Genomic DNA, 72,089 nt, shown 5'->3' on the forward strand with positions numbered 1-72,089 from the left:
TACAACAAGAAACTACTTGTTTGATTATCCTTCTATTTAATGCTTGCTATTTCATTTCGGATAACAACCATTCTAAATATTTTCTTCTCTCCTCATGCTCTGAAACACACCCTTGCCTTGAATACTAAGAGTAAATGGCCTTGCTTCTGAATTTACACAGAAATTTGAGGAACTTGTGGAAGCTCTCCAAGTTTTCTTCCTACTTACTTTAAAATATCTTAAGGTCTATTTTCTTCTCTTTCCTTCTATTCTCAGAGGAAAATGCATTGCTACTACTTGTCAAGGTTAATCTTTTTTACATTACTCTTGATCCTCCTGCTTCCTCAAGGATCTGGTTCCATTAAGTATCCTCTTAGTCATGCAATTCTAATTTCTCTAGTCCATTGGTACTTTTCCCTTAGCCTACACACATACTTAGATGTACCCAAGTCTTCAATTTAATGATGACATCTTAATTGCCAAATCTCAAGGTCTTAAATCTAATCCTTCTTGACTTCTCTATAGCATGTGGCAGTTAACTACCTTCTCTTTCTGGATTCTTAATCTTTACTCTCTGGGTTAATGAAAACAATGTTACATTTGTCACATATAATATGCACATTTGCACACTTACAGAACTTGTAAACATACATTTAAATCTAATTAATAATCTTTCAAATGAAGAATTTTAGTGGGTTTTGATTCTGTTTATTAAAAGTATACAAATGCAACATCTGTTTAGTTTTTAAGAAATTTACAACAAATTTACCACAAAACCTTTACATAATAGGACAGAAAAATGAATATCATGATTTAAATAAGTGCATTTATTCCAAAGATCTGTATATCTTTGCAATGTACATTTTTCAGCTATTATTAACCAATAAGATCAAAAATAAAAACAAATTGAACTTTGAATCAGGTCTTTGGATTGATTGCTATACCACAAAGTATTAAACCAAGATTTTATAAAGTAATGAATGAATTTTAAAAAGCACATATTAACCCTTACTACGTGTCAAGACTGTGATAAGCATTAGGGATATAAATACCTTAAAGGCAATTTCTTCTTTCAAGGAACTCCTCCTCTAATTTGAGAAGACAACACAAGTAGGAGAGTTGAACTGCAGGATAGTTAGAAAAGACACAGTGCTGATGGATGCAGCTGCTGGACCATTGACAAACAGGAGGTTAGGCATTAAGATGTCTGCCCCCCAGGAGTAGTCTACCACCTCTGAAAGGGGAGTGGGGAGGAGTAGATCTAAGGATTAGAGTACAGAAGGAAAGCATTTTCTATTATACTGTATTCACTAAAAATATCATCCTAAATATTTAGTAAGATCAAAAAGGCTTTTGTGTTATTAATAAAAATTATTTTCAAAATATTTCTTGTGCTTTTAAATTCTATTTCTGTGTGTTTCATAATGTACATCATTATTAGAATAGTAACATGTATTGGCATCAAAAGTTTGGAGACTGCAAATCTAATCCTAGTTTTAAAAATCTACAAACCTTTGATTTAAAGGGTTGAAGGGCAGAAGTCAAGAACAGGGAAAAAAATCAGTTAATGGACTATTAAAAGTTGGCTTAGACCCAAGATTAGTTTTGGAACCTGATCTTAGTAGATCTTTTCTTTACAACTGTCTTACCTTGTAATTTTTTAAGCATTTTATGTCAAGAAATACTTGTTTCGGACAAGAATTTTTAGAGTGGAATATAAACTAGATTCTATGGACATCAACAAAAAAGGAATTATACCCTAGAAGCTCATAGGAATGGCAGAGTAATTGACCTGGTCAAGATAATCTGGAGACAAACGGCAAGATAAGGAAAACAAAATAATTTATTTCTCCAAATTTGATCTAGGTACATCCGTGACTATAATCTTGTGATTTCATATATTTCATATATGTAATATATACTTTTACCAGATATATTTCAAATATTGTAGACATGCATATATGTGTGTGTGTGTGTTTGTATAAAAACACACCTACCAGATAGATCAGCATCTTCTTTGATGAGTTGCCTACAACACTGAGAGTAAAACAAAGGTATTCTGGATGCATGGACATTAGGAAGGGGGACTGGAAAAAGATGATTCTAAGGCTTATGGGATTGGAAGGAAGGTTTTTACATTAAAATAAATAAAATAAAGTCCTGTATTTCTGAAAGAAGTTGTTATTTTATCTGTGCTGCGCACTGGAAACTTGCCCTTGACAAATGCCTTCTCTAAATATCATTAAAATAATTACAGGTTTTCTCTCTGTACCAACAGTGGTCAGACCTTTTCAGACGTGCCTGGGCGATTTTAGGGAGGTTTCAACTTTCCAGAATATTCAAACACGATCATAATTTAAAAGTTTCAAGACGAGACATTTTTATTAATTTCCAGTCAATTAATAAGCATTTATTAAGCACTTGCTATATGCCACTGTGCTAAACGCTAGGGATAAAAGATCAAAGATAGTCTTTCCCCTTTTCCTCTTCCTCTCTCCCCAAAAAAGCATCCTTTTTCTTAAAGAGAAAATCAACAGGAAAAAAAAAGGAAATATCTGTATAGATAAAATACAGAATAAAAGCAATCAACTGAACAAATTTCCTGAATGACAGACACCACTTCAAAAGCTCCACCTCCAGTTAGAACATTCTCCTCCCCTTTCCTCTCCTCCCTGTCCCCTCCCCTCCCTTACGTTACATTTTCCAATTCCCATAATTCCTAGGACTACTCCAGACTCGAAACGAAGGGGGGCGGGGCTGGAAAGAGCACAAAATCCGCCCTTTATCTTGTAATTGGTTAACAATAACTAGTCCCGCCCCTCAGGCCTGGGACAGGGCTTTCTTGTTGGACGAGAAGAAGAGAGGCGGCGTGGGCGGAGTAAAATGGTCGGCGGGGAGGCGTGGTCACAGCTCCCTGAAATCGCCCCCTGGCTCGCCTGGCACCATGTACCGTTCTCTCCGAATCCTCCTGTTGCCTACCAGGCTGTTGCAGCCTTCTCCTCTGGGCCCCGTTTGCACCTCCTGCGCCTTGCGGCGGCCTGCGATCGCCGTTCGAATGGTGAGCGTCGTCTGCTGCTCTTGTGACCTCTCAACCCTCCCCGGGCTCAGCCCGCAATGACCTTCACCCTGTCCCCCGACCCATAGGCTGAACCTTACTGAGCCGGGCCAGGCTAGGCCAGGGCCGGAGCCCGGGTATTGGGAGTGCAAGCTGGGGAAGAAGATTAAGTTCTTTTCTGGGTGCTCTGCTCACGCCGTGGGGCTGGGAGCTTAGAAGTCATTTTTTTCTCGGACCCTTTCCAGTCCGTAGTACGGGAGGCCTTAAGAGCGTGTGCGCATGCGTTGGCGTGCCGGACCCTCTTCAGCTCCTACCTGCAAGGCTTGTCTGCCTGCAGACCCTCACTTTGGTCTGTCTAAAAATTTCCTCATCAGTAAAATGGGAATAGTAATGTATCATTGCCTTATTCCTAGATGTGTTGTGAGAATCAAATGAAATAATACTTGTAATGTGCTTTGCAATCCTATGTAAATGTTAACCATTTTTACAGTCATTATATTAGAATTATTGCTGGGCTCTTGGGATTTTGAGTTTTGGATCCATTTCTAGCTTTCTCTCTGAAAAACCTGAACCTCTGACTAGACGATGCATAACATACTCTAGGAAGTGACCTACCAGGAAGTGTCTTTACAATCTGGACTTGAAAGCGTGAGCAGAGGGTCAGATTGCCTAGAAGTTTCAGAATCCTTGGCTTGCATTGTGGTCCTTTAGGAAACAAGTATATGATGATCTTATTAGTATTTGGTGCCCTTTCTTTCTCTCTCTCTTTTTTTCCCATTCTGATCTGAGGGAGAAGGTTAAAAAAAGGGGAGCTTCAAAACCCACCTTGCTGCCACGGGGATAAACCTCAAAAGTATATAGAATAAAAAATATTTTTGGTTCAGAGCACTGGACTTGGAGTCAGGAAGACAAGTTCAAATTTGACCTGATCTCTTTGCTGTGTGATCTAGACTCTTAACCTCTGCCTCATATATAAAATAAGTTTAATAATAGTACTTACCTCCCCAGGTTGTTGGGAAGCACCTTCAAGGCAATTTTTGTAAAGTGCTTTGCATCCCTTAAAGTGCTAAATAAATGCTAGTCTCTATTGTTATTCTAAATACTATTTTTAAGGTTTTTTAAATTCAGTATTTTTTTCCCAAGCTGCTTTCCACAGTATTACTAAATTTAAAGAACCTAGCTACAGTAGTTTTGACTATCTTTTTGAAAGAACTAGTTGTAATTCATCAATTAGTTATAATTGATAAATGAGATTGTTTTGTAGTTGTAAAGTTTCATATAAATATAAAAACTGTTACTTGGAGAAAAATTCAGTAGAAGAGGAGTTTAAAGTTCCAAGTACAAGCCTGTAGCTACTGCTGATTTGTTCAGATGAGTCCTTTTTCTCAGTTTAAAATATTGACAATATAATAAAAAAAAAAATAGGAAAAATTTTTTAAAAGTTGAGATTGTATATAATCTCAGTAGTATATAATTTTTTAAAATATTGTTTACTCCTTGAAAGTAAGGACTATTTTTTGCCTTTCCTTTTATCCTCAATATTTAGCACAGTGCCTGGGACATAGAAGCATGAAATGTGCTTATTAACTGACTGTAACAGCATCTTTGAACTCTCTGGTGTTTCATTAAAGAAATGTGTGAGAAACTGTTGAAATTGTTTTTATCTCTGTAACTTGGTGGTATCACTTCATGATACAATATACAAGGCTACTTTGTTTCTAGCTCACTGTTCTTAAGAGTTTCACTTCTCACTTTTCAAGCCCATTTAATTTATGAATCAGACTTAAAGTTGAAGAGACCTTCTAGTTTACCTTCTTCCTCCCTTCCCCTTTTTAATACCTGAAGAAAGCTGAAACCCAGAGGTTGTAATTTGCCCAGTCACACAAGTAATAGTTGTTAGAACCAATTTAAACCCAACCTCTCTGACTTAAGAATATTAAAGTACATCTTGGCCTATGTCCTACTACTTTTGTGGAGAACTTGGAGAGTAAGTGTCTGGATGAGTACCTGAATTTGCCTTGCTAGGCATAGGCAAAGATTTAAGGACTACACAATTCTCTGAGTTTGCTGTTATTAACTGGTCCTATATAAAGAAAACTTATTGCCTTATTCCCTACTCAGTTATAGAGTCTTACCTAGTTGATAAACAAATTACTAGTTTAAAATCAATTATGCCTGACCCACAAAAGGGTCACTTGTGTTTATTCCTATCATCTATTAGCTAGTTCCATAATAAGTCCCTCAACCTCTTTGAACTCTTGTTTTTTTCCTTTAGTAAAAGGAGGATAATAGTTGAATATTTTATTATAGAAGTGATTATTACACAAATACCATACAAGTGATAAAGATGAGTTATTACTACCAGGTTTCCCTTTATTATAATATATTCATGTTATTTTCTTAATATCTAACACCTATAAAAATCCTAGATATATAAAATATAGTGAAGAAGATATTTACTAGACAGTTTCTAAGGTCCTTTCTACCCCGAAAAAGTTGTATGTTTCTTAAAGCAGATGATACTGCCAGCAAAATTATTAGATATTTATGTCTAGAATAAAAAAAGAATCACAAATAAATCTGGAAACATGAAGAACTGGTGTTTGTTTACCTGGAGCTGTGTTGAAGCAGTGTCTGGAGTCTGCCTATTCTCCTGATACTGCTAGGCATTTGGGAGTCCTGATATTGGCATTTACCTGCCTCACCAACCAGGGTTCTATCACTGGTTCACCGAAACAGGGCTTGCTGCTGGCTTTCGGGGACACTTCCTGTTTTGCACTTTGCTCTCCCATTTACCTAAATGAGACAGACTTTTTCTGCTGATTAAGTTTTTTTTTAATGGTGTTTGGAGGTGAATATGGGAGAATTACTGCAATTTATTGTTTCCTCTCCCATCTTAGGTCCCAGAAGTCCCTGCAATATATTATTTTGTTTGAAGTCTTTGAGGAAAATCAGGCCTTAACAGATATGTAGTTGGAAAAGGATGGTTTTTCAGTTGTGTCCAACTGTTCATGACCTCTCTTGGATTTTCTTGGCAAAGATACTCACATGGTTTGCCATATCCTTTGCTGGATCATTTTAGAAGTAAGGAAACTGAGGCAAGCAGAGTTAAATGAGTTGTCCCAGATCACATGGCTAGTAGTGTGAGGCTATATTAAAAACTCATGTCTTCCTGATTCTGGGTCCCGGGACTTTACCTGCTTCTTTAACATATCATAAATTTTAAGGCTTGAGGAGAGAAATTATTTTTCTTATTACAAGTTTCTTTAATATATCAGTGAAACATGTCAACAGATTTATAAACATTAATTATAAACATATATGGTTAAATGAAACATTTATTAAATGCTAAGTATGTGAAGGGCCTTAAAAGCCAAAAGGGTTTTATATTTGCTTAAAGTGACAATAGGAAAATTCACATGGTTAAATCTGAGCTTTAGAAATATTATTTTGTCAGATGAGTTTCACCTAACTTTGTGAAACTCTCCTTCCTACAAGGGAAACTAGTATCCTATTTAGATTGCAGACTTTTATTCTGTAATTAGATTCAGGGAGGTGATATAAGTACATAAAATGCTGACATCACAGTCAGGAAGACCTGAATTCATATCTTCCCTGAGACACTTAATAGATGTGGGACCATGAGCAAGTTGCTTAATTGTTATCAATTTTAGTAGTTTCAGTTGTAAAATTGGAATAATAATAATATTCTTTTTTTCCTTTCCTTTTAATAGATACAACTTACTCCTTTGGAATTTGTGTGGCTTATCTCCTTGCCTATTCTACTCTTCCTCTTTATCCTCATCTTTTTTCCCTGACTATTTCTTTGTTTTTTATTGTATTTCTTTATCATCTTGTCTATTTGTCTTTGTTTTTCTGTCCCCTTATCTCTCTCTTGAATCTGTTTCTCTTTTATCCAGTTGAGATGAAATTTGGGTTCATAGGATGCCTATTTCTCCCATCCCTTCTTCCCTATTTGAAAACTCTTCATCTCTATCCCTACTTTGGCAGCTTGTGATTTCTCTTCCCTTCTTTTTTTCCAAATGGGAAAAATAATGGTAGTATAAATTACAACTACACTTTTATGACTCTCGACAATTTTTCCTGTTTGGTTTTCTTTGAAAAAGATTATACAGAATGAGAAGTAGGTAATTCTCTTCATAATATTAACTAGTCAAAGTACCATTGATTAGGCAGGCTGCTTAAAGAGAGAAATTGACTTTTTTTCTTTCTAATGTATATATGCATCTTGTTCTTATTTTGATAAAAATATTATAAATGCGAACTTTAAAAATAAAAGAAATGTTTTTGAGAGTGAACAAAATTTAAATGTAAATTTAAGCTTTTTTTTTTTTTTTGACTTGTAAAAGTAAATTATTTACTCCTAACAGTTGTTTTTATTATATATGAAATTGACTGTTCTAACCCTTCTATCTGATCTCATTCCCAGGCAAGCCAAGACTCATTCCGGATTGAATATGATACCTTTGGTGAACTCAAAGTCCCAAGTGATAAGTATTATGGTGCACAGACAGTGAGATCTACATTAAATTTTAAGATTGGAGGTGTAACAGAAAGGATGCCAGTGAGTAACTTTTATTGGAAGATTATTATGTAATTTAAAGTGAAAAGCTATTAGGATTATTAAACTTAAGATGATTAAGATCTGTTACACTCCATTCAAATAAAAGAAGTTAGAGCTTTCTAAAGTTTAATATGGGGTTTGTTTTATAGAATCTCAGAATTGAAAGGGGTCTCAGAGCCTTAGAAGTGGGAATGCATCACAGCATTGAGCTGGCCTATACAAAGGCATATTGTCAGAAGATGGAATGTTGAATACAGGGAATATCTGCCAAGGTGATACAAGTAAAATGGAAAGTTGATAAGGAAGATTAAGGTAAAATAAGACTGGGAAGATAAATGGGAACCTGTTTAAATAGGTGGAGTTTATGTGTTATACTAGAGACAATAAGGACTCATAATAAAGACTTGAATAAAAAAATGACAAGTGTAAATATCAACATATTAGCTTTGTAGAAAGTGGATTGGAGGAAAGAAACAGGAAGTCTGGAAACCCATTACTATCTTACAATAATATTGTGAGGGGTAATGAATACTATTTTGTAGTCTTGAACCTGGTTGGTAGCTATGCGAGGAAATAGATGTCACAGTCGCTTTGGAGATAAAGTTGCCAAGATTTTGCAAATGATTTGAGAAAAACTAAAAGCTAGTAGAATATATTACCTTAGCTGTGAGTCTACATATGATGAATACCCCCTTTTAGAATAGAAATGGAAAGCATTGGACAGAGTGAGAACCAAACAACCACAAAAAATAAAGTTAACTCATGAAATGACTGGTTTGTAATATTGTCTGTTAATGTGCAGCCAAACCATTGACTAATTAAAGTAAATGTCAAAATCATTTCTGAATAAGGGAAAAGACTGAAACATGATCTGATACCATTGTGTAATTAATTGTAGTTGCAACAGTCCTTTGCAGCCATCCACCTATTCCTTTTCTCTTCTTTATACCTCTTATTTTGGGCATAGTAATTCAATCAGTTGTAGCATTATATCATATAGGATTAATTGACCATTTATGGATTACCTCACTACTCCTCTGCCTCTATAGACCAAAACTCTTTCCTCTGGTCACTGATCCCCTTGATATTCTGTCTCTTATTAGAATCTCAAGTTCTTTGAAGGCAGAAACTATATTCCCTTTCTATGTTTTATCCCCAGCACTTAGTGTGGTGCCAAGCACATAGTGAGCTCTTAATAAATGCTTTTAAATTTTAAATTAAATCCAACCTATTAAAAATTAATGAGCACTGAAAAATGGGAGGAGGGAGAATTAAGAAAAGATCGCTATTGTTTATCACTATTTTCTACAGAAATTTAACTGACATAAAGTAATCACAATAGAGAGCACAAAACAGCTAACTAATCACCTATCTAGCAAATAACATTCTCTTCGAGAAGAAATATATAGTAGCCATGGAAATAGTAATTTAGATTGCAGGTTCATTTGTAAAAACATTATGAAAAAGGATTTTTTTTAGAAGATTACAGGTAATGCTGCTTCAAAAACAATGCTTATAGAACAATGAAGGGAAAAAATGAGTTTGTAGGGAGCTTAGTTTGAGGATGAATTAAATCAGATCATCCCAAGACAAAAGTAGAGAATAATCCTAAATAGATTTGTTTTCAGATTTTCTATTATTGTTCTTACAGTGTTCTGTTTTCATCATTGTATAATAAAACTGTCCCAAATTATTTTGGAATAGTCCAAAAGCATTTGGTTTTATAGTAAGGTGCCAAATAATGCTATATGATATAATAATAATAATAGTGATAATTAGCATTTATATAATGTTTTTAAATTTACATAAGTCCTGTAACATTACTGTCTCATTTGATCTTCACAACAATCCTGGTATGTAAGGGTGTTACAAAGGCACATAACAAGAGTGTCCTGGATGAACATGTGGAAAGAGAACAGTTAGGCTTTCACAGTTTTATGTAGCAGATTACATATTGAGTCACACAGTTTACTGAATGTTAGAGAAGTTATAAGATGCTATTGTATGATATTTTTAATGACCAGTAACAGCAAAAAGTCATTTGATTTAAATGTATAATAATAAAATGAATAATTTGAATAAAATGTATCTCCTTCAACAAAGCATCTCTTAATGTTAACAATAATGTAAAAGTCCTTCATAGGTATGATTAGAGGAAACTTAGTTCAAGAATCTTTTGTCCAGCATTATCAAATGAGATATAAAGTACAAATATGTTTTTTGAGATGTTTATATTTGTAATTGCTGTCTTAAATGAAGGCCAAATGGAAAAAGAATCTTCTGTAAATGGTAAAAATTCTGTAAATACTGTTAATGAATGATACGTTGATTGGAGCAAGAACCAAAATAATACAAAGCCTCAAAAAAAATTAACTATTGCTGAAGCTTTATCAAGGAATAAAGAAGATCTGGTGAATATACCAATGCATGGACTTAGAAGTTCAGTCTGTTGAATTCCTTTATTTCAGGAAATCACTGCAAAGGTACACTGACTTAGTTTCTTAACTGAATAAGAGAAAGAGAAGTGGGCTCTTGCATTTTGGATATTGTAAAGTTCTTTTCATTATAGGATGCTTTTCATCTTTTAAATACCAGAATTTTTCTGGTAATGATATGTGAAAAATAAGGAGAGTCTATCTAGAAAGGTTAAGTCCAATAGTATCAAAAGTTTCTAGGAACTCAAGAAAGATAAAGATGGGGAAAAGACTATAGAATTTAGAAATTAAGAAATTATTACTTTGCAAAGAACCATTATAGCATAGAGGCAAAATCAAACGTAAGGTTTTAAGATTTTGAAAGGTGAATTGGAAGTTAGGGAATAGTGACAATAAATGTAGATGGATTTTACAAGGAGTCTGTGAAAAGGGAGGTGAGATATAAGGTCATAGCTCAAGGGGATGATAAAAAACACCATTTTCAAAATCAAAACTGGGTCTATAAAGAGATACATAGTGGGCACAAAAAGCATATCATATTTTTAAACAGGGACCTGTTCATAAAAAGTGGCATAGAAGGTGTCATCTGGAAAATATCTCATCAGGATGAAAGTGGGTTGTGTTATGAGGGAGAGGGGTAACAGATGGATAGCCAAAGTGTTCATAAAATGTTAAAAAATATATAGTAGAAGGCCTCCAATATATTGAATATGTTCTTTCTGGAAGATTTAAGGAAGGGGAGAGACAAGAATCAAGGATGAGCAGGGGTAAATGAGTTTTGAGTTCTTAAAATGTCAATGTAGGGAGTAGCCACATTGGTAAAAATCAGCTATTGAGGTATATGAACAACTTTTGGGGGATCTTTCATATATTAGATTTTTTTTAAAATGCAGTCATATTTTTCATACTGTAGAAATAAGCTTATTATGATGATCTCTCATTGGTTATATACAACTATAATCTTTATCTTCTAAATAAATTTGAGATTATCTTGATATCAATTTTATTAGTGGGCTCAGCTTTTAAACCTGCATAACCAATAAATATAATGTGTATTTTGAGAAACATTCTAACTGTAATTACAGATCCCAGTCATAAAAGCATTTGGCATCTTCAAGCGGGCAGCTGCTGAAGTAAACCAGGATTATGGCCTCGATCCAAAGATTGCTGGTGCAATTGTAAAGGCAGCAGATGAGGTAGGAGGTACTAAATAAGTTTCTTATGTCATCAGACCTATACAAGATTGAATAATTTTTTAAAAAATTGTGGAGATTGGTGGAAGGCCACTCTGGAGCATCATTTTATGAAGATAAAAGTTTTCAAAACAGCATGACTTGTTTTCCAGTTTTGCTGTTTTGTTTTTGCTTTTTTTTCCTTTCTCAATGATAGTTTTCCCTGATGTTGTGGTTAAACTTTTATTTTTTAACTTCCAGATTTTCTTTAACTGTATGATCTTTGATTAGCTTTATGATTAACTTTATGAAAAAACTTACCTGGATATTATGCTTTTAATAACAAGTTACATTACATGATATTTTGCAAAAATGCTTTCCTCACAGTTGTTATTTAATGTCAACTGTTATCAGTTCCCCTTTTACAATTAAGGAAACTGAGATTCATAGTTTCCTTATATTGAGTCAGGGAGGTTAAATGTTTTACCCAGTCACAAATGTTTGGGTGGGGATTTTAAGCCATGAGTTCTTATGACTCCAAGTTCAGTGTATTTTCCACTGATAATTTCCTTTTTTTTTTTTTGGGGGGGGGGTCATTTTCTTATCTAAAGAACTGATTGCTTTAAGAAATAAACTCTAATTTTTGTTTTTATAACTAGAAATATATAGTTTATATTTAAAAATATGTGCAAACTATAAATTAAAGCATGAAATTAATCATCTTTTCTTAACAGGCTTACAGTCATTTAAAATACAGGTACACATGCATGTTTATATACACGCAGGAAGAGGCAATAGAGAAAGCATGACATGTGTTAAGTGACTATGAGATGAAGAAATATATATCCATGAAAATACATTTCTGACCCTAATTGATCTGTTGGGTTTCAACATAGTAAATAATAACAAATATACTTGTGCTGAAAAAAATGAATCTCAACATTAACAGCCATAGTATCTCTTTATTAATTGATTAGACCTTATAGATGAAGAAATTGTAGTTCATGCTATTCAGGAAGATTAGTTTTTATATTTTAAAATATTTGTAGAGTACAGTATTACTATCTACTTTGTGTCTCTGATTCATCTATAAGTTGTTGACTTTTTTTTCTTTATATTTTAGAATTTCAGATTCTTCTTGTGCTAGCCCCTTCACCATAAATTGAGAAAGCAAGCAATATAAAATTCCTTATACATGCACAGTCTTGCAAAATATTTCCATATTAGCTATATTGCCCCCCTTCCCCCCCCCCCAAAAAAAAAGGCAAGAAAAAAAGTAAAAAACAATCTACACTCATAGTCCATTACTTCCTTCTTTGGATGTATGTAGCCTTTTTCATCATGAGTTCTTTAAAATTGTCGTGGATCATTGTATTGATCAAAGTAGCTAAGTCTTTCATTGTTAGTCATTGTTACAATATTGTTATCTTCATCTGCAAATTCTCAATATTTAAGGGAAATCATTTAGTCTGACCTACAGATGAACAGGAATCTCTCTACATCAGATGGTTCCTATTCTTGACAAAAATGAAGACTTTTTTAAAAGATATTTTTGAAAAATTGTGGACCCCAACATGATAGAAGTTAAGTTGTAATGGTATTTGTTGACTGAAAATATTTATAATGACAAAAAAATCACTATGAATTTAGTAATGATGCACCTGTATTTTTAACTGGAGACAGTAATAAATGTAATAAATATTTATTTAACATTTATCTTATAAGAGGAATTTATGCTTATTTTTATTTATGGACTATTGGACTTTTTGTTATAACATTGTAGCCCCTTGGGGTCTGTTGCCCATAAACTCATAACTATTGCTCTTTGTGATCCAAAGAGGATCCCTGCTGACAAAGCCCATTTTACTTTTATTCAGCTCTAGTTTTTAATAATCTCTTTTCTTATATTAAGTCAAAATCTTTCTCTTTACAACTTCTATCTATTGTTCTTAATTTACCCTGTGTTCAAGCAGAGCAAATCTGATACTTCTTCCATGACAGCCCTTTGAGTTGTGACACCTCATATCCCTAGGTCATAGAATCTTGGGCCTTAGATCTAATGTTATCAGATGTTAGCATCTGATCTGATGTTAATCAGAAGTCTCTCATTTTACAGATAGGGAAGAGATTAAGATGGGGAAAAGACCATAGAATTTAGAAATTAAGAAATTTTGTTACTTTGGAAAGAACCATTATAGCATAGAGGCAAAATCAAAAGTAAGGTTTTAGGCTGTTGAAAGATGAATAGGAGGTTGGGGAATAATGGCAATAAATGTAGATGGATTTTTCAAGGAGTCTGTCTGTGAAAAGGGAGGTGAGATACAAAGTCATAGCTCAAAGAGATGATAAAAAACACCATTTTCAAAGTCAAAACTGTGGGTCAATAGAAAGATACATGATGGGCACAAAAAGCATATCATATTTTTAACAAGGACCTATTGTGATATTAAGTGATTTGTTCGGGGTCCCATAAAATTGACTCTAAATCTAGCCCTCTTTCTATTGTGCTCTCCTGTTGCCATTTTCAGCCTCTCTTCACATTGTATAATCCCCAGGGCCCTCAACATTATGATTATCCTTCTTTGGAAACAGATATTGATGTCCTGTTGTTATTGTTGTTGTTTGGCGAGGGAATTGGGGTTAAGTGACTTGCCCAGGGTCACACAACTAGTAGTTATTAAATGTCTGAGGCCAAGTTTGACCTTGCATCCTCCTGAATCCAGTGCTCTAAACATTGCCCAATCTAGCTGCCCCATCAATTTCCTTTTAGTTCTGAAAACAATCATACTCTAGATGTTGTGTGGCTCAGAAAGAATACAGCAAATCTTTCAACTCCCTCTTTTGGATACTATGCTTCTCTTATTGCAGCCTAAGATTATGTTAAGCTTTTTCAATTAGCATGTTTTAAAACTAATTATTTTGAACTTTCATACTAAAGTGTCATTGGCATAGTTCATAATTGTATGGCATAGTTCACAAAGCATTAGTTACATTGTAAAGGGAAGGAATATAGATTATAGCTGAGAAAAAAGATAAGCGCACTTAGTAAATAAGAAAATGTATTATAAATAATAGCTAACTGCCATAGAATAAAAAATAGGTAAAATATTTGTTATTTCATCTTGTTTTTAAAATTCATTTCTCTCTCTTTTTTTAACTTTTCAGGTAATAGAAGGTAAATTAAATGACCATTTTCCTCTTGTGGTGTGGCAGACTGGATCTGGAACACAAACAAATATGAATGTCAATGAAGTTATTAGTAATAGAGCAATTGAAATATTAGGAGGAAAACTGGGGAGCAAGGATCCTGTGCATCCTAATGATCATGTCAATAAAAGCCAGGTTAGTAAATATATTCCAACTCTTTTCCTTTATTTTTAGATGAAGAGAACAGTAAAAATTCCTCAGAAAGCAAAAATTAAACCTTTCTAAAAACAAAGTAGGTTAAATTAACTCATTTCTTTTAATAAGACTTCTCATTAGGTATCTTTGTTTTAAACAATTTTTTGATTCTATTTTTCTCAGATTTCTTAGAAATCATTTTTAGGAGGACATGATGCATTTTGCACACAAATTCAACATCCTGAAGATGGTGAAAATTATATTCGTTTTTTAAATCAAAGGCAATCAAAGTGATGTTTAGCTTTGGGAACTCTGGAAGATGTTGGGTTTGAGTCATGTCTTTGTCCCTTGCTTGCTGCATAATTCTGTGAATCATTTAGTATTTTTTGTTGCTACAAGAAAAGATGCTAATCTCCATTGGAAGAGGGAGTCCCTTGTGTCATTGAAGTCATAGGTACAATTCCTATCCCTTTTAAATTGTCATTTAAGTAGTTATTATTTTCAATTCCTTACTTTATAGAATTTTCCAAACTTCTTTTGAAACAGATATAAGATTTAGAAAGGATATTAGAGAAGAAGGAGGAAGGCGTGACTGAACTTCTCCTTTCCCTATCTATATCAGGATGTTCTTTTCTCCTCTTTAGTCATCTATTTTGATGGGCTAGGAAATTGATATTCTAGTAAATTGAGTATACTTTGGGGGCAGAATATATTTTCCAAAGCACTTTTTTTTTTTATTGTTTATGTTATTATAACTGATACCAAATTGGTAAAACATTTAATGGAATTTTTAAATAGAATACTAGTTAAAATGGAAAATCTTATAAAATGGCTAAAAGGTAGATTAAGTGGCACAAAAATCAGAAAAAAACAGATTTGTTTGGATCAGAAAAAAACAGATCTATTAAAGTTTCAATATGTGTATACATATTTCCCTTTCTTGGCTTCTGTTGATAAAGTACTAGTACAAAAGGCTACAATATAAGTTGGGAAGATTTTCTAAAAGTCAGCATTTAGAAACGATCACTTTAGTGAAGAAAGCCTTGGATGTCACAGATATCCTTGATAAATGGAGCTGAATACATCAAGTGTATTAAATTACAAAGCTTGCCCTTCCTTTATATCATTTTTGTATTGGAGAGATACTGAGATTTTTTTTTTTTTTAATATTCCTTGGATACTTATAGAATATTTAAAAGAAGCCTTTAAATTAAACATCATAGCTTTAATTTTTAAAATTGTAAGATTTGTTTCTAGAACTTTTGAAATAGAAGTAATGCAGACAGATATCAGCTATTCTTTGTTTCTTTGGTATTGTCTATTAAGTACTTCAGTATGTGAACTTAACTCAAATCTTTCCATTTAAGATTTAATTCTAGAGCAGGTAAGTCTAAAGAAGTTGAAGTAGATAGAGATTTATAAGAAATAAAAAAGCATCATGACCCAAGGAGTTGATAGCTAGTGAGTATTACAATGGAAGGAACACACTAGATTATTCCTTATATGTTGATCTCCTACATTGATAGATGATCAGTTATATGTGAGAAAATCTTTAGGCGGTCTTAAAATTTGTGTTGTGATACATTGTATTTCTTCAGTAACTTAGTATTTAAGGCATTTTTGGTTTTATTCCTCTACTTCTGGTTTTAATTTTTTTTTTTTTTTACTAGAGCTCAAATGACAGTTTCCCCACAGCAATGCATATTGCTGCTGCCACAGAAGTCCACGAAGTATTATTACCTGGGCTGCAGAAGCTTCACGATGCTCTGGATGCCAAGGCCAAAGAGTTTGCCCAAATAATTAAAATTGGCCGCACTCATACACAAGATGCTGTTCCACTTACTCTTGGGCAGGTAAGAAATTATCACAAGGAAAAAATGTATTCAAGTTAAGATGATTTGCAAATGCATTACACTACAAAATTATTTTATACCACTTAATTATCACTGTATTTAAGTTAACACTATTTCAGAGGCAGTTTACACAATTCATGAGCAAAGAGTTCTGCTTTTGCATTTATAGATAGTAAGAAGTTCTTATATATTAACAATTCATTTGCTACTTGGAACATTTCCGTGATCTCTTCCTTCACTGAAAAGGTTAAAAATAAATACACATTTTATTTTGTTTGCTGTAGTTAAATCTTATTTGTTATACTATTCTGGCCTTATGTGAAAGGATAATCACTTCCCAATTTGCTAGATTATTTTCATATATCTACAAATATTTGATGAATACCTGCTGGATATGAGGGATATGAAAGTATAAAGCATGAATTCCTAAACTTAATTTACAAGTTAGAATCCTGATTTGGATGGGCAAGATTCTTAAATTCTTTGCCCCACCATGTTTCCTTACCTTAACAAGAGGATCTCTCTAGCAGGTCTTCCTGCTGTATGTTCCATGATTCTATGATTCTGAATTTCTGCTCTCAAAAGGTTTATAATCTAATTCAGGAAAGAATATAAAGTTACACACACACACAACACACACACACACACACACACACACACATACACTTTTATCATATAGTAGCATATTATAAAGCTACCTATTAGAAGTTCAGAGGATGAAAGGAACAGGGAGGAAAGAAATGGATGCCAATTGTGAAAGTTTTTAAAAATAATTTCTTTTCACCAATCAAGTAGTCTTAAGCAGTACTGTATGAATGAGAAAGAGAGAGATCTCTGACCAGTGCCTGATCATGGCATGATATCTGGCAAACAGTAGTATCAGGCTGCACCAGAATGGAAGCTCTAGTAGCTTCTATCTGCTAGGAAGATTTTGAATATAGGTAGGTTTATTGCCCCAGGACTAGCTTATCTCTCATTGTATATAAGTGGGCTATCAGGTGGTGAGTTTTTACCTGCAGAAGCTTATAAAGATTATCTCCTGAGATAAATAAGTTTTATGATCTACATTGGTAGATGATGTACCCATGCCAGTAAAATTATGGATCCCTGTTTTGAAGTTTTCTTTAATTTGATTAAATTGAAATCCAGTCAAGGGACTTGTAAAGAATATTTGTCAGATGTGAAAAATGCTTACATTAAAAACTTTTACTTTTGTAGGACATTATTCTGCTTTTTTATCTGTAATCATCACCCATGTTTGTATACTACTGTTTTCTTTGCTGGATTATTTTTATAATATTGGATTTTTTTTTGAAACACTGTATATAGTGTTAGTATGAAAAGTGAATTTAGCAGATATTGAGATGGAAGAATTAAAGTGACTACCATTATTACCATACAGATCTGGATCTGCATCCCATAACCTTGTTATTTTATATGTTAGTGATATTATCAGTTGAGTATTCTTGCTTGTCTGTGTTAGTTAGAAGATAAAAACATTTGAAAGGAATACTATGGGTAAAAAAATATTAGAGTTAGAGGAAAAGATATTCAGAGTAAGTATTTTTCCACATATCAAATTATGGTGTTGGCCTTGTCATTTAGTTTTTCATTCAACTATTTAAAAAAGTGCCAAGACTTGCCAATTACTTTTTGCTAGTATATTTAATAAATTGTCACAAATCGTGTCTCCATATTCTCCCTTCTCCTCTCTGAATAGATTTTTGAATAGATTAACTGTTCAATGAGTTCAAGACTACCTCAAAAATGAAGCTGATTTCTCTACTCTCCCCATCCCTCAATTGCTAGTGCCAACGTCTGCCCCCTAATTACTTTGTAACATGTATGTGCTCCCATGTACATGTATGTTTCTTCTGAGAAAGTATAATCTCCTTGAGATCAAGGCTTTTACTTTTATCTCCTGTGCCTAGCAGAGTGGAGTGTCTGACATATTGTAAATGCTTAAATGATGCTTATTATTGATTGATTTGTTTAACATAATAGATGTGAATTAAAAATTAAAATGTAAATTTGTAGATATAAAGAAAGATTTAGTGGAAAGAGCATTGGATTTGCAATTAGTTGACCTCATTTATTTTCAGTGCCTCAGTTTCCTAATCTGTAAAATGGATGGGTAGAAATAAATGATTGCTAAAGTCTCTCCCTTCTCAAAATCGAGTAAACTTGTTGTTTATTTTGTTTTTTGGTTTCCTATGTTGTTTATTTTTGTTCTCTATCATTTGGATTGTGAATGTTTTTATAATTTTAGCAGTGAATTTGTTCCATAATATAAGAATGTTTTCCCTTCCCTCTCTTCCTCATTAAAAAAGAAAATCCTTTATTGATCAAAGTAACCATAATAGTCTAAATAAATTGGATATATGTAAATTTTGTAAACTTTATTTGAAAGGCAAATCAGACTCTCTCATACTGTTAAAGTGAATTACAAAACAGATTTGGTATTTATTTTATTGTTTTCTCCTTGATTTTTCTTATCTTCAAAGGAATTTAGTGCTTATGTTCAACAAATGAAATATGGAATGGCAAGAATCAAAGCAGCCATGCCAAGAGTATATGAATTAGCTGCTGGAGGCACTGCAGTTGGTACAGGACTAAACACTAGAATTGGCTTTGCAGAAAAGGTGGCTGCAAAGGTGGCTGCCCTTACAGGTAAGGGAATGAATGTAGGAATCAATATTGGTTTATATTGTGCCCTTCTGAGTGGGTGATTGTTGTTTTTGCTTGGTATATTATATTAGTACATCAGTTTTTGCCATTTTCTTTTTGACAGCTTGAGTAGTTAGAAAAATTAGTTACAGCTACTCATGAAAAGTACATTAATTGTATTATAATATTCAGTTATGTTTCCTATAAGAATTTTTTTTTTGTCTCAAGTTTCAAAAAAGAGCAGGATGATAGGGGAACTTGGAATTTTGTTTGTATTGTAAATATGGTGTTTTAGATATTAGTTTGTAACATTTAATTTCTTTGCTATTTTCTTACCTCATATCTTAAATTATGCCCTCCATTGCTAAAGAAAAGAGGGCACTGTGAATTAATTTATGCTTTAAAATTATGTATGTCCTGTTATTGCTTGTTAATAAAGTGTTCTGTGATGAGCAATATTAAAATCAGATACAGTCTCATAAATAAAAGGAATAAAAAGTAGCCATGTAATAAATTTTTAAGGGTATAGAAAAATGTGCTTTACAGAAAATATTTTCCCTTGATATGATCTTCCGACTTTTTTCTTTAATCTAGAGCTTCATAAATCTTCCTCTCACCATCCCGTTTAGCCTGAGAAATTTGTACCTAGTTGATAGGTATAGAACATAGATTTACAAATCAAACTTTTGATGATAATAAATCATAATTTTGTGACTCCACATTTAGTTACAAGACCCTATATGAACTTGCTAACAATACTTTAAAAAACTGAGCTTTATTCAGTAGCAATCTCCAAAGAACCTTTTTTATAATGCAAGTAAGATTTGGTAGATTGGGAAATGTGGGAAATGATAACTCATGAGTGCATTACAGTATATAGTAGAGTTTTGAGGAAAGGACATTTAGTTCAGTTTGATGGAGGAAAGATTAACTGACAAAAGATTAATTCCAAGGTGAACTCTGGATCCCATCATTCTGCTAGGTCTACCTAAGGTGGTGCCAAGCCTTAGAAATGCTTCAACCAATACTGGTTAACACATATATTTATATCAGTTCTTTAGTTGTTTGAAGTGCAATAATTCTTTGATATTTTGAAATCTTAGTTCTGGTCAGATTTTGACTTTTTTTTTTTTTTTTTTGAAGAGAATTATATCTTGATTTAGTTTGTTTATAAGATTTAAAAGATAACTCCATCTTAAATAATTCATTTTTTTTTCCTTTTTCTTAGGTTTGCCTTTTGTTACTGCTCCAAATAAATTTGAAGCATTGGCTGCTCATGATGCTCTAGTAGAACTCAGTGGAGCCATGAACACTGTTGCCTGTAGTCTAATGAAGATAGCAAATGATATTCGTTTTCTTGGTTCTGGTCCTCGCTCAGGCCTAGGAGAGCTGCTCTTACCCGAGAATGAACCAGGAAGCAGTATCATGCCAGGTAACAAATAAGTGGCAAAATTTTAGTTCAGCTTTTTAGTCTTTTTAGTGACTATTATTAGAAATAGTAACTATGTAATTCAAAAGTCATTCTTTGCAGACAGGCTGCTTAAGGCATTTACTCATTTATTTTGTCATATTATAAAAAGACCTTCCAAAAGTGCTGTAAGTCTCTACTATATAAGTTCCTGTTGGAGATTTCTACACCACTCTTATATAAGTGCAAGAATCTAATAAAGGTCTAAACTGTTATGTCCCTTAGTCCTAGAGTAACACCCTAGCCTAATTTCTTCTGCACTTTGTCCCACTGGGAAGTAGTGCTTGAGGCCACTGATCACTTGTTGTCTTACTAATTTTACATTAATATGAGGTTCTCATCTTTATTTTATATTTTAGAAGTTTTTAGAATTATGTTTACACTTTTCATTTTCAATTATTTGACATGAAAAAAAATCTCACAACAAATATCAAATGCCTATCTGGTGAAAGGTAGTATTATGCCGTGCATAGCCCCCTGCCCTCAAGCAAAGGGGTAGAATGGGAAAGGAGAGAATATGAAAAAAAAAAAAAAAAACTGTGCTATAATGGCAGTGTCGTGCCTTGGAGTCTGGAAAACCTGAGTTCAAATGTGGTCTTAGATATTTACTAGCTTGTGACCTTGGGCAAGTCATTTAACCCTGCTTGTCTCAGTTTTCTTATCTATAAAATGAGCTGGAAAAGGAAATGGCAAATCACTCCAATATCTTTGTCAAGAAAATCACAAATAGGGTTATGAAGCGTCAGACATGATTAAAATGACTCCACAACAAAAAAAAGTAACATTCTGTAATGGGAGTGAAGTGGAACAAGGGTAGTTACTATGATAAATTTTGGGAAGAAGTTTCAGAGAAGGCTTCATGTTGGAGCTAGTTAGTATCTTGATTTGGGCCGTGAAGTAGGGGATTTCAGTGGTCATTTGGGTCAGAAAATCTCTTTGAAACATAAAGGAGGAATATAACATAAGCAAAGGCATAATGAGCTAGGAGAGAGCAAGAAACAGCAAAAAAGATAACGAGTAATATAATTATTATTGTGTTAGAAATTACTCTTTCATTGGCAGCATTTTTCTTTTTCTTTTCAAAGGAAAGGTGAACCCTACCCAGTGTGAGGCAGTTACTATGGTTGCAGCACAAGTAATGGGAAATCATGTTGCTGTTACAGTTGGAGGCAGCAATGGACATTTTGAGTTGAATGTTTTCAAACCATTGATAGTAAGCTTTAAATTAATCTTTAATGTACCTTGACTTTAAAGGACATTTGTCTTGGTGTATATCTTTCATAGATTATTCCTGAAATACTCTATCATGTACCCTGGAAGCAAATAAGGTTTATAGACAGTAAGAGTATTAATGTTAAACAATTAGTCCTAGGTATCGGTCTTGGTATCTTGTACATAATTTAAGTGATTTGATTATATTTTAATGCCTTAGAGCAATGCTCCACTGAATCCATTTAGCATGATAATATTTGGTATAACTTAAAAATATTTTAGACTTAAATATTTAGTGCTTTGTATGTAGATGTTCTATAAATACAACTCATTTTTAAAAGTCTAGTTAACATAAAGATAATTGGCCTTTTACATAGCACTTAAGAGTAGTAAATCACTTTATATACATTATTTTTTTTGATCTTCACACCAGCCTGATAGGAATGGTACTGAGTTTTTCCCATTTTACGAGGGGGAAACTGAGGCTCGGAGGTACTGATTCCTGTTTTCCTCTTCTGCTATCTACATCCAGACAAAGAACTGATAGACTATGAATTTTTTTCATCAAATTTTTTTCCTTTTGATCTGTTTTTTCAACTGCTACTCTTATGGAAATATATTTTACATGATAGCCTCTCTACAATGTATATCAAATTGCCTACTATTTTAGGAAGAGAGAAAGGGAAGACGAGAGTAAAATTTGGAATTCAAAGTCTTGTAAAAATCAGTGCTAAAAATGTATCTTGATATGTAATTGGGAAAAAAGTAATATAAATTTTTTTTTAATGGGAAGAAATACTATGAACTAGCATTTAAGTAAAGAAAAAAAAAAGTCCTTTAGTTCTCAGAAAGGATTTTTACTGGGTCTCTATCACCAAGGCTACATCTTCAGTCCTTGCTGAACCTATATCAGAGAAAGCAAAAAATATGAAACTCTGTGTGTGTGTGTGTGTGTGTGTGTGTGTGTGTGTGTACGTGTGTACGTGTGCATGTGCATATGAAGAGATCCCAATTCAAATTGCAACCCATCCCTGGCTGTCCATGCAGTATCACCATTGTTCATATCTTCCTAAAAGCTTGTTAAGGATCCATTCAGTATGAAGTCATGTAGGATGTTTATCTACATTTATGTAAATACATATATGCATATATGTATATGTATATGTATAAAAACTATTTGTGAGCTTTCAACTTAGGCACTTAACATTTCTTTTTTGTAGATTAAAAATGTCTTAAATTCAGCAAGACTTCTGGGGGATGTATCAGTTTCCTTTGCTGATAATTGTGTGGTTGGAATTCAAGCTAATATAGAAAGGATCAACAAACTAATGAGTGAATCTTTGATGTTGGTGACAGCTCTTAATCCACATATAGGTAAGTATTGAGGGAAGAAATATAATGCATAGGCCATGATTTAAAAAAGAAAGAAAACAAAACCATAAATGACTTTTGACCACTTTCTACCTCAGCAAACATTCAAAATTTTTCCATTGTCTTGGATCAGATATATATATATAGAAACAACTTACTAAACATTAGTTTAAGACCTTTGATGATTTTTTAAAATCACAGTGGAATTCATTTGCTCACATTTATAGAGCGATGCTTTACAATGGTATCCAGCTAGAAATGTCACTAGATGGCACTTGTTCTCCATTAATTAATAACTAAATGATTGGCAATATGTACTTTGATATTCTTGCTATGCAATATTGTTTTGATTTTTTTCAAAGTGTGCTAGTTTTTGTCTAAACTCATTTCCTTCAGAAGTTGAATTTTAAAATACTTTTCCTTTCTTTATCTGGAATAAAATGTGTAAAACATAATATAGAGAAGCCATGTTCATATATAGACAAGCTATGTAATTCTTTCTAGATAAATAAATTTTAACTTTGTGGGCCATATTTTGTGGTGGTTAGGGTAGTATAGAATTTTTTTTCATCATAATGAGCCAAATATTAATATCATTTTGTTGTAAATATTAGTATCTGGGCTATGTGTAAATAGTCTCACCTTTATAACACTGAATTAGCTAAGCAGATTTTATTTTCTTTGATATCATCTTAATACTAATTTTGCAGTAATCTGACTTGGGTATCTCTTGTTCTACTTTATCTTAAACAATGCTACAGCAGTGAAATTTATCAGTTTAAATGTTTTTTTAACAACTTCTATTGTATTCTTGATCATAAGAATTTGACATTTTGAAAGGCACATTGTATTTTTATGTCTCAGCATAAATTCTAGAGTTAGCATTATTAGGACTATGTCACAGTTGGTAAAGGGTTGTCTTTTACTTTGCTTCTGTACTTACAGGGAAGGCATCTACTGTTGCATATGATGCTAGCTTTTGGTTTTATGTAGATATTTTTTATCCTACTAAAAAGATACTATATTTACATTTTAGGGAGCTTAGCATATGTATATGTCATAATTTATTATAGGATTTTCTTATATCTATTGATATAAATTTTAATTTTTAAATTTAAATTTTAAAAATTTGATCATTAATTATGCTGATTGTGTTTTCTAATGAATCATTCTTTTATTTCTGGTATAAATCTACCTTGGTTGTAGTGGTTTTATTGTTTTTGTTTTAGTTTTTAATGATAGATGCTCTTTTTAAGAAATAAGGTGCTTTTTAACTAGCATTTGTTTCTGAGTCCCCCAATTAATATATTAAGTAAATAATTAAAATTTTTTAATGAAAAATAAAACCTCATAAAAATTGCATAGTACAGCAAAACAAATTCCCACATTGGCCATGCTCCCAAATGTATATATAATTGTTCATCTTAAGTCCATCACTTCGCTCACAGGAAATGAGTAGCATGTCTCATGTTCATTGAAGTACTTGGGACTCGTGGTTTATCATTATATCAGTCATATCCCAAAGCTGTTTTTCTTTACAGTGTTGTGACTTTATAAGTTGTACTTCTAGTTCTGCTTACTTTACTCTGTATCAGTTCAAAGTGATCTTCCTAGTTCCATCTGAAATAGTCCATTTTTATTGTTTCTCATGGTACACAATAATCCAGTTTTCTCATGTACCAAATTCTGCCTTTCCTTAATAGGTAGGCCCTCTCTTGGTTTCTAATTTGGGGCTAAAGAGCTCCTACAGTTATTTTTACTTATTTAAATTCTTTTCCTCTTTGCTTTCTTTAGAGGTATAGTGCTAGTAATGATATAGCTAGATAAAATGGTGTACACAGTTTTAACAGCTTTTGGAATATAGTATCAAATTGTTTTCCATATTGGTCAGACCAATTCACCATTCCACTACATAGTACACTAAAATGCCAGTTTTCTTGCATCTCCTCCAAATTCTTTTTTACACTTTTATCATTTTTGCCACTCTGATCAGGGCGGTTTTCTTTTTGCCATAATTTTTTGGGGAAATTTCTAGTTGTTATTCGTAAAATTAGTCTATTGTTGTTTTTCTTCTTCATCCTTTCTTAGTTAAGGCATGAGAAGGTTTTTGGCATGGCTTGTCCAGAAAATAATATTTGAGTCTTGGTTTCATATCTAGAAGCTAATTGCCACAGTGCAACACTGTTAATATAGAATTAGACAGGGTTTATTGAAAGCTTTATTTTAAAAGTGAACTGTGTTTATTTTTTAGGTTTACTTTGCTGTATTCTTCAATATACATTTTTATGATGCCTTATAGCTGCATTTTTTGTGTGTGGAACCAGGTCTTTATTTTCTCTTTATTTTTTCCTTCAGGATATGACAAGGCTGCAAAGATTGCCAAGACAGCACACAAAAATGGATCAACATTGAAAGAAACAGCTATTGAACTTGGATATCTCACAGCAGAACAGTTTGATGAGTGGGTGAAACCCAAGGACATGTTGGGTCCTAAATAATCTATTTAAATAAGCATTTGTGTAAAAAAAAAAAAATTAAACTGTTGAATTTTAAAAGAAATCTAGCAGCTTTTTTCCTTATTTTGAACATTATTTGTCTTTATATTTAATTAAATTGTATATATCTGACTAAAAATACATGAGTCCTTAAAAAAAGTTGTAAAACATCTTTTACCCCTAAAATATTGGATTCTTAATCATTTTGTCTTTTTTTTTTCTCCTTTTATTCCCTTCCTACACACTAGGCCATAAGGTTGAGTAAACCTATTATTTGCACCTTCCAAATTTTCTCTCTGTCCCCATCCTTCAACAATCTCCTTTTCTCTCTTCCTTTGAATATTTGTCATTATCCTGGTAGTGATTATTTACGAATAAAAAGTCTTTTTTTTTTTTTTTACTTCAATAAGATTTAGTAATAGAATTGTAATATGTTGAATTAATGAAATGTGACTTGAGGCTTAAATATATCAATAGCCTCTAACATTTTGTATTGAAAAAAAAATTTTTATTGGAGAGATCAGATCTTCCCATTTTGAGTTGGCCAAATTTCACTACTTTCAAAAGAAGTTTAGTACAGTATTGTTTACATATAGTCTTTTCTTTTGCTACCTTTGAGACTTCAGACTTCCAGCTGTGATAGCTGCATGAATGGAGATAGGCAGCCTAGTTCCCACAGAGCTACTCAGCATAAACCTGAAATTCACAGCATGCCAAATACTTATCAAGAAATCCAGGGAAAAATTGAAAGACTTCTATTTCAGAAATGCACAAAAAAATCAGCCAGAAGTCCATGAGCAACAGGAAAGGGATAACTTTAGGGGGAAATATATATCTGAGTCCAGAAAGGTGGAAGAATAGATGCTTTGTTTATTCATTCAACTTGAAATCTAAAATAATAATAATTTAAAAAAAATTATGCACTAAAGAACTGAAAATGACTAACTATAGTTTATTTTGCAAAATGACAGATCCCTTTGTACAAAGTTTAAATCCCTAAATGCATCTTTTATGATGAATACAGGAGGCTCAGCTATAAGATGTTGTTCATCCTTTATTCTGAAGAAGACTTAATGACATCACGCTGTTGCCATCAAGGTATGGTGTGTTCAGCTGTGACTGATTAGATCAATGTAAGTTTGGAAGACACTACCACAGATCAGGACTCTAATGATGGTCCATCAGAGTGGAAGTGACTGAATTTGTTTAGCTCTTATTTCCCCTGCTTCTGTGATTCTGCTTTGTTCATGGAGTATAGAACCTTCTTTGTAAGCACATGGTTGGATGGTCCTGTGCCAGCATTTCCCATATCTCCTCTATCCTAAAATTCTTCACAGATACCTTGAGAATGTCTTTTTACTGTTGCTTCAGAAGGAGGTTGTCACACCTCCATGTGAGCACTGACCTTGTGTGAGTTTTCCATAAAATAGCTTTTGGGCAAGTGTTCATTTGGCATTTTAACTATATGACCAGCCCACGGGAGTTGGTTCTTTGCAGTAGACTTTGAATGTTGGCACTTAGCTCTAGAATCGACTTCAGTGACTTACCTTATCTTGTCGAGTAATCTTCAGGATCTTCCTAAAACAATTCAAGGGCAAGTGGTTCAGTTTTCTGTGGTTGTGCTGATCAGACTCCAGATTTCACAGGCATACAATGTCAGTGTGATAGCTTTCAGTCTGATAATATTTTTTCTCTCCCACACTTTTGGAGTCTCAAATACTGAACTACCTCTGGCATCATCTGTACCTTGGAAGGGGTACTGCCAAGGTGAGTGAATTTACACCATCCAGAATTTATCCATTTGCTGTGACCAATGGGTTCAAGAGGACCTCTGTTTTCTTGATGTAGTTGTTAGGCCAACAATCATCTATGGCCAGAAAGTTTTCCACTAACTCCCCCTTTAGTCTTAGTTCATAGGCTTTTCAAGTCAAATAGGTTACACCATCTCTGGATGCCATTTTTATCTTCCTTGAAGACAGCTGATAATTTCTTTGATGTTAAGGATGTTTGGAAATAAGCACACATTTCTTTTTCCCTGTTGAATGTCCATTTCCTTTCTTCCACTCTGGAAGCAATGGCAGATGCTGATTCTATGTAACTAACCAAACGTAAGGAAAAGGACAAAAGGAAGTGGATGGGCAAAAGCATGATGACATATGTCATCACATTCAGCCACGTAAGGGGGAGGATAGGAAAGAGTAATAGAAAACCATTGAGGCTATTCCTCCTTTGCTCAATGAGATTGAAACCAAAAGCAACCCAACTCCCCAAAAGGGAAGGATCAGAGTGACAGTGATGAGCAATATCAGAAAATGATCAAATATTGAAAAGAAAATTACAAAACCATATTAAAAGTCCAAAGCACAAACAATTGAAAGTAATGTTCCTTTTTTTTTTCCTTATTCCATAAGCTTTTTATTTTTTTATTTTTTTATTTAATGATTACTTTATATTGACAACATTATCCCTTGCACTCGTTTCTTTTCTGATTTTTTTTTTCCCCTCCCTCCCTCCACCCCCTCCCCTAGATGGCAAGCAGTCCTTTATATGTTGGATATGTTGCAGTATATCCTAGATACAATATATGTTTGCAGAACCGAACAGTTCTCTTGTTGCATAGGGAGAATTGGTTTCAGAAGGTATAAATAACCCGGGAAGAAAAACAAAAATGCAGATAGTTCACATTCGTTTCCCAGTGTTCGTTCTTTGGGTGTAGCTGCTTTTGTCCGTCATTTATCAATTGAAACTTAGTTAGGTCTCTTTGTCAAAGAAATCCACTTCCATCAAAATATGTCCTCATACAATATCGTTGTCGAAGTGTATAATGATCTCCTGGTTCTGCTCATTTCACTTAGCAGCAGTTCATGTAAGTCTCGCCAGTCCTCTCTGTATTCATCCTGCTGGTCATTTCTTACAGAACAGTAATATTCCATAACATTCATATACCACAATTTGCCCAGCCATTCTCCAATTGATGGGCATCCATTCATTTTCCAGTTTCTAGCCACTACAAATAGGGCTGCTACAAACATTTTGGCACATACAGGTCCCTTTCCCTTCTTTAGTATTTCTTTGGGATATAAGCCCAATAGAAACACTGCTGGATCAAAGGGTATGCACAATTTGATAATTTTTTGGGCATAATTCCAGATTGCTCTCCAGAATGGTTGGATTCGTTCACAACTCCACCAACAATGCATTAGTGTCCCATTTTTCCCGCATCCCCTCCAACATTCATCATTATTTTTTCCTGTCATCTTAGCCAATCTGACAGGTGTGTAGTGGTACCTCAGAGTTGTCTTAATTTGCATTTCTCTGATCAATAATGATTTGGAACACTTTCATATGAGTGGTAATAGTTTCAATTTCATCCTCTGAAAATTGTCTGTTCATATCCTTTGACCATTTATCAATTGGAGAATGGCTTGATTTCTTATAAATTTGAGTCAGTTCTCTATATATTTTAGAAATGAGGCCTTTATCAGAACCTTTAGCTGTGAAGATGTTTTCCCAGTTTGTTGCTTCCCTTCTAATCTTGTTTGCATTAGTTTTGTTTGTACAAAGGCTTTTTAATTTGATGTAATCAAAATTTTCTATTCTGTGATCAGTAATGGTCTCTAGTTCATCTTTGGTCACAAATTTCTTTCTCCTCCACAAGTCTGAGAGATAAATTATTCTATGTTCCTCTAATTTATTTATAATCTCGTTCTTTATACCTAGGTCATGGACCCATTTTGATCTTATCTTGGTATATGGTGTTAAGTGTGGGTCCATGCCTAATTTCTGCCATACTAATTTCCAATTATCCCAGCAGTTTTTATCAAATAATGAATTCTTTTCCCAGAAGTTAGGGGCTTTGGGTTTGTCAAACACTAGATTGCTATAGTTGACTATTCTGTCTTGTGAACCTAAACTTTTCCACTGATCCACTAATCTATTTCTTAGCCAATACCAAATGGTTTTGGTGACTGCTGCTTTATAATATAATTTTAGATCAGGTACAGCTAGGCCACCTTCATTTGATTTTTTTTTCATTAATTCCCTTGAGATTCTCGACTTTTTATTGTTCCATATGAATTTTGTTGTTATTTTTTCTAGATCATTGAAATATTTTCTTGGAAGTCTGATTGGTATAGCACTAAATAAATAGATTAGTTTAGGGAGTATTGTCATCTTTATTATGTTCGCTCGGCCGATCCAAGAGCACTTAATATTTTTCCAATTATTTAAGTCTGACTTTATTTGTGTGGAGACTTTTTTATAATTTTGCTCATATAATTCCTGACTTTCCTTTGGTAGATATATTCCCAAATATTTTATGGTATCAACAGTTATTCTGAATGGAATTTCTCTTTGTATCTCTTGCTGTTGAGTTTTGTTGGAGATGTATAAAAATGCTGAGGATTTATGGGGATTTATTTTGTAGCCAGCTACTTTGCTAAAATTATGAATTATTTCTAATAGCTTTTTAGTAGAATCTCTGGGGTTCTCTAGGTATACCATCATAGAAAGTAATGTTCCTAAGGGAAAAATAAAGGAATCTCAAAAAGAGAACAAAACAAGTTAAGCAAAATTCAATAGTACCTAATGAAGGAATCTTCTGGAATTCCTAGTGATCATTGGAGCCCTAAGCAAAAAAACCTTTAGGAAGGTTCAGAGAGAAAGTTCATTAAAGAAATTAATGCTCACAACCTAGATGTTATCCTTGAGTCCTTACCTCTCACTGTTCAAATCCAATCTCTTATTAAATACTATCAATTGTGCTTCCATAGTTCTTGTGCACACATCCTCTCTTCTCTGACACTGGCACTGGCTTACCTCATCCCTGGAATATTGGTTGATTGGTCTCCTTGCCACAAATTTCTGCAGACCAACTCATCCTCCACTCAGTTGTCCTAAAGCACTGGCCTGACCATGTCACCATTCTGTCCATCCCACCCCCCACACATTTAATAAACAACAGTGACTCCCTATTACCTCCAGGATCAAATATAAAATTCTTTGTTTAAAATTCAAAGGCTTTTATAAACGGACCCCTGCCTATTTTTCCAATCTCCCCACTCCTTACCCTTAGCCCTCACTGACAATGTTGTATAACTGGTTCCTTTGCTATTCATTTCCTAACTTGTTTTCATATTGTCTTCCCTATTACATTGTGAGCTTTTTGGGAGTAGGGATTGCCTTTCATCCTTTGCAAGCCCAGCACTTGATATAATGCCTGATAATCCTAGGCACTTAACAATTGTTTCTTTGAATGACTAGTATGATTTTAGGTGTGCCCTTTTCCCTTTCTAAGTCTATTTCCTCATCTGTCAAATAGAGCAGGAGGAGGTTAGACTATGATATTAAAATTCCTTCTGATTCTAAATGTGTGATCCTATGACAATATGTAGGAGGTGGGGATTCTTATGTAATTATGAATTATATTGTTGGGGGCTAGAAGACAGAGGACATTTCTCTTGGCTTTCTGATGCTCAGATAGCTAATATGATAAGAGATGACAAGAGATCTGCAAAGTATTTTACATGTCTCCTTTAATCCTCACAATAATCCCATGAATTTAAGATTCCAGAGATTATTCCCCCATTCTACACATTAGGAAACTGAAGATTTGAAAACAGTGATTTTTCCATAGTCAAAGAGCCATTAACTATTAGAGGTAGAATTTGAATTAAATTCTCTTTCCCCTTTAAATCCAGTTTGTTTCCTATCATTGTTTCTGTAGAAATAAGTACAAGAATGTGTTTCCTAATCAGCATCAGCACCCATCATTTATGGAAAGTAATTTTACAAATTGAGGGTGTGAACCCCATAAGAAACAATGCATTTGGACAAGAAAAATTGGTTGACAAATGCTGAGATTATTATGAATAATTATGATGATTTGTTAAATTATTCTAATTTGTTCTGTGCTCTGCCATAGTAGTTTTGATCTAAGGATTTCATCAGTCAGTGAAGTTATTCATTTGTCCTTATTTTTAGTAAGAGATTCTCAGTATTGAAATATTTCAAATACCACTGATGTTAATTTTTGGAATACTTTCCCTTGCAACTTCTGAGTCACTAGATGAAGATTCTGTCCTAGAATATTATAATGACATCAGACTTAGTCACAAAACAATTTTCATAGGGTCTAGGGAAAGGAGAGAAAAATTCAGGTGAATCCTAAGTTCCAGGTCACCAAGTAGATATTAAAGAAAATTTAAAAATAAATCATTTCAAAACATCTGCAGATGCTTCCAATGACTTATACCCACATCCTTTTCCAAATCCAATAGACCTCAGCATAATGCTTTTTCAGTAAAGAGGTTATTTTTCATAAGTGGCTTGTTCTTAAAAATGCACCTTAGAATATTGTGACTTTTTATAAATACAATGGAGTCACTTTATGATATTGTACTTGGGATTGAAGCTATGTTGTATCCTGTTATAGGAAAAATACTCAAGAAGGCTAAATCTTTATTCTCATTATTGTTAACAACAATATTACTAACAAGAAAATCATATAGTGCTTTAAAATTTGCAAAGCACTTTATAAATATTACCTCATTAACCTCACAATAATCCTGGTAAGGTAGGTGCTATTATTATCCCCCTTTTAGATGAGAAAACTGAGGTGGGAAGAGAGTAAATAGCCAAGAGACATACAGCTAGTTTATATATTTGAACTTATATCTTCCTGATTTGAGATCTGGCTTCTTACTTCTTGGGTCACCTAGTTGCCTCTTTAAGAACTTCATTGTCTTTTGAGATCCTCACTTGTTACTTAGATTTTAATAACACCAGATGTTTTCTAACTTAAGCTCCCTTGTGAAAACTCCTTACCTCTCTTGACCTTGATTCTGAATTACTCTGAGCATCTTAAGAATTAAATTGAAAAGAATGCTGCCAGAAAACTGTCATAATGAGGGTCTTTGAGCACTTGTCTTAACAATCCCTTCAGAGGTTCAGAATCTCCAACTATACTTATTTTTGACATTTCCATATTGTGAGTTATTGTCTGAAAGCAAGGATGTATTTGGGGAAGAGAGAGTTATCCATTCGATTGGAAGTTTGATTTTTGTGATAGTATGATGATGATTGATTAATAGGGAATGAAAGAAGAAAGATAGTTTGGAGCCATTTCTCTCCCAATATTTGTTCTGTTTTTAGATTTCTTTGGTCATCTCTACCAATGCCTTCCTTCCCCAAGAAAATCATCACTGAGAAATCTCATTATTTAGTGAGAATGACTCTGCTGGTCCTCATGTTTCATCAGTAGCTTCTGCTCCATAGATTGGACTCTGATTAGAGAGCAGGGCGGTAGGCTCCAGGACCTCCATTTAAAGAGGGGGTTCAGTACAGGTCTCCCTATTTCTTCACTAGCTACACTGCTTTTAAACTTCTTTAGAAGTTTCCATCACCTCCCAGTCCCTTCATTTTTTCAGTTTCTGTTCTGATAGTCTATTAGATTGTAAACTGCTTGAGTATAGGGACTGTTTTTTTTTTTTTTTGTTGTTTGTTTGTTTGTTTGTTTTTTAAATTTGTATTTATATCCTAAGAATTCAGTGGAGTGCTTGGTATGTAATGAGTGCTTAATAAATATATAGAATGAGTGATTTTATTTTATCTTTGAGGCAATGGGGAAATACTGAAAGTTTTTGAACTGGGCAATAACTTGATCACACTTTATCTGAGGAAAATTATTTTGATAAATTTGGGGAGGACAGATTGCAGAAGGAAGACACTCGTTGCAGAGAAATTGCCAAGGAGGAAATTAAAATAATACCCTCCTATTTGGAAGAAAAGAAAAAGATATCTTTCTGCTTAATAAAAAGGGGTCTGGAGTTTGGAAGACATGAATTAAAATTTAACTCAGTTTGAGTATTGATGGATGCCCATCATTTAGAGAATGGCTGAATAAATTATGGTATATGAATGTCATGAAATATTATTATTCTTTAAGAAATGACCACCAGGACAATATCAGGGAGGTCTGGAGAGACTTACATGAACTAAGTGAATGAAGTAGATGCTAAGTGAAATGAGTAGAACCTGGAGATCATTGTACACGGCAACAACAAGATTATACAATAATCAATTCTAATAGAAATGGCTCTCCTTAACAATGAGATGATTCAAACCAGTGTCACTTGTTCAGTGATGAAGAGAGCCATCTACACCCAGAGAGAGAACTATGGGAATTAAGTATGGACCACAAGATAGCATTCTCATTCTTTCTGTTGTTGTTTGCTTGAATTTTGTTTTCTTTCTCAGTTTTTTCTTCCTTCTTGATCTTATTTTTCTTGTGCAGCAAAATAAATGTATAAATATGTATACATATATTAGATTTAACATATATTGAACTACCTGCCAGCTAGGGAAATGGGTTGGGGAAAGAGGGCAAAATTTGTAACAAAAAGTTTTGTAAAGGTTAATGTTGAAAAATTACTCATGCATACATTTTGTAAATAAAAAGCTTTAATTAAAAAAAAAGAAAAACAAAAGAAATTTACCTCAATTCCTTGTTAGTTGTGTGACCTTGGGCAAGTCACTTATGTTTTGTTTACCTTAATTTCCTCAAATGCAAAAAATAGCATCAACCTCCTAGAGTTGTTTTGAAGATAAAATGAGAAAATATTGGTAGAGCTTAGCAAAAAGCCTGGCATATAATGGGCACAATGTAAATGCTTATCCCCCTCTCCATCCTTTATATTATTTCTACTAGTTTTTACAATAATTCAGTGAGATATTGAAACCTGAGTTACTACTAAGAAGAGACCACCTTTTCAGAATGATTTATAAAATTTTTTCCTATAGAATTGTACAAATATTAACATATATATGTATATATATATATATATATATATGAGTTTTAATTTTTAAAAAAAGATGAAAAAGATATAAAGAAAAGTGACAGGGAAAATACAAAACTAAAATAGAAATATTTAAATTATGAAAAATAAATTTAAAAATTTAAGTATTGCGTACAAATCAGAAGCCTTTCTGATATGATTGTGGCCTGATGGGCTACCTGGCCTGGGAATACAACCTGAGAAAAGTAATTCATTAGAACTCCTACTTTATTCCAGTCAGTATTAATCAATTTGATAGAATCCTATCAAAGTTCCATATATAAGACCCCAGAGCTGTGAGCTGCAGAATCTAAGTATACTTGCTTAATTATAGGACCTTTGCTAAAGACCCTCCACCTTTGTTTCACCTTGTTATTGTGACCAAGCCCAGCGTGGCAGAGATCATAATGACATGGAAAGTCCCCCAAAATATTTTTGTATCTCTGGACCAATCACTTGTCCAATAGGAGCAGATTATGTGACTATGTAGGTCAAGCTATCACTGAGTGTGATAGCTTGTACCATTTCCTCCTGTATATCTTATGTGGAGATATTCCTTGCTTCACCTAAATTGTGACCCTGCTGACACATTATTGTTTGATGGTATTATTCTGTATTTAGTATAGCTGTTCCGGAACGTCTGGATATCTAGTCCTATAAAAAAAAGGCCTTGGAAGGAGGTGACATCTCAGATCATGAAGAATATCTGTGATTCACTTCATTAGAGGGGAGTGCCATTGGCTCAGACCTCTGCCTTAGTCTCTCTTATTGTAGGTGGGATGATTTTAATCTTCACAAGCTCTTGGAGATGATATGATATGGGCTTCAAATTGTCTATCTTAAGAATCTGTCTTTAGATTATCTTGTCTTAATTTACATTTTATGGCTAGCTATGATGGGAGTATCTGGAGTGAAATGCTTAACCTAACTACTCCTCAGCCCCACCTCTAAGTCATAAAATAAGTGTGTCATTGATATCCTAGAACTAATGACTAACAATGAAATGCTTAACCTGACCACCCCCCAAGTCTACTTCTAAAATCAGGGATATAAAGCACCTGATTCACTTTTCCTATAAAAGTACATACTTGTATTCCCTCTTCTTCATTAACTCCATTTTGGAATTTAGCCTGTTGCCAACAGCACTAAAAAAGTAACAAAATCTTTGCCTCTTGATTTGGAAATGTAGGTCTGATCCTAGGAATTCTTTTGGGCTATTTCACAACACTGGTCTAGAACACAAATAATTTTGGGGTTTGACACCCATGCACTTCAAAATTTTCCCATGACTTGGAATTTTATCTTTTGGAGATAATATACTCAATTATATTTAATACATAATTGTGTAAATATACAGGATTATTTTGTTATATTAATATACTAAATTAATATACTATAGAATATTTATACATATGTAGTTTTAGTATATTTAGCAAATATGCTATACTAATATGCTAAACTAAAAAAAAAAAGTATTGTATTATTTGATGGACAATTTCCATTTTTTAAAGCTGACTTTTATCCTTCTCTCCTCATTCAAATAAATCAAATGATACCCCTTACCAAAAAAAAAAATACTCAAATACATAATTTTATTTTATGATACTGATAAACATTTTAAAAAATGTTGATCAGAAAGGTTTTTTTTTTATTTTTTTATTTAGGAAGCAAATTAGTTATGTGTGGGTCAGAAACCATTAATAATAATAATAATAATAAAAAAAACTGGATAGATCTCTAGAAGCAAAGCAAAGTTTATTATATGTTCTTGTGAGGATCAGGCGTCCCACACATCCAACAGTTGATGGAAGGGAGGGAGCACCTTAGGGGGCAGGGTCGACCCTTTTAATCCCTAACGCAAATTCCCCCTCCCACCACTGACCCTCATCCTTATTGGCTGAGGATCTTACATTCTAAACGAGTGAACTACCCAAGAAATTGAACTTGACCAATAAGTACATAGTTGCCCATATTTGGCTGAAATAGGGAGGATTCTTAGGAAGTATAGCAGGAAAAGACTTTAAGTATGTCCTTAAGATAGCAGGGAGGAGAATTTAAGTATGCCCTTAGGAGAATAGCAGGAAGGAGACACTTTAAGTATGCTCTTGATTTAATGCTTAAAGTCCTTCAGGCCTACTCAAACTTTGAAATAGATGAAGCCTTACTCGATTTTCACAACTGTCTTGAAAGATCTCACCTTATCTCATTCAGTTATGATTTAGCATTTCAGTAGTATAATGGGAGGAAGATTTGGTTCTCCAGTCCTCAATTGATGTTACAAGATATAATTAAAGATGTATTTAGCTGAAGAAGGAAACTAAAAACTCCTTCTTGGATGGCCCCCACTCCACTATGGGTAGAATCATTTTTGTCTAGATATTGAGACTCAACTGTCCTGAGCTTGACTCCAAATAAAGGAGCCTACTTTGAGCATATTGGATAAAGGGAAGTCTTCACCTGCTAGGGGTAGAGATCCCCTTTAACCAGCCATGAGTTTGAGACCTATTGGTTACCCTCAATCTGACTTAGCCCATCTGCCAAAATAGTCTTACCACAATATGGCTGCTGGACATGCTAGGGCTTCTTGGAGCCATAAGCTTGTGAAGATTTCTCCCAGGAAAACGAATGCGTGGATGAGAACAATTTGTTGCAGTGGCCATGAAGGCTGCTGAAGCAAGTGCTGTGGAGTGCTTAGAGCTTGGTCAGTCTTTGAAGACTGCAAGGGCATCCACTGCATTCTTTTTGATTTATGTTATACCACTATCTTAGCTGGGTTTCCCATTGAAATGCAAACAGCAAACCCTGCCTTTATGCTTATTCTAGTCTCTATTGAACACGGAGATTGTTTGCATTAGGCATCTCATCTCTAATAAAGCCTTTCTTCCAAGACAAGGGGAACACAAGCACAGTCTCCCATATGGGAGTCAATGTAGTAAAACAAATTTAAGATTTCCATCCCTAACCAGTACCCTCAAGGGTACACTTCTGTGGAAGATGGAGTAAGAGGTAGGATGCCCTGGCATAACTAATTGCACAATAATATAAATTAAAGGTTTTTTCATTTCAATATTTCACTTGTGAGCTTCCTCTGAATTATACTTAGAGATGAAAGAAAATGGTAGTCTCTGTGATATCTTCTAATCCTCCATCTGGCTTATTCACTTCCATAAGCTCTCCAACTCCTTCTATTGTCCAATTCTACATGCTCCTCTCTAATATTGAGGTCAGAGATCATAGAGATCCAAACAAAAGCTTACATAGCACTCCCTTATCTCCTTCCCCAGGTTTTCCCTCAGGTCCTTTTTTCAGGCTTTTCCCTAAAATTAGCTCATGGACCTTGATCTAAACCATTCTTCTAAATAACTCCCAGTGTAAATGTAATTAATTCAACCACACTTAAAGTTACAGCCAATTTCACATTACATATTGATATTTTTTTCACATTATTAATTTAATGACTCTGACTTGTGATTGGTGAAAAAGTTCACTAGTCTAGAGGGACCTTTGCTATAGTTGCCTCTTCCAGGATATTGTTATTAGGTTATATATACATAATAGTAATAATAATGATATAGTAGCAGTAAAATGTTTCAGTAGATTTTCATTGTTTTTTCAAAGGCATGTAAATACTTCATTGCATTTCTTAGGTAGCCTGAGTATTTGCATCTATTAATAGCACCTACTCAGGGAAGCCTTACAACTGTTTGATTGAAACAGACCAGCTACTTATTATTTTTGAAATTCATTTTTGTACAGATGCTGCAAATTGAAATTCTGAAAGGAATGAGAATATGGAATATAGAGACCCAAATAGGAAAATGTAGGGTAACAAATTTAAACCATTTTTCTTTATGGACTCACTCACTTATAGTTGATGTAATAAGAAAGGAATTTTGCAATTTTAAAATATTTTGGTCAAAAAAGGCAATTGAAAACTTGCTTTTCTCCTCAGTTTATATGTTTATTTGTGTGTGTGTGTGTGTGTGTGTGTATGTGTGTGTGCATACCTGTCTATGCTTTATGCAATAATTATGTTTGTGTCTATATATGTAGGTCGGGGTGTGTATGTGTGAAGATTATAATTTGCCTTTTGTTGAAAAGTAGGTAGTGGACCTGAAGGTCAGAGTTGAGCACTGATGAAATTAAGCCCTTTCCTTACCAAAAATCTGTTTGTATTATGTGACACAAGTAAGAGGCTTAGCAACTGAGGTGGTATGAACTTAAAGGAACAAATAATAGCACATTCAGAACATTTGAAGGCATTCTGGTTAAGATAGTAGTAAATAGGCTAGTGTCTGCAAAGTCTGGCATTTATATAGACTTTAAAGTTTGGAAATTATTTTACAAGAGGCAAAACCAAGATGGAGGATTAAAGCCTGGAACTCATTCAAACTCTTTACTAACTCCTTTCAAATACCTTTAAATAATGACTCCAAGCAAATTTTAGAACATCAGAACCCACAAAAAGTAAAACAATTTACCAATCCAGGACAACTTAAAAGGTTAGCAGAAAAGGTGTGTCACATTAGGGTGAGAATGGATCACAGTCTAACACAGGCCAACCCAGCACAGTCCTGGCCTGGCAAACCACAAATCGGCTTCAGGAACTGAATTAGTGGCAGGAGTGGTGATTTCCAGATCTCTCAGCCCACAGGTGCCAAAGATAATTTAGAAGACCAGCAGGAAAGGTCTATTGCACCAGGCAGAGAGTGGAGCAGAGTTGAAGGCAAGCTGCATTGACATACCCCTACTCCAGCAAACTAGGAAAAGGCCTCAGGGTGACTGAACCAGCAGTGGCTGCTTCCAGAATCTAGGGCCACAGATGGTAAAAGGATCAAACAACTGGTCAGAAGATTTGAGGGTGACATTGTCCATGTCCAAATCTGGGTTGGAGCTCTGGGTGGCAGTCCCAGGGTGAAGAATAGTGCTAGCATACAACAGCTTGCAAGCCACAGAGCAGCTGGGACCCTTTTTACAATTCCAGGGCAGAAAAGAGTATGGTCACTGAAAGACTAGAACATCGGCCTGGGGAGTAGTAAACAGAGTTCTACATACATCATACCACCATGGAAGAACTGAAAACTCACAGGTCCCTAGAATTATCTCTGAAAACAGCTGCATAAAACCCTTGAATCTTGGGTCAGTACACCTTCCACTCTGGAAGTAGAGTCCTACTTTAATGAAATTAAAAATCAAGTAATAGTCTGGGAAAATGAACAAACAATGGAAAAGGATTCTGACCATGGAAAGTTAGTTTAGAGAAGAAGAAAATCAAAGCATACACTCAGAAGATAAAATAGTCAAAGGGCAGCTAGTTGGTGCAGTGGATACAGCACCAACCCTGAAGTCAGGAAGACCTGAGTTCAAATCTGACCTCAGACACTTAACTCTTCCTGGCTGTGTGACCCTGGACAAGTCATTTAAACCCAATTGCCTCAGGGAAAAACAAATAAACAAATAAATAAGTCAAAGCCCTTATATCCAAAGCTTCCAAGAAAAATATTAAGTGTCTTCAGGCTATGGAAGAGCTCAAAAAAGGTTTTGAAAATCAAGTAAGAAAGGTAGAGGAAAAATTAGGAAGAGAAATGAGAATAATACAAGAAAATCATGAAAAACAAGTGAAAAAACTTGATAAAGGAGGCACAAAAAAATTTTTAAAAAATCATACCTTCAAAAACATCCTAAGTCAAATGCTAAAGGAAGTACAAAAAAGCTATTGAGGAGAAGAATATCTTAAAAACCAGAACTGGCCAAATGGAAAGAGAGATACAAAAATTCACTGAAAAAAAAAGTGTTGCTTAAAAAGAAGTGGCTGTGTGTGTGTGTGTGTGTGTGTGTGTAACTACAATGAAGAAAACAATCCTTTTAAAAGTAGAATTAGGCAAATGAAAAAGGACATACAAAACTAAAGAAAGTAATTTGTAAAAATCAGAATCAAGCAAAAGAAAGCTAATGACTATGAGAAATCAAGAAACACAAAACCAAGAGAATAAAAAAAAATAGAAGACAATATTAAACATCTCACTGGAAAAACAACTGATCTAGAAAACAGATCCAGGAGAGATACAGTAAAAATTATTGGACTACCTAAGACATTAAAAAAAAAAAAGAGCCATGTCTAGGTTTTTGTGTTTCATGAAATTGCCAAGGAAAACTACTTCGAAATAGTAATACCACTATTAGGTCTCTATTCCAAAAGAAATTTTAAAAACAAAACAAAAAAGAAAAAGAAAAAAAGAAAAGGACATATATGTACAAAAATGATTTACAGTAGCCCTTTTCTGGGGGTAAAGAATCAAAAATTGAGGGATTAACATCAGAAAAACCTGGAAAGTCTTATAAGAACTGATGCACCAGAAAGAAAGAATTCAAACATTAAGGAGCCACAATCAGGATTACCCAGGACCTAGCAGCTTCCACTCTAAAGGATAGATTGGGTTGGAATATGAGAAGGCAAAGGAACTTGGATTGTAGCCAAGAATCAACTATCCAGCAAAATTAAGCATTATTTTTCAGGGGAAAAGATAGACATTCATCGAAATCCAGGATTTTCATTTATTTTTGATGAAAAGACCATAGTTGAAAAGAGAATTTGATTTTCCAATACAGAACTCCAGAGAAGCATAAAAGAATGAAAAGGAAAGGAAAAAAAAAAACCCTTTTTTAAAAAAGTTAAAATGCTTATATAGGAAGATGACATGTTTAACTCTAGGGGTAGATTTAGAAGGTGTAGGTATAATTTTACTTTACTGTGATGATATAAAAAAGAAGTTACAGGTGGAAAGGGGATTATACTGGAAGAAGAGGAAATGGGGAGTAAAATGGGATAAATTACATCACATGAAGAGGCAAAAAAGACTTATTACAATTGAGGGAAAGAAGGGATGAGTCCTGTGTGAATGGTAAACTCAAAGAGAGGATATCAGACATATATTTAGTTTAATATAGAAACTTGTCTCTTCCTATAGAAAAATACAAGAAGAAAAGAGAAAGGAAAAGGGGTGGTAACAGAAGGAAAAGCAGAGAAGAGGAAAGTAATAAGAAAGAAGGAGAGGCTATAGAAAAATTTAACTTGGGGAAAATAAGATAGCGGGAAATACAGAGTTAGTAATTTTATCTATGAAATTTAGTGGGATGAACTCTCCCATAAAATGGACTGAATTAACAGCCAGAATCCTACAATATGTTGTTTACAAGAAAGACATTTAAAGCAAAGTGATATCTACAGGTTAAAGGTAAAAGGCTGGAGCAGAAATTATTATGCTTTAGCTGAAGTAAAAATAACAGGAGTACCAATCCTGATTTTGGATAAAACAAAAGCAAAAAAACAGATTAAATTTAAAGAGATAAAGAAAGAAACTACATCTTGCTAAAGGGTCAATATTAAACATATATGCACCAAGTGGTATAGCATCCAAGTTTTTAGAGTAGAAGTTAAGAGAGTTGTTGCAATGCTGGAGAAACTGAGGCAAGACAGAGATTAGGGTTTTTAATAATTTAGTAATGGAGACTAGCAATGTCATACTAATTATAGCCAGCTGGCTGGATTGGAGTCTTTTCTCAAAGCATCCAGCAACCAGCAAGTAATTCCAGAGACTTTTATAGGAGTCCAGCTTTCAGGGAAACAAAGGCAAGGGGGCACAGAGCACTGAGTGAGTGGAAATTCCAGGAAGGACCATAACTTTTTAATTCTGACAGGTTGGGGGTCAAGAAGTTGATTGAGGAGGAGACAGGAAGTCTGAGACCAGAAAGATAGAGAATGCCATCTAGGTATTTGAGATAAGTCATGTGGAGTTTTTGACTCTTTAGAATGTGAGAGTGGACAGATATTCAGAGGCCCTAATTCTCTCAGTCCTAATGGCCAGGAAGGGGAAGTTGGCCACCAGGGAAATGGAGGCAGAACAATTCGGGAAACTCAGGCAGGGAAATTGAGGCATAATACTGAAGAAGAACTAGACAGCAAAACTATAGTAGTGGTGGATCTCAACCTTGCTCTATCAGAATTAGATAAATCAAACCACAAAATAAATAAGAAAGAAGTTAAGGAGGTAAATAGAATTTTAGAAAAAAATCAGATGCAAAAAGGATGTGAAAAGACAATTTTCAGATGATGAAAGCCATTTATAGTTATATGAAAAAATGCTCTAACTCACTATTTATTAGAGAAATAGAAATTAAAACAACTCTGAGATACCAATTCACACTTTTCAGACTGGCCAAGATGACAGGAAGAGACAATGATAAATGTTGGAGGGGATGTAGGAAAACTGAGACATTAATGCATTGTTGGTGGAGTTGTGAAATGTTCCAACCATTCTGGAGAGCAATCTGAAACTATGCCCAAAGGACTATAAAACTGTGCATACTTTTTGACCCAACAATGCCATTACTGGGTCTGTATACCAAGGAAATCATAAAGGAGAGAAAAGAGTCCACATGTGTGAAAATGTTTTTTTTTTTCTTTTAAGTTTTTAATATATATGTTTTAATATATGTTGAATTCTTATAAAATGAATTATATTTTACATGCACCAGGCACAGTTTCTTTCTTTTCTTTTCTTTTCTTTTCTTTTTTTTTTTTTTTTGGTTGTTGTTGTTGTGGTTCATTCTTATTTCTCTCTCTCTCTTTTTTTTTTTTTTAAACTTTTTAATGACAGAACCCATGCCAAGGTAATTTTTTACAGCATTATCCCTTGCACTCACTTCTGTTTTGATTTTTCCCCTCCCTTCCTCTACCCCTTCCCCCAGATGGCAAGCAGTCCTTTACATGTTAAATAGGTTACAGTATATCCTAAATACAATATATGTGTGCAGAACCAAACAGTTCTCTTGTTGCACAGGGAGAATTGGATTCAGAAGATATAAATAACCCGGGAAGAAAAACAAAAATGCAAGCAGTTTATATTCATTGTGAAAATGTTTGTAACGGTTCTTTTTGTGATACCAAAGAATTGGAAAATGAGTACATTCCTATCAACTGGGGAATGGCTGAACAAGTTATGGTATATGAAAATAATGGAATATTATTGTTCTATAAAAAATGATGAACAAGCTGATTTTAGAAAGACCTGGAAAGATTTACATGAACTAATACTGAGTGAGAACCAGATATACATTGTACATAATAACAGCAAGAATGTGTGATGATCAACTATGAAAGACTTGGTTCTTCTCAGTAGTTCAGTGATCCAAAGCCATTCCAATAGAATTTGGACAGAAAATACCACCGGATCCAGAAAAAAAAAACAAAAACTAAGGAGACTGAATATAATCAACACATACTATGTGTTCTCTCTCTCTCTCTCTCTCTCTCTCTCTCTCTCTCTCTCTCTCTCTCTCTCTCTCTTTCTTTCTCTCTCTCTCTCTCTCTCTCTCTCTCTCTCTCTCTCTCTTCTCTCTCTCTCTCTCTTAAATCTCCCCATGGTTTTTCCCTTTTGCTTTGATTTTTCTCTCTCAACATGGTTTTAAAGCAATGTGTATTAAAAATAAATAAATTTACTAGATAAAAAGAACTAATACAAAGCAACAGCAGTATTGTATGGTGATCAGGTGAGAATGACATATCTAGTCTCAATAATACAATGATCCAAGACAACTCCGAAGAAGTTATGATGAAAAATGTTATCCATATCCAGAGAAAGAACTAATGGTGTCTGTTAACGCAGGTTAAATCATACTTACTTTACTATCTTTATTTTCTGGAGGGTTTTTTTTTTTTTTTTTGGTCTGTTTTCTTTTACAAAACATGACTATTGTGGAAATATTTTGCATGATTATACTTCTATAGCCTATATTGAATTGCTTTACTTCTAAAGGAGAAATGGGGAGGGAGGAAGGGAAAGAATCTGGAACTCAAAATTTTAAAAATGAATGTCAAAAATTATTTTAGTGTAATTGGGGAAAAATAAAATATGAAATTAAAGAATAAAATTAAAAAAAGAAAAAAAATCATTTTGCATGTGGTATTTCATTTGATTTTCCCAACAACCTCATGAAGTAGATGCTATTATTTACACAGATGAATAAAAAGGCTTAATGATTTGTCCTGGATCTTATAGTTACCATGTGGATCAGTATTCATGTTCTGGTCTTTCTATGTCTCAATTCATTGCTCTACCAATCTTAGTAGCACAGGAACTGGCAAAGGCAGAGCAATAAAGCAGATGAGTATATCACAATGCATAACAATAGCACAGACTAAATGAGAAACAAGGACAAAAAAGAAGAGAATCCACAAAGTTTGTCAGGCATAGGATAGAAGGTGGCTCAAGTCAGACTGATGTGACAGTATCAATGATAACCAACTTTAGGAGACACTTGATGATAGCTCTAGCCTTCTGACATCCAAAAATAAATAGGACTCTTGATTTGGTCTTTCTCCAAAACAGGACTATTGAGAGCCTTATTGCTTCAAAGGTCAACTTGGAATCTTTATGAGGCATGAACTTGCCTTCATCAGTCTGTCATGGACAGATGTAAATTGCCTCTAGTATCCATGTCTGAAGGTCTCTGGAACATTTCACAATATCATAAATAGAGCTAAAACAAACAAACAAAATCCAAGCAAAACAAACAAACAAACAAACAAAAAACCCCACATCTGGAACATGATCTAATAATAGATAATCTTATTTTTACTAGTAATCCAGAGAACACAATTAGTTCAAAACAAAGGCTTAGAAATAATATACAAAAAAGGAGCAATAAAACATTCCCCCATAAACATAAGGTCCACTTTCTCATTTTCTCACAATTACATGTATATTAAAGGGAAGAATAGCTAGACCTAGGAAGGACAGGTATATGGGGCTTATTTAGCGAGCACATATATACAGAAGGGTCACAACACATGTGTCTTGGGCGATGTTTGTTGTCAGGGTACTGATGTAGGGGTGATACATATAAGGAAAACATGTCTTAGGAATACATATGGAAGGGCAACTTGTATCTGTAGTGCTGGATAGCTATAGAGTTCATTTACCCTGAATCTGTACCCATCATTGCTGCTTCCTATTGTATATATTTTCTTTTGTCCTTATTAGGGATAAAATTTGTGTTCCTCCTCATTGTATTGTTTGCTGTTTCTTACTGTTTTCTCTACCATTTACTTTTACTACATTTTTGCTTATCATCCTGACTATTACATAGTTACTAAAAAAGTCTCTAGCTGAGAAGGTTGGGTTGAAAATATTTTTGATGATATCTAAGGTGATAAGTCACCATATTCAACTAAAGACTGTTGAACCAAAAGGCATGCAAAGTGTCTCTGACCTAATGTTAAACTTATTTTTTAAAACTGCCTTTGTATAGGACTAAATAGTAGTCCTTTGTCATATGCAACAATCTGCTTTAGCATTAGAAATTCTCTTAATTTCCATCGAAGCCCTCATGGAGATTCCCTGCTATGAGGATTCATTTTTAGGCAGTTCAGTCAAATTAAACTTATAGGAATTATATGGAAGCTGAGCTAGAAATCCAATTTGATCCTTAGATCCTCTCAGGATTAGTATATAAATTAATCTGATCCAGACCAAAAACTAAGGTCAAAATTCTTTTCTTGGACATGAAAACATAAATCATACATTGCCTTTGTGCTACTAAACAGTAAAGGTACAGATTTAGAGCTAGGAAGGATGTCACAATCATCTGGTTAAACCATTTCACTTTATAGATGAACAAGCTAAGAAACCAAACAAGTAAGGTCTGTTACTCAAGGTCATAGAAGTACGTAGCTGTGGTTGAAACTCTTTCTCTTTCTTGGGACTTTCCTCTCTTTGTGATGGAGAGAGGGGGCTGAACTTTTGCATATATAAAAGTATAGTCCAAGTCTCTATATTCTAGATTCTACAATACTTGATCTAGTTTTTACTGATGAAAGGAGTGTTACTACTTAAGGAATTGGACACTTAAAATATAAATTGAGTGAATAATATAAAAGGTTTGTAATTATCTTTTCCATGGTACTGTCCTATGTTATGAGAATGACCCTGACCATGGAAAATAATACCACTGTTAGATGCTGTCCACTTATCAGATGTTACACATATGTATTGTGCTCAAGAGTCTGTTGGAACCAGTTCAAACTGGACAACAGAGTGTTAAATTTTCAGTATGAGTATAGATATCTCAGAAATAAGCAAATGCTATAAATCAAGACTTGGCTTATCCTATTGATTGTCTAGACCAGTGGTTCTCAAACTTTTGTTCTCAGTATCTTCATGTTGTTAAAAAAAAAAAAAACTATCGAGGATCTGTTCAAAGAGTTTTTGTTCACATGGGTTATATTTATAGCTATTTACTATATTAGAAATAAAAAATAATAATTTTGAATTTGTAGATCCTCTGAAAAGGTTTCAGAGACCCCAACAATTCTTTGGACTACATTTAGAGGATCACTGGGACTCTAGACTTAAGAATGTTATAGATAAAATGTTAATAATGATGATTTGGTTTACAAGTGTGTCACAGATACTTTTTAATTTTCCTTGAAAGATCAAATGTTAAAGATTTAGCCGAATACCTCTGGTTATATTTGATGATCAATAAGGTCCTGCCCAGTTCTGAGAGTCTATAATGTATCATATTTTTGCTTTAGCTATATTATAGTTCCAGTGAAAGCCCCAATGGATTAATTCATTTTATCCCACTCCCAGAGAACGACATGATTTCCTGATGCCAATAGAACCATGGGGAATTTCCCAGCTACTGCATAATTCATAGGAATTTGAAACCTCACTTTGTCTTCTCTTTCTTTCCTCTCCTTTCTTTCCTCCCTCCTTTCACTTTTTATCTATCTCCTTCTGTCTTTCTCTTCCTCTCTGACTCTGTTTCTGTCTTCAACTCTGTATCTGTTTCTCTGTGACTTTTTTTTCCCCCCTAAGTAGTGTCCTTTGGCATTTAAAATATTTTACAACTTGGCTCTTCCTGCCTTCCTGCCTTCCTTAGCCTTCCTTCCTTAGCCTTCCTTCCTTTGCCTGCCTGCCTTCCTTCCTTCCTTCCTTCCTTCCTTCCTTCCTTCCTTCCTTCCTTCCTTCCTTCCTTCCTCTTTCTCTTTCTTTCTTTCTTTCTTTCTTTCTTTCTTTCTTTTTTTTTTGCTAAGGCAATTGGGGTTAAGTGTCTTGCCCAGGATCACATAGCTAAGAAGTGATAAGTGAGGCAAGATCTGAACTCAGGTCCTTCTGACTTCAGGGTTGGTGCTCCATCCACTACTCCCCAGTCTTCCTACTTTTTAAATCTTTTCATATTCTACTCTCTTTTGTGAATTTGATAGTTCAGCATACTCACTGTTTCTTGTTCATGCCATTTCACATCCTGAAAAAAATCAAAGCCATGAGTTGAAAAATAAAGCATTTTTGATTAAGTTTAAAGGTTTGTGAAACTGCCACCTTGTGGGATGTCTCATGAGTGTAGAGCACAATAAATTCTCCAACTCCAAGACTCCAACAAAAGCTGCTTATACTTTCAGGAAGAGAGGAGGAGGAGGCAGTATGGAAGTAGCAAGCTTGGTCATGAGACCCAAGTGGCCATTAGCAATCTGAGTAATCTGATTCTGATAATTTTGCCTTTCATGCCATGAATCCTAATTGAAGGGGGCAAAAACACTAGAAGCTGAGATCTAACTTAAACTAGGTTTCTCTACATTTACTAGAATGTCTGGGGTGGGGAGGAGAGGAAAGGGGGAGGGACTTAGGGTGTGGTTCAGCTCAACTTAATCAAAGATAGCTATCTTAAAAGTAGGAATGTAAAACTATTACTGATATTGTGACCTTAAAAGGATCATTTAAGGGACTGGAAGTCCATATTACATTTGGTATTGTAGTTGCAATTTTTGTCAACATGCTATCAACATACTCTGACAAATGTTTAACAACTGGTTTTGAAGAGGAAAGAAAAAAAGAACAACAACAATAAGAAGAAAAGGAATAGAGGAGCAGGAGACGAAGAAAGCAAAGCTCTTTTAAAAATTTAATCTGCATTATTAACATTTTCTTCATCACTTTAGTCTAGTGGTCCTCAAAGTGTAGTCCAAAGGATTGTTGGGGTCTCTGAAACCCTTTCAGGGGGTCTACAAATTCAAAATGATTTTTTATTTCTAATATAGTAAATAGCTATAAATGTAACCCATGTGAATAAAAACTCTTTGAACAGATCCTTGATAATTTTTTAACAACATGAAGATACTGAGAACAAAAGTTCGAGAACCATTGGCTCTAAACCAAAAAAAATAAAATAAAATAAATAAGCTAAGTCTTGATTTACTGCATTTGCTGATTTCTGAGATGCATTGTAAGGGCTAACTGCTCACATACTGATAATTTTATCACCGTACTCTGGTTGGAGTTGGCTCTAGCATCATCCCCCCTGCTTATCTCCTATCACTGAGCATCTGTACTGTGCATGGAATGCTCTCTTCACCAACTTCTAACACTTAGAATCCTTGGCTTTCTTTAAAATTCAGCTTAAGAATGCTTTCTCCTGGAGGTCTTTCCTTGTCCCTTCAGCTACTACTGTCATCTCTTCTGAAGATTACTAATTACTCTGTACTCATTTTATATGTTATGACTTATATATGTTGTCTTTTTTCAGAAGACTAGAAATCTTCCCAAGTCAGAGATTGGCTTTTTGTTTTTGCTTTTTCCTTGTATATCCAACGCTCAACTCAGCACAGTTACCGGCATTGAATAAGTGATTTACAAATGCTTGTTAACTGATTCACTGCATCCTGGGAAGTAAAAGAATTTAGAGGTTATTTGAATATGGGAAAATCAGAAAACTGGAAGAAAACATTCATATTGTTTTTCTTGAGCACTGTCAAACAATATGATCTAATGATACTAGTGAGGCAGAGGGAGAAATTGATTTCACTTATAAATCATTTTGTATCCCCAAGAAAATGGTGTCCTTTAAAGAATTCAGTTTTGGTTTTTTCTCCTTTTCAAATAACTTGCTTTGGGATCTAGCCCTGTTTACTAAAATCCAGTTTGGCACTGAATCCTGGGATTCAGAAGGCCTTATTAAAGTCATAAATCTTTTGCTTTTTTTTTTTTTATTATTATTCCTATGAACCACCTTGTGCTGTTTTCATAATTCCAAGTGGTAACAGTCCAAATATTCTTCAATAGACAACCACAAGTTTTTTTTTTTTTAAAGTGATGTTTAAAGGGAGTTTTTTTTAATTTATTATTTTTATTTTGAGCTTAACAAACACAAAATAAAATGAGCATTTTAATAAATATATAATAAAACAAAAACATGTCTTTAAAATGTATGATTTACTTGCAACTATTTTTAATATATTCCTTTCAATTATATAAAAATTTTTTTAACATTCTTTTTTTAAGTTTGAGTTCAAAAGTCTTTCCCTCCCCTCTTCTGTCCTCTTGCACTTCCTAATAACCCCTCCCCCCTCAAAAAAAATCATGAAAAAAAATAAAGTGAAAAATAGTATGTTTGATCTGCATTCAGATACCATCAGTTCTTTCTCTGGCTGTAGATAACATTTTTAATCATGAGTCCATCATGAATTGATGTGGATCATTGTATTCCTGAGAATAGCCAAGTTATTAACATTTGATCATCATGTAATACTGTTTTTACTGTTCACAGTATTGTAAATACTGTAAACACAATAAAAACAGTAATGTACGATAATCAAATGTTAACAATGTTCTCCTGGTTTGGTTCATATGTCTTTCCAGGTTTTTTTTCTGAAACATCCTTTTATTATTTCTTATAGGACAATAGTATTCCATTACAATTATATAACTTGTTCAACCATTTCTCATTTAATGGACAGGAAGTGAGTACTTTGACAGAGAGCTGATACATGATCTATTGATGCTAGATGGCTTGAGGATTTTTCCTGGCCCAAAAAAAAAAAAATCCACTTAGGTTTCTAATATTTTTCTTGATCAATAGGGCAAGTTCTATGTCAAAAAGATAGAGGTTCGCTATTTCATCACAGCCATCTATGATCCTTTATTTTTACGTCTGTTAATAAGATATTGAAAATAGCAAAATTGAGAAGGTAATTGAAGTAAGATTTAAAACAATCTCACCTTTTGAGATTTAACATAAGATTTAAAACAATCTCACCTTTTGAGATTTAACATACAGGCTTTCAACCAATCAATAAATACTTTGTTATTATTTAATCACATCCAACTTTATGTGACCCTATTCAAATTTTCTTGGCAAAGATACTAGAATGATTTACTATTTTCTTCTCCAGAAAGAGAAGCAAACAGTGTTAAATGACTTTCCCAGCATCACACAGCTAAAAAGTGTTTCAGGCCAAATTTGAACTCAGGAAAATAAATCCAGACTCCAGGCCCGACACCATCTCTGCACTAACTAGCTGCCCCTACAAAGACTTACTGAGTAACTAATATGCATAAGGTACTGTGATAGACCCTTTAGATACAGAATCATGAGTAAGGATATAGTCTCTACCCTGGGGTAGAAAGAGATGAAAAAAGGCATAATGTTAACATTTGGTGAGTTTTGTTGACATCCTTCCTACTTCTTTTCTCCATCCCCCAGTCCCCTCCAATACTCTACTAGTACCACATTAACCTGGACATGAAATGTTGAAATGAAATTGGTAAAACATTTTATAAGAGTCTTCTCTGGATGGGAGTAAACTTCTATGAACTTTCTTTTGCTTCAGAATTACTGAATTGAGGAATTTCAGCTTGAGAGAAGGTTCATTATATTTCTCATTTTCCTCATATTTACATTTAAAGCACTAAGAATTTCAAGTTGAATATAGAAAAGACCAGTCACTTTAAGTTACTTCCACACTTTAAATTTCAAATCCCTAATAACCATATTGAGGATTTTAAAAAATTGAATCGACAAGACTTAAATGTACTACTCAGCTCTTGTGGAAATGATCTACAAGAACATGAGTTTTTCCTTATCACATACAATCTAACCAGTACAATCTTATTTATTTTTTTAGTATTTTATTTTATTTTATTTAATAATAACTTTATATTGACAGAATCCATGCCAGGGTCATTTTTTTACATTATCCCTTGTACTCGCTTCTGTTCCGATTTTTCCCCTCCCTCCCTCCACCCCCTCCCCTAGATGGCAAGCAGTCCTATATATGTTAGATATGTTGCAGTATATCCTAGATACAATGTATGTTTGCAGAACCAAACAGTTCTCTTGTTGCACAGGGAGAATTGGATTCAGAAGGTAAAAATAACCCGGGAAGAAAAACAAAAATGCAAATAGTTCACATTCGTTTCCCAGTGTTCTTTCTTTGGGTGTAGCTGCTTCTGTCCATCATTTATCAATTGAAACTCAGGTCTCTTTGTCAAAGAAATCCACTTCCATCAGAATACATCCTCATACAGTATCGTTGTTGAAGTGTATAATGGTCTCCTGGTTCTGCTCATTTCACTTAGCATCAGTTCATGTAAGTCTCTCTAAGCCTCTCTGTATTCATCCTGCTGGTCATTTCTTACAGAACAATAATATTCCATAACATTCATATACCACAATTTACCCAGCCATTCTCTAATTGATGGGCATCCATTCAATTTCCAGTTTCTAGCCACTACAAACAGGGCTGCCACAAACATTTTGGCACATACAGGTCCCTTTCCCTTCTTTAGTATCTCTTTGGGGTATAAGCCCAATAGAAACACTGCTGGATCAAAGGGTATGCACAGCTTGATAACTTTTTGGGCATAATTGCAGATTGCTTCCCAGAATGGTTGGATTCGTTCACAACTCCACCAACAATGCATCAGTTTTCCTTATCTGTTTTCCCAGCATCCCCTCCAACATTCATCATTATTTTTTCCTGTCATCTTAGCCAATCTGACAAGTGTGTAGTGGTATCTCAGAGTTGTCTTAATTTGCATTTCTCTGATCAATAATGATTTGGAAACTTTCATATGAGTGGTGATAGTTTCAATTTCATCATCTGAAAATTGTCTGTTCATTTCCTTTGACCATTTATCAATTGGAGGATGGCTTGATTTCTTATAAATTAGAGTCAGTTCTCTATTTGGAAATGAGGCCTTTATCAGAACCTTTAACTGTGAAGATGTTTTCCCAGTTTGTTGCTTCCCTATCTAATCTTGTTTGCATTAGTTTTGTTTGTACAAAGGCTTTTTAGTTTGATATAATCAAAATTTTCTATTTTGTGATCAGTAATGGTCTCTAGTTCATCTTTGGTCACAAATTTCTTTCTCCTGCACAGGTCTGAGAGATAAACTATCCTATGTTCCTCTAATTTATTTATAATCTCATTCTTTATGCCTAGGTCATGAACCCATTTTGATCTTATCTTGGTATATGGTGTTAAGTGTGGGTCCATAACCAGTACAATCTTAAACAAATTTATAGGGAAAAAAGGATAAAATAATGTGAGACAGCCTCTCTGGAGAAAGAAGACATCCAGGTTCTGGAGTGGCTTTTTGATGAAGAAGCAACACAATCCAACCAGACTATTCATTTCTTGTTACTTAGTGAAAAATAAATGTTGTAAAGGGCCTGATTGTTTTATTTCTGTACACTATATTGTGGATCTGGGGCAAGCTCAGTGGTCTTTGTTCTTGTGCTAATTGAAGGAAGTATGAAGTATAAAGATGCTGGATATAAGACATAGGACAAAGCTGTCTGGGAACCTTTAATAGCAAGCAACTTATTTACTTGAAAAAGTAACCTCCTAAAATGTTGTTTCAAAGACTCACAAGGGCACAGAAAGCATGTTACATTCAGTAAAACCAGACTGCCTATATTATTGCCTTGGGAATAGAAATTAGAGAAATAATTTAGCACAACATTGTTCATAATAACCAACAATAAATCTAATGAAGCTTTCATGGCATAAAGTTGCTGTCTTTTTAAAATAAATGTAACAGTATAGTTATGAAAGGGACAGGATTTATTTATCTATCTATTTATTTGTTTATTTTTGTAAAGAAAGGGATTTATATCATCAAAGGAAATGAGATATTGTCGCTGTTGTGAATGAATATTTTGATGCCCAGTAGGATTAAGAAAAGAATATGCTTTTAATATGCACTGCTAATAAATATGTTTGAAGAAACAGCTTTCAAATGAGTTTTAGACAGTCTGGGAGAAGAAAGGCCTGTGGTGTAAAACATAAAGAATTTTTGTGAATCTTTGTGAATAATATGAGAATGATGCCTTGCTTATGTGAGAACAGTCCAGTTTTATAAGGAAGGTGAGAAAGATCTTTTATTTAGTAAAAACTAGAGAAATACAAATATAAAGAAATAGTTTAAATGACACCAAAGATCCAGAAGACCATATTGAAGACTTCAGAGTTGTATAGGTATTATAGCTAATTTGCATGTGCAGTTTTATGTCAAAAAGAATAAAACTTTTTTTTAAATATCATATAAACATCTAGAGACAGCTGAATGATTTTAAAAGAATTGTTGATTTCAAAGGAAAAATTTGAAGAGTTGCGACTTTTTAAGTAAAAGATGAATCACAGGCAGAAGGTCATTTAGGGAGAATATATAAGAACAAGATAATAACCAGGAATGGAAGAAATCTTCCCTTTCCTCTACAGCAGGGAGGCTGAAAAGATACTCTTTCAGAACTATTATCAGTTAGAAGCAGGTAGTCTATGGAAAACTTTAGCTTGAGGACTACTGTTTGGTCAGTGAGAGATTGGCTCCCATTGACAAAGAATTCCTATGATAGTTATCACCCTTTAACACCATAGCATCCATCTATGTGCTGTCCAATCAGAACAAAACTCATAGAACATAGCTCAGGTTGATTCTATTTCCCCTTTGTATTACATTAGTACATATTTATGGACTAAAACAAGCATTTCCACAACATAGTACAATTAAAAAGATGATTGCACATGAAACTGCAGAGCTAGTATGCACAACTTGCTATTCCTTTCAATATATAACAAAATTATCATGTAAATTTCTTTTATTCTAATTTTTTCTTACTCTTTCCCTACCCCACCATAGAAAGGACTACCATTAAACACAAATAGATGTGTGTGTGTGTGTGTGTGTGTGTGTGTGTGTGTGTATGTGTGTAAAATTATTCTATATAAATTTCTATTTACACTTTAGGTTGATTCTTTAAGCTACTCACCAGGATACAAAGCAGTTGAAGAGCTATGAGAATTAATACTCAAACAGTGAAGAAAGAACTAGCTTTGTGGAGTGCAGATGTTCCTGAATGGAACAATAGTGTTGAACTCTGCATGCAGTTCAGAGTGGTGAGCTATTCTAAACATGTGAATTTTTCTTTCACATGTGTTTCCTTCCCAGGCTCCTGAATAGATGGCTGTAAATGTGTGCCCACTCTTTCTTTACCACATGGAATTTCTTTACCATAGATATTGAATAAATTGGTTGGAAAATGTCACCTGGTTGTTGTATATGTGTATTTTTTTTGGTTGTTGTTGTTCATTAGTATGTTGTGAGGGGTTGGGTGTATAAATAAAAGGATGGCACTAGAATTTTGTGCAGCTTTAAGCTTTAGTAGTTAGATAACTTATTAGTTTAAAACTACACTAAGATTTCTGGGACATGCTGAATTTTTCACTGGGAAGCTTTCAATCAGTAACACTTATATTCCTCAATTCAAATCTGATTTCAGATACTAGCTGTATAAACCTGGGCAAGTCATTTAACCTTGTTTGCCTCTCATTTCTTATCGTCTGTAAAATGAGCATGGAAAGGAAATGGCAAATCACTCCAGTATCTTTACCAAGAAAATCCCAAATGTGATCATGAAGAGTCAGATTTGGTTGAAATATTGAACAAGAATTCTTCACTGCATGGTGGTTGTATTACCGTGTGAGTTCTTCGTTATTTAGATTTACAAATGCATTGGATAAGAGTTCTAGTGCTATAATGGAATGTATAACTGTATTTTCCATCAAAAAGTTGAATTTTAGGATCCTAGAGAGTTTTAATGTAACGATATAAGAGTGATCTAGGTACCGATATCGGATTACCTATATCTACTAGTGTGAAAAATCAAAACAGAAGTAGCTTTTTTTTTTTTTTTTTTTTTAATCAGACTTTGGTGAGGAGTAAGATACAGTGTGGGTGTTGATTGCTCTACTATAGTGACTATCTCAGGCTAGTACACATCTATTTATGTAGCTATTATAGAATCTGAGGTTCTTCTTCCCTATCCTCATTCTTACTGATAAGTTAAGTTCCCTCCAAAAGACTGCATCTCACCCTTATGGTTCTAGGGGCCCTCCTGAAGGGCAGAGTAAGGAAGGAGGCATCTTTTTAGTGATACTGATTTAAGTTGTTATTCTGGTATGTTCTCCACAATGTAAACCACCAACATAGTGCTCCAGTTTCATTTAACTAGTTAAAATCAATTTAGCTAGTTAAAATCACAAAGAGAAATTTACTGTGAAAGCACAAGAAGAAGCAGCACAAATGTTTCCCCCTTACACCTGGGGAGCATGCTCTTCTCCTATTTCACCTGTGTCTTGAAACTTAATTCAGCTGCTACAGACATTCCTCCCGCTGAGTCCACTTCCAAATAAAGCCTAGCTGCTGGATGAATCACAAACCTCTTGGCTCTATGCTGACTCAAACAGGTTGCTTGGTACTTCTATTTTCAGGAATGGACATAAAATCTGGAATGGATTCTGATTCTCTAACTTCTCTTGATTCATCATTTCAACTTTTAGAAGCTCACAGGGTCAGTACTTCAATTAAAAGCAGGGTTTGGGGAGGGTGAGACAAAACAAAAACAGAAGTGGTTCCAAGAATATGTGCCCATAGGCTACATGCTAGCAGCCCCAACAAGAAAATAAAGGTCTGAGATTTTTTTCCCCTTTGAGAATTTCAGGCAGTCATGAAAGAACAAAAGAAAGCCTTACCTTGGCCAGTTACCACTTTTTTGAATCCAGACAAGTTCTACCTTGACAGCTAATCAATACAATTCATCTCTTCATCATATAGTTAGTAATAATGATGACAATAATAACTTTTATGGAAAGCTAACTATGTTCTAGGCACCTTATAGTTATTCATTTTATTTGATTTTCACAACAACGCTAGGAAGTAGATGCTATTATTAGCCCCATTTTACAGATGAAGAAACTGAAACAGAATGTGAAAGATTTGCCCCCCAAAAGATACATATATATATCTAGGAAGTGTCTGAGTCTTGAATTTGAATTCTGGTTTTCCTGACTGACACACTATATCACCTAACTGCCCTTACTAGCATTCTGTAAGTGATACAAGTTATAAAATATCTCCATATGCTCTAAATAGTGAATCTGGACAGCGAGGTGGTGCCTCTGGTATTCGACATAGGAAAACCTCCTCTGACAAGGGAGATAGGAGTACCTTTCTAGTTGTGTGACTCTAGAGAAGCCACATAACTTGTTTTTCTCAGTTTTCCCACTTGTAAAATGGGGATTTTAATAGTGCCTATTTCCCAGAATTGAGAGTTATCAAAAAACTTTGTAAAGTGGTACAATACCTGGCATCTAGTAGATGTTTCATAAATGCTTATTTCCTTCCTCTTCTATTTTATATCTTCAACCCTTCCTAGAAGCAAGTTCTTCACATGGGCTTCCGCATGGGCTGGCCATAGATAAAGCACACTGTATATACTATAAGGATAGAGCTCTCAATTTTTGTCTTTGGGTTATTAACAACTTTTTTGGACACAGTAAAATATCCTTTTTTTAATCTATTTTATAATATTGTAAAATATTATCTTATTTTATCTATTTCTTTTTTATCACTTCCACCAATTGAATTTTTCTGAAATCATGTTGTAAGAGTTAAAAATCCAATTCAAATTTTTTTACATAATGCCATTATTTTATCAGCAAATATGAAATTTAGAGAGGATAGGTATTAAAATACCTAGCACATCTTGGGAATTATAGAGAATAACCTGAACTGGTTTTTTGTTTTTGTTTCTCTCTCTCTCTCTCTCTCTCTTTTTATTATTAAAGAAAAGGCCTATGGAGCAATTACCTTCCAGTGCATATATAATATTATTGTTATTTTAGTAAATATTTTTTAAAGTTATAAATGTTTTATTATTGTAGCTAAAGCAATTCTTTATTATGTCACTTCTGAGAATCTTGTGATTTATCTTAATGTACCTATTAGAAGTTATGTAGAAAGGGATTTTTTTTTCTCTGTTTTTTCTACTGTTCCCCTCTTCAGGGGAAAATGGGTTGTTGATTTAAATTGAGCAGACCTCACTATTTTGGTTTTTTACTCTTTTTTTTATTAAAGCCTTTTATTTTCAAAACATATGCATATATAATTTTCAACATTCACCCTTGCAAAACCTTGTGTTCCAAAAAATTTTCCCCTCCATTTCTCTCCACCCTTTCCCTAAATGGCAACTAATCCAATATATGTTAAATATGTGTAATTCTATACATATTTCCATACTTATTATGCTGGACAAGAAAAATCAAATCAAAAAGGAAAAAATGAGAAAGACAACAAAAAACAAGCAAACAGCAATAAAAAAATGGAAATACTATGTTGTGATCCATATTCAGTCTCCATAGTCCTTTCTCTAGGTGCAGCTGGCTCTCTCCATCACAAGACATCACATTGGAACTGGCCTGAATCACTTCCTGGTTGAAAAGAGACAAATCCATCAGAATTGATCATCATACAATCTTGTTGCTGCTGTATACAATGTTTTCCTGGTTCTATACTCACTTCACTTAGTATCAGTTCCTGTAAATCTCTCCGAAATCATCCTCTGATCATTTCTTATAGAACAATAATATTCCATAACATTCATATACCATAATTTATTCAGCCATTCTCCAACTGATAGGCATCCACTCAGCTTCCAATTCCTTGCGACTACCAAAAGGGCTGCTATAAACATTTTCACATACATAAAACCTCAGAATTTTGTATGCCTTTTGACTTATGTTATTTGTAATATTTGGATAGTTGAAAATTTGTTTTTATTGCATAATTGATAAAATAATGATGTATCATTGAGTGCCATAATATTATTTATAATCTTTTGGTAATATGTAGTTATAACTCTGTGAGAGAAACAGTTTTCCACTCTTCACCAACTCATAAAATTTAATATGAGCTTAAACATTAAAATAAAGAAGTATAGAAATAAAAAGGAAAAATTACATACCAATAATAGAAATATTCAGTGCCTAACATAGATGTTTAAAAAATGAATTGAACTAAATTGTTGAAGGCAGTCTATGATTAATTATGATATGAATATTATGGATTCTCTTAATGCATTGTTGTTATTCATTCATTTTAGTTACATACAACTTTTTGTGACCCCTATTTAGGGTTTTCTTGGCAAAGATATTGGAGAAGTTTGCCAGTTCCTTCTCCAACTCATTTTACAGATGAGGAAACTGAGGCACACAGGATAAAATGATTTGACCAAGTTCACATAGCCAGTAAATATCTGAAATTCTTGAATTCAGGTTCTTCTGAATAAAGAAAGGTCTCAGGTATCACATAGTTGCTGTAACACATTAACTATTGCCATTTCAAAGACAAGTATTGGGAAACATTTATTCTAGCTACAGGGTGATTCATCTTGTTTTCCTTTTCTGGAATGTCTCTTTCTTTCTCATACTTTTTAATCTGAATCCTCCTTATTTTTGAGATAGGCAGAAAAGTAATGATGGATAGGAATGATGGATATATAGATTGATGCTCTAAGTAAGAAACAATTTCAATTAGTCACAATTGAATTAAGCTGCCATTAAAGGAAGCAACTTCTTGCCTTCTCACCTCACTGGAGATCTTCAAGCAAAAAGACTGATGATGATGGCTGGTTATGTTATAGAGGGCTTCCTATTTTATGGGCAGGTTGGACCAGGTGGCCTCCAACACTATTTCCAACTCTGATTTCTGTCATTCTAATGAACATCATTAGAATGTAAACTTCTTAAGCTTCCTGAGGGCAGGTACTGTCTTTTGCCTTTTTTTTTTTTTTTTTTTTTTTTTTTTTTTTTGTATCTACAGCACTTGGCCCAGGGCTTGGCATATAGCAGGTTTAATCAATGTTTGACTGATTCTGTAAACTGATTGACTACAAAGGCTACCTGAAAAGGAGGTTTATAAGGCAAATGAGAATAAAAAGATATATTTTTCTCCAAGAAATATAGCTAATGATTCTTAAAGTAAGGAAGAGCTGAGTTCAAATTCTGCCTCAGACACTTACTAGTTGGGCAAATCACTTAACATGTTTTATTCTGTTTCCTAAAATGGGCATAATGATAGTTACTACCTTACAGAATCATTGTGAAGATTAAATGATATAATATATATAAAGTGCTTTGCAAACCTTAAAGAACTGTATAAATGCTGTGATGCTAAATGTATGTATGTATATACACAAATACATACACACATATGTATAACCAGTAAAGACTTTAGACCAGACATATGTGGCCCAGCCAATGAATCAGTCAAGTCATTGACAATATATCAAGTTGAAAACTTCCAGCTAGGAAATATAGTAGATAAAGTGCCAGGCTTAGAATCAAGAAGTCTCATCTTCATGAGTTCAAATCTAGCTTCAGACACTAACTAGCTGTGGGACCCTCGGTAAATCACTTAATCCTGTTTACCTCAGTTTCCTTATTTGTAAAATAAGCTGGAGAAGGAAATGACAAATGAGTAGCTCTGCCAAGAAAGTTTTAAACAGGATCTGACATGATTGAAAATAACTGAACAATAAGTTAACAACTTGTAACAGAGAACATGGATACTTGACTTTTCTTCTTCAACCAATTGTGTAGGCAGAGATGTGAACAGCAGAAAGCTCTAGCTATGAATTAAACAAAAGCAACAATAGGGCAAACTTTCCTATGTACAACATGGAAACTTGATAAGGAACAGTCTGGGACACTTGGACCCAAACTGTCCCAATTTCAGTCACACCAAGAGAAAATAAGAACCATAAGCACCAGCATTCTTAAAACTAGAAATTCATTCGATAAAATTTTCTTAAGTTGTCTTAAGTTCAAAACATTAGGCTAGGTCCATCCAGAGAGAGACAGGAAGTTTAGACCAGCCTCAGTTCTTATAGTGTAACATAGAGATAAAATATAAACATTTTTTAAGTACATACTATGTGCACACACCTTGCTAAGTGCATATTTTATTACTACTAGTAGAAAGAACTATGAATTCTTCTGTAGAGGGAACTCGTGGTATGGAGACTTCTTATATTAATGCAGCTCATCACTTCCTCTCTAACATAATCTCAAGAGAGTTATCTGAAACACTGGGAAGTTAGGTGGTTTACCTATGGTCACATTGTTAGTCTACATACAAGCCAGAACTTAAATTCATGTGTTCCTGATTCCAAAGTCAGCCCTCTATTCAGCATCTCTTTCTGTTTCTCTTAGATGATTGCAAAACAAATTGACAACTGAGGTCCTAGAGAAAATGTCACAGAATTTAATAATTTTTAATAGTATTGAGAATTACTTAATAAGACTACTATATTCTGTATTTCTTAGATAATTAATTTTAAAAAAACTTCTTCATGCCTGAATTACTTAATTGCTCATATCACCTGCAATTTCTTGGAAACTGCCAACTCTTCTCTTCAATCAGTGATGACTTATGGATCTATTTAATCTGCATGGTAAACTTTTTTTTTTTTTATTAACAGATGTTGTGTTTGATTCTACTCTAATTTTCTTTGGATATAGCCATCCTCAAATTGAATAATTTAATCATCTCTATGCTAGAGTGATTCTTGTTAACTTCCAGTGATCCTGTGAGCTTATAATGATGTATGAAATACATTTTAAAAAATTCTTTAATCATTTGAGAATTTACAGATTTAATTTGAATAAAGGAAATATAGTAAAATAGAACAAAACCAGGAACAGGAATTAGAAAACCTGGATACACTATTTGTCAACCATGTGACTACTGGTGAATAATTATTATCCTTGAACCTTATTTATTTTATCTGTAAAATGGGGCTAATAATACTTAAATTTCTTAACACTGTAGGATCATTATAAGGATCAAATAAACCTACAAGTTAAATGTAAATTATTATCAACATTATTGTCAATTGTGCTACCACCAACTATATATATATTTTTGTATTTATCATTTAATATGTCCAGTTCAATAATGAACTGACCTATCTAGGAGACTAGAAGAGAGGACAAATATATGGTGAAACTCACCTAGGCTTTCTTGACTAGAATGGATTTTCTGAGAAAACTGGTAGTTTGATTGTTACCTTCTGTCAAGAGTATTAAAAATAGTTATACAGGGATTATGACTACTTCTGTGGGTAGATAGACCCCACAGGTAGTGACCTTTTAGGAACTTAAAATACATATAAACATGATTTAAAATTTATTTATGGGAGTAATTTTTTTTATATTTCTACCCCCAGGAGAAGGTACAAATGGATAGTAAGAGGAATGACCCCAAATTTCAGGTTCTAGGTCTTCAACTGGATAAAAGAATTACCTATATTAGACAAATGAGTAATGGGTATCATAAATACCTCCTCTTTTCCTCCTCTTTTCCTTTTATTCAGTTTTTTCTATGGGCAAGGCAATATGAGGGATAAATGAATAGTTGATATTGTCTATCTTCAAAGAGTGTATTCTGTAATAGGGGAAGTAGAAATGGATGCAGAAATTATTGTAGTACAAAACAACATATTAGGAATGTAATAGGAGGGATATTAAAAAGTGTGTAAGAATACAGAGGGGGAAAAGGTAATTTTTGGCTGAGGTATCTAAGAAAAGTTTCTTGGAGAATTTTTTTTTTTTATTTTAAATTGGGCCTCAAAAGATGATTAAAATTTCAATCAACTGAGGTGGAAATTAGGGAGAAAATACAGGAGAACTGAATGAGAAAAGATAAGGATATAAATATATTTATATTAAGGCATATGATAGTGACATTATTTCCCACACATGTCAATCTGTTTCTCAATATTTCATTATTTTGGTCATTGTCTCCACCAATAATCCAAAAGACCATTTTATAAATATGTACTATTTATCATCAGGTGTATTGGGTGAGAGTATGACTAATGCATACTTGTCTCCATTTTTTGAAAGCTCAATTCTGTATACATGCATGATCAATTCAGCTATATCTTTATCCTCTTTCCTACCTGAGATGAAAGGAAACAGTAATTTAGAATCTTGAGATCATGTTGTATGAGGATTAGCTCAAGATATTCTATCTCTATCTGAGAAAGATCAGGTTTAGGTGGGACATGGTAACTATCTTTTGGTATTGGAAGGGCTGGCATGAGGAAGAGGAATTTTTATTTATTTTTCTTGGTTTCAAAAGGCAGAGCCAGGAGAAAAGAATTGCAGTTGATAGATACAGAATTTAGTATGTATAAGAAAAAAAAATTTTTTTTACCAATTTGAGCTATCACACAGTAAAATAAGTTTCTTTGTGAATCAATAAGTTTTCCTTTATTTTATATATGTATATATGTATATATTTAAAAATGTGTTCTGAACTTAAAAACAAAATAAAAATAAACATTTCTATATACAAAACAAAACAAAGTTTTTTTTTTTTTTTTTTTTTTTTTTTTACAAAAACCTGTAGAGCTTAATTATACAGTTATTTTTCCCTTAATGGATATAATCCAGTCTGCATATGATTTCCAAAACTGTCCAGTTTGTTTCCTTCTGGCCTTCTCTTTCTGTTTCTTTTTTGTCCATTTAAAAATACTTTAATTGAAACTCAGGTCTCTTTGTCAAAGAAATCCACTTCCATCAAAATATGTCCTCATACAATATCGTTGTCGAAGTGTATAATGATCTCCTGGTTCTGCTCATTTCACTTAGCATCAGCTCATGTAAGTCTCGCCAGTCCTCTCTGTATTCATCCTGCTGGTCATTTCTTACAGAACAATAATATTCCATAACATTCATATACCACAATTTACCCAGCCATTCTCCAATTGATCTAGGGGAGGGGGTGGAGGGAGGGAGGGGAAAAAAAAATCGGAACAGAAACGAATGTCAATTTAATGTAATTATTAAATAAAAAATTAAAAAAAAATACTTTAATGACTTTTTTCCTTTTTTTTATTGGCCATTTTTCTGTTTTCCCTCCCAATATATTGGGATGTGCATCTGAGGAACAAATGCTAGAAGCATGTCTACAAAAGACATGGTACAAAAGACCATAGAAACACTAAGATACTACAAATTATACATAGCTGAAGAGAAAATTCAAAGACATGCTCCTTTTCAATATTTAGGATATGAAGTATACCCTAAGGTGCTTACAGTATAAAAACTGTCCTTAAGAACAGAGAAGCTAAACACCTTCAATGATTTTCAGAAATTTATAGGAGATATCCAATGGATGCGACCAGTGTTAGGCTTGACTACCTATCAGTTACAACCATTATATGATATTTTATATCTACTCTTCCAGAGTAGAAAAAGCAAAACAAATCCCTGTAATAAAAATACATAATCAAGTAAAGCCAATTCTTATATTGGCTGAATTTTGAAAAAAAAAGTTTCATTTTGTACCTTTTATCCATAACTTCAATGAGAGGGTAGAAGAGAATTTTATTATAGAAGCTGTGGAATAGTGATTGTACATTGATTAGCATTCTTACATCTTTCAGTTTTTAAACAATGTTACTATTTTTCTCTTCTTCCTGCTCATTTCACACTGCATTTTTTCATGTTTTCTTAGCTTTCTCAGAGACTATTACTATCATCATTTCTTATACAGTAATGATATTGAATTACATTTGAATCCCATATACTTAACCATTTCCCAATTGGTAGGTATCCCCCTAATTTCTAGTTCTCTACTGTAATAAGAAGATCTGCGAATATTTGTATACAAAATAGATCCATTTCCTTTTTCTTTGATTTATTTGAAAGTATATCCTAGTGGTGGTGTCTTGGGCAAAAGATATACAAACATGACTGGGAGTCAAGATGATGGGGAACAGGAAATTGCTGCAACTTACACATATTCACCTCCAAACAACCATAAAATAGTGCTCCCAAACAAATCTTAGAATAGAAGAGCCAGAAAATAATTTAGAGCCTAAGAAACTTAGAACATTGGCAAGGAAGGTCTATCTTACTCAGGTAAAAGGGGAGTGCAGTCCAAAAAATCTCCAAGCCCCACCTCAGTCAACTAGTGATAGATCCTGAGACCTGGTGAAGTAGAACAGGCAAATGCCAACACCAGGACCTCCCATCCCTCTTCAAAGCCGGAGCAATGAGCAGATTTTATTTCTGAGAAGTGTCATACGCTTAAGCATGACCCATGGCAAATAGGCAACCTCCAATGGCCAGTCCTCCTTGTGCTTCAGGGTGACCCCAAGAAAAGAGGTAGACACTAAACCATGAGTACCTAAGCAAACAGGCAGCTAACAGCATCAGGTTCTTACCATGTGCTTTTGTGTAGCCCTTGGGAAACACAAAATACCCCACTGATCTCAGCATATGCTAGACACCAGCACTAGAACTGTGACTCAGCACTAAGCAAGCTGCCAGACCTCTGTGGCCTCCAGGAGTGCCAGTATTAAATAGAGAACATCTGCAGCACTGATACAAGAAATCTGAGACAGTACCCTTTCTCCTTTGGGAGAAGAGCTCAAATTTAAAAAAAAAAAAAACAAAGCAACAAAAAATAATCTGACTGTAGAAAGTTATTATGAGAAAGGGAAGATCAAGAGACAAATTCAGAAGAAGACAACAATGTCAAAACACCAGTGGGCAAAACCCCAAAGAAAAAGGGGGAAGTGATCTCAAGCCCAGAAAGAATTCAAGAAAGAGTTCAAAAAAGAGCTTAAAATCATATGAGAGGAAGAAAAAAATGGGGAAAATGAGTAATCCAAGAAAATTATGAAAAAAGAATCAATTGCAAAAAGAAAACAACTGCTTAAAAAGTTGGCCAAATAGAAAAGAAAGTACAAAGCTAGTTGAAGAAAACTACTCCTTAAAAGTTAGAATTGGGCAAGTGAAGTCAATAACTATGAGACATTGAGACTCGATCAAATTCAAAAGAATGAAAAAGTAGAAGAACATATAAAGTACTCTATGGAAAAAACAACTGACATGGAAAATAGATCCAGGAGAGACAATGTCTGAAGCCATTTGAAAGCCATTAGCAAAAGGAGGACTGGACTGCATCTTTGAAGAAATTATCTAGGAAAACTGCCCTGATATCCTGGAACCAATGGTCAAAATGGGCATTTTTACAATTGAGGAAACAGGCAGACATCCAACTGAGCACGGGAGTGACTTATACATTGATTATGCCACATTCAGAAGTGCACTTGACCAGGGACTTCAGAAGGGAGAACAAGATTTCGCAGGTCAGTTTGTATACTTTGGAAGAATAAAGTTTTAGTCTGTTTTCTCTAGGATGTATAGAAGGAAGTGTATATCTAAGATGTTGTAGTTTCCATAACTTCTTGGTAAGCCTCCCTTTGTAAACTAAGGGTCACTGATTTTAGGGAATGTTAGCTGGTTCAATTGTAGGAGATGACAGACTATAAGAGAGGACAGAGCTTCTGAGTAATAGTGTTAAAATTTCTATAAGTCTTCAGAATTATTCCTAAAACTTTAAAAGAAGAAGTAGCTGAACTTTGGGGATCCCACCTTCTTATCTGTGCCTGAATGGGAAGAGTGAGCCCAGAAAAAAACAAAAATCCCTGCTCCAATTCCCTCTATCCCACTTCCCTCTAGTAGTGATATAGTAGACCATAGGTATGTATGATTTCATATGCTGCTAGATGCCTTCACTATATTGGTTTGTTCGTTTAGTCAGATTTTCTTGGTTAAATAAAGAACATTTTACAGATAGAGGTGGAAAGTAGGATCCCATTGATATAAAAACAAAAATGATAAAGCATTTTAAGTTAAAATAATTGAGAAGGGAGACAAAGTGGGAACATAAAAAGCACAGAGGAGAGACAAACAACCCTAAAGAGCGAGAAAATTCTGGAATTGGTCAAGGGATTGGAGGGGACGCTATTGGTTAATAAAGTTTGAGAAGCAGGAGGTAGAAGCCATTGCCTATATTAAACAGCCAATAGGTAAAGTAAAATTTGCTGTATGTTTTAGGAGTTTTAATTAGGGTCCTATTTCTTTTAACAGAAAATTTACAATTCTTCTCTATGATGACACAAATTAAAGGCAGTACAATTCAACAGCATAGCTATGTGACCAGTGGGCTTTATAAAACATTCCTCTCAAGGAAAACCTCACACAGTTTTGTAAAATTAATTTTGTTTTCAGGATGGAGGTTTATTAAACTTTTGCACAGTTAGAAAATTGTTCCTTTTGGGTTATGGATATTCTTGATTAGTCCCTCCAAATTAGAACATTTAATGAGTACAGTCTGTAAGACAAAAGGTATATTAAAAAAGTGGAATATAGAAATATTTCTTAAATAACCTACTCCCAAAATTGCTCTGTCTCTACTTCATTAGAAGGGAAAAAAATAAAAAAAGATAATATTTTGATGAGACACTAGGGCTAAAGAATGTATAGTTAGACTAAAATATCACAACAAATTGAAAAGAAACTTCATAATTTATTTAAAATTAGATTTGAGGGTTCAGCTCTTGGTCAAAGACTGTGTAGTTGGTCATTCATAAAATACAATTTAAAAGGTTTCATCCCTGAAGTTATTGTCATTAATTTACTCCTTTTAATTAGGACTTTAAATGACTTGTTTAAATGACTCCTTTAAAAATGTAGATTTGTAATCTGAAAAAATTAATACATTAAATTATCATCAGACTTTGACATTTTAGAATGCTCTGATTTATAAAATCAATTAATCTATCGAGGTTCTTATGACATGACCAAGGAAAGGTGAGGTTTCATAGACCAAAAAATGTGTCGATGTGTCAGATAGTAGATCACTTAGAATGAATTGTCCAGTTTTAGTCCTTGATCTAGTGTCCTTCAGTCAGCTGTTTCCCTTTTCTATGTCTCCATTTCTTTATCTGTAATATGAAAGGTTTAACCTTTTTCACATCAAGTTGATAAATATTTATTAAATACTTATTATGAAGCAGGAACTTTGTTAGTTGGTGGAGATACAAAGCAAGGCAAGAACATGGCTCTAACCTTCAAAGAGTTTCCAGTCTAATGCGAGAAATAACATTCACACTATGAACATAGAAGGTATCTGTAAAGCCAAATTGGAGGCAATCTTGAAGGGAAGACAATAGTATTAATCACTCTTTGCAGAAGGTAGAGTTTGAGTTGAGATTTGAAGGAACTCAAGAGGAAAAGTGAGAAAAGAAAGCAAAGCCAGTGAAGATGTCTACAGTTAGGGGATGGAGTGTCTTATGAGAAGAATAACAAAGAGGCTAGCATGACTGAATTGCAAAATACATAGAGGGTAAAAAATGACTGGAATGGTAAGAAAGACCTAAACTGTGAAGGTCTTTGAAATCCAAACAGAGGAGTTTATATGTGATCCTAGGGGATAATAGTCTTTGGAGTTTATTGAGTAGCAGATAGTTAGACCTAGATAATCTAGAGTGGGAAATTTTATTTCAGGAAAACAAACCAACAAGTTATTCCAATAGTCTAGATATGAGATGAGTCCACAATGATGCTATTATTCATATTTACCTATAAGTCTCATGCCTAAATAAGTTGCCAGAGATAGGTCCTGGCCCTTCGTTCTCTCTATGTTTCTGTTTGTCTCCATTTTTCTGCCTTGTCTCTCTACTTCTGTTTTTGTGTCTCTATTTCTCCTTTCTCTCTGTGTGTCTCTCTTTCTGCTGCCTCTCCCAGAAATAAAGATTACAGATGAGGGTCACTACTCTCAGCCCTACTCATTCTTTAAAATCTAGTGCACTAGTTTTATCTATGGAGCCCATCCTAATCACTTTTCCTGTTGGTAATGACCTCTCCTTTTGGATCTTATACAATGCTTAGTTTTGCAAACCTCTATTGAACTTATAAGAAATGCTGCATTCTTTGGAGGTAAAGATGTTTCTCTGGAAGTGTCAAAGACAACTCAGCATCACACTTTATAATGCAATAATTGTTACACATTTATTGTGTAATATATGTTATTGCTATAGGTGTCAGTGCTTTAACTCCCTAAATTATTTGAATTTTGTATTGGATCTAGCACTTAGCATGATAAATAGCAAACTTTAGATAAATGGATGAACAATGAATATAGTATGAATGAGTTTTAGAATAGCATGAAATCAACTGAATAACTGTGTGAAGATGGGAAAGGGGATTAAGCACTGAAAGGGGGATTGAAGATAGATTTTTACTAACTTTGCAATTGTGTCCTGGTTGTGAATTTCCAATTCCTAGAATTTTAGTCTATGAAGATGATCACTATGTGGGTGATTTTCTAAGCTCTGGCAACAATTGTTATTTCTATTGAAATATCATGCATTTTGTCAGCCCTTCCCTCATTTCACTTGATTTCTTTCAGATCTCTCAGCTAAGCACCATCTGGTTGTGGTGCTTTACTAAGCTGGAGTTTCACAATTGTACCAAATTCTTCTTTAGGGTCACCTTTATTTCTCAGAGTTTTTCATTTTGCTTTCATCTTCTGACAGAAGAATAGAAGGCACAGACATTCAATCACTTCCTAAATGTCTAGGAAGCAGAAAGGCTGAGCTGTAATAGAAGGTCAGGAACAGAACTCTGAAGGAGGGAGAAAGAGTATTCTGTAGTAGAGAGGGCTAGACTTGACATTATTAGTGAACTGGGTTTATGATTTAAATGGAATTATGATGATGAAGCATGCTACCTATCTTTTAATAGAGAAGTTATGGATGCAGGAAATATAAGGAAGGAGACCTGTCTTTTTTAAACATAGCCAACAGGGTAGAATTTGGCTTACATAACAATACATGTTTGTCATAAGAGTCATGATTTTTTAAATTTTTATTTTAAGAGGAGAGTGGTTGGGAGGAAAAAAATACATACTCTTGGATTAAAAAATAACAATAAACTCATTTTAAATCATGGACTAAAAAAACAAATGTACAATGGCCTGGGTTTAAATCACATCTGTTGTACTTCCTAGCAGTGTTATTACAAATGCCATCAGTGTTATTTCCTCATTTGTCAATTGTAGGGATCATCACATGAAAAATGATTTATTAATCATATATTTCTCTAATGCGATTAGGGACAGAATATTAAACCTGGAATCAGGGAGATGAGTTCAAATTTGATCATAGATATTTACTAACTGGGTGAGCTTGGGCAAGTTATTTAAATCATCTTAGCCTTACTTTTTTCATCTATTAAAAAACTCCCAGATAAAAACAGCACCTGCTTCATGTGCTTATTGTGAGGATCAAATGAGATAACATGTGTGAAGCCCAAGAGCTATATATAAATGTTAGCTATTATTATTAGTATTACTTGTATTCTTCATAGTTTCTTAATTCTTTTGTTTCAGTTTGCTCACAACTACCATTTGTCCTTCTAATGTCCTCTGAGTGATACTCATTTTTGTTTCTTCATAGATTATAGTAGTCCCTGAGTCATAGCATAGAATAGCTTTGGTAATAAATTCTTATTTAAAAAAAATAGACTTTTGTTTCTAGAAGAAGCATGTTAAAGGAGCTTTTCAATTTCCTGAAAGCTGTTCAGGAGGCTTTCTTCCTTATTCTTAGTTCTGGGTCCAATTTGTGTCCATTTCATGTTCAAGATACATATACATACATACATACATAGCCCTTCACAAATACACATATCCACACATAAAGATAAACATGTAATTATAGGCTGACTATATGAGGACTTAGAGGTTTGCGATCCTGTTGGGAATCTCTCTTCAGCTTGGACTTTGTGCTGGATTTCCTCCATGATAGTGGCAAACAACTCTGAAGAGCCTATATTTCTTTGTTTTGTGTATCTCCTAATATTAATGGTGAAAGAATCATAGAAAAAAATTTATCTATATTACTAGTTAGTCCAAAAAATTTTACATAGTTTTGAGTTTGTATAGGAAACACTATTAACAGACAGCCCTTAAAGCAAAATTTTGCCTTATTTGACCAAATAGTTTTTTGATACTCAACCAACAATCATAATGGGATCTCTATCACACTATACCTTCTTCCCCCACAACTATTGATACCTAGTTAAAAATTGTCCAATTGAACAAAAACACTGCGTTTCTATAACTAATCAGGGAAACTTCTCAAGCCTGTAAGAAACAAGTGACTCAGGTGATGTGCTCCCTATGAATATTAGGCCTGGAGAAAATACAAAAGGTAAAGATGAATAAGTTCAAGTTAGAGCAGAAGAATGAGGAACTTGTCATTTTTCTTTCCTCTTTCTCTTTCTATAGGTAAGAGCTTGATTAAGTGATTTCTATGTGATGAACAGAAATGCTGTATCTGTTAAGGAAACTCCAGAGGTTGTGATTCTATGTTGGGTAGTAAAGAACATTATTAGTATCCTAATAAATTCCTTTTTTTCCTTATGCCACTTAACCTTATGCCACTTCACCTTTTTTTCCCCTTATCAGTTTTAATGTACATATACCCTCTGTCAATAAACCAATCAGTAAACATTTATTGTTTACCATAGCCAAGCACTGTGCTATCTCTTTTTAGTTAGAGAATGAAGACAAAAACGTCTTCATGAGTAATGACAGATTCTTTTTGTTGTTGTTGACAAACCAGAGATTAATAAAGGGCCTATGTTTTCCTTTTATCCCTCAGCATAGGTAATGTCTAAATAGGCAGCTATCAATATTCTTCCTTAAATTGTCTAAAATAAATACTTTTTTCTTATTAAGAAATAATTCACTTGAGCAGCATTTTGTTGAGATGCAGTTGAACTTGTAATAAAGCAAAGGCCTTACAGGACCCAAAGGCTGGGCGAAATTCTTTAAATTATGAAGGAAACTGACTCAGACAGATATTGCTGTCCACTGAGACATCAGTCAGGTTAAAAGACTCCATGTCCTTAAGAAATTTGGATTAAGGAGGATCATGGAGTTTACCTGTAGCCTGAAAAATGTGTTTTACTTTCAACTCCAGGGATTCATACTCCATTACATGTGTTACAGGACATCCTACTGATGGCCCCAGGGATAGAAAGGTTAATGGCTAGTCAGAGTCATTAAAGGGAAAACAGAGGAATTCAATTTTCATGAAGAAAGGCAATTCCAATAATAGGGCAATGAGAACATGAAAAGCCATGTCATGCTGGGGTATCACCAAGGCTTGAAAGCTGCTTTTTTTATTTTGTGGTTTTCTATTACATGGAAAGACAGCCAAGAAAACAGATCTTTACCTCATATCACACCTTCAAGACTGCTTTTCATCTATTTAAAAAAGTATTTTCCATTTTCCTGTCGATATTTCTGCCACCTACAATTCATTCCCACTATGCCTTCTGGGCATTTAGCTTCTGTCTCTTGAGTTTGCCTTATTAGCAAGCTTGATGGCAGGGAAACCTGAGCCAGACATTTAACATTGATGATAAAAAAATAATCTAAATGGATTTTCTTTTTTTTCCCTGGTGTTTATGAAAAAAATTAACCTTTTAAGGAGGAAAAATGATTTTTCCAGTTCTTTGCAAAAAAAAAAAATGTTGAATATGACTAAACATTCAGCTCAGAAATCACTG

General features: G+C 33.9%; 1 protein-coding gene across 1 annotated transcript; it reads left to right on the forward strand.

Annotated features, from left to right (window-relative positions):
• The first annotated feature begins 2,854 nt into the window (after positions 1–2,854).
• Positions 2,855–25,698, forward strand: FH (fumarate hydratase). The gene is made up of 10 exons (XM_051993515.1): positions 2,855–3,037; positions 7,485–7,619; positions 11,140–11,250; positions 14,392–14,568; positions 16,239–16,421; positions 18,926–19,091; positions 20,317–20,520; positions 21,642–21,769; positions 22,989–23,142; positions 25,495–25,698. The coding sequence occupies exons 1-10, from the start codon at positions 2,924–2,926 to the stop codon at positions 25,635–25,637; spliced, it is 1,515 nt and encodes a 504-aa protein (XP_051849475.1). The 5' UTR covers positions 2,855–2,923; the 3' UTR covers positions 25,638–25,698.
• Positions 25,699–72,089: the final 46,391 nt, after the last annotated feature.

This window comes from Antechinus flavipes, chromosome 4, assembly GCF_016432865.1.
Source record: "Antechinus flavipes isolate AdamAnt ecotype Samford, QLD, Australia chromosome 4, AdamAnt_v2, whole genome shotgun sequence".
Lineage (NCBI taxonomy): Eukaryota > Metazoa > Chordata > Mammalia > Dasyuromorphia > Dasyuridae > Antechinus > Antechinus flavipes.

Bases quoted from the DNA above. Each gene is read 5' to 3' on its own strand.
- FH (XM_051993515.1), top strand. From the start codon at position 2,924: ATGTACCGTTCTCTCCGAATCCTCCTGTTGCCTACCAGGCTGTTGCAG. The intron at 16,422-18,925 runs GTAAGAAATTAT...TTATCTTCAAAG, and splicing joins TTCCACTTACTCTTGGGCAG to GAATTTAGTGCTTATGTTCA. The intron at 20,521-21,641 runs GTAACAAATAAG...TTCTTTTCAAAG, and splicing joins AGGAAGCAGTATCATGCCAG to GAAAGGTGAACCCTACCCAG.